Genomic DNA, 72,089 nt, shown 5'->3' on the forward strand with positions numbered 1-72,089 from the left:
CCTGAAAATAAGACCTAACCCAAAATCCAAACCAAAAAGTTATATAAGACCTTGTCCTATTTTCATGGAAACACGGTAGGAGATTGGGGATATTTCTCCCACTGCTTTCTCATTAAACCCGGGAACACAATACAATGGAGGTCCCTGCCACTAGGGAGAGGGGTGAGGGGGCACCTCCTGAACTCACCTCAAGCTGACTCCTGAGCTCCCTAGCGTCCCTATACAGGTTCTTTCAACCTGTTGGCGAGCAGGATACCTTGGGTCCTGAGTTTGCCCTAAACTCACCCTGCCTAGTAAGTAGGCCAACGAATTCACTATAGTCACCACTACAATACAGAAACACAATGGAAGGAAAACAAAAAGAGGAAATACTGGAACACAAAAGGATAAAGGCCAGCTTCTGGAAGACTTCAACTCAGCTCCTTCCACCAAGGGCGACAGTATACAAATAGATTTGTATCAACAGCAGGGATTGCTGGGTAACACCTCTATTTAAACCTGACGGGTGTGACTGCAAGATAATTGCAGCTGAAGCACTTGGCTACAGACTGCTGGAGAAGCTGCCAGCAGCAAGACTGACATTAAAGGCCCAGTCACACACAACAACTTACCAGTGATCCCGAAAACGATGCGACCTGATAGGGATCGCTGGTAAGTTGCTGGGAGGTCGCAGGTGAGATGTCACACAGTCAGACTTTACCAACGATGCAGGAACAATACAGGTCGCAGTAGCGACCTGTATAACGATCTCAGGAATCACTGTGACCCTGTCACACAGAGTCAAACACATCAATGTGTCCTGCCCAGCAGGACATCGCCTTTGAAGAAAATGGCCTGGACCATTCTGCAACGACTAGAGATCTCACAGCAGGGGCCTGATCGCTGGTAGGTGTCACACATAACGAGATCGCTAACGGGATCGCTACTGCGTCATGGAAACCGTGACTCAGCAGCGATCTCGCTAGCGATCTCGTTATGTGTGACGGTACCTTAACTGTTTAGGTACTAAAGGAAACTAAACCACATGTAAATACAGAGTCCCAGATAGAGATAAGAGATAAGGGGCTCCAGTTCTCAAGCTGCCACAAGTCTCCAAAAGGAGGGAGACAACCGTGACAACCAGGCCTTCTAAGGACTTGTCCTTTCAGGATCTCACCAATGATAACATGGTGATACCTGGAACTCATCAGCAGCCAAAACCAAAGGCAAAAGAGGAACATCCAACATCAAATATCCCGTCTGTATCAGCCAACCTGATTCAGTGCCAGCCATAGAGTGGTAATCTTCTTCGTGCCTCTACCTGCACCCAGAAAGAAGTTGTCTTTTAGAACTTTTCTTTTAGAACTTTGTTTCTTTCTTGCTAAACCTGTTTTATTGACTGAATGTGACCTTTTCCCAAATGATACTTAAATATTATTGATATTACTCAAATCACGTTTGACTAAAAATGAGGATTCCGCATTTGCCCTGGATTTGACCCCCAATAATTTTGTGCTGAGGCTCGGCCAGCATAAAATAAATAGACATTGCAGTTTACTTATGACACGAGCCTAATGCTGAATGGACTTTAAATATTTGGACTTATTATTCACAGTGTCCAAGAGGAAGTTTACAAAAGCTTGAAAGATTCATAAGCACAGGAAAGGTAAACTGCCAGCATACAAATTGAATACCTAGTGACATTCATATCAATGCAAGCAAGAAGGACACTCTGCAAATATGAAAACTGACAACACTATCGGTAATGCCAGTAATCAGTTTGAACTGGCACAGACTGATCATGAATAAGTCACACTACAAGGAAAGTGAATGGTGATTATATCACACATGAAGAAAAGTTAGACATGAATAGCACTTGGAACACATTGTCTTGCCTCCAATGCACCTCCAGGCTAATTTATGTGGGTTCAAAGCTTGATTTCTAACCACTGTCACATTGTCAGATTGCTACAAGACAGGTACAGTATCATTTTATTGTTGTTTCATGACGTACAAAACATCCATACCACTGATTCATAGTTACATAGGTTGAAAAAACACCTAGATCTATCAAGCTCAACCTTTCCCCACCAATTAAACATTTTTTGTTTAATTGGCGGGGATCACGACGGTGGGGAAGGGCAATTAGTGTCTCAAGACATAGATATTGATGATACACAGTTGCCAACAAGTGATGTTGTTAAGTCAGCAAGTCAGGAGGACCAGAGTATGCAAGTGGAAGATGAGGTGGTGGATGATGAAGTCACTAATCCAACGTGGGAAGGTGCCATGCAGAGCGAGGACAGCAGCACAGGGAGTGAACGATCCGCAGCATTGCAACAGGCAGTGGGGTAGCCAGAAGTAGAAGAAGGGCAAATGTTCACCTGAGAATTCACAAGCGGCAAGTTCCTAGGCCAAGGATTAAATGGTCCCCAGTCTGGCTGAGCTTTTTTTTACGAAAGTGAGGATAATAAAAGTATGATCATTTACAACCTGTGTCGTACCACGATTAGCAGGGGCCTGACCACTACCAGCCTGAGGACCCCCATCATGCTCAGACACGTCATCAAAGCACCTGTCTAGGTGGGTTCCTACACTGAACTGAAGCCTCTCTCTGAGTTAGAAAACCTCCATGTATATGGGCATGTAGGAACCTGCTATAGAGAATAAATTAACTTGTGGCTAATGGGGGAGAGGTGCACAGTCAGAAGGCATGTCCCCATAATCTAGACAAAAAGACTGACAGCACTCCCAAACATGCAGTGTGAACACGTGTCTAACTTAACATAACAAAAGTGACAAAAAAAGACAGTTGCACTCTGAAATGCTAAATCATGCAAACCATGAATGTAATAATATAGATATGCATTAGTTCTAAAGTAAATTTAAGAAAAAAATAATTAAGATATTTAGCATACAAAAATGGTCATTTCTATATCTGTCCAGTATCCATGTCAAGGCATACAGTTAGGTCCAGAAATATTTGGACAGTGACACAAGTTTTGTTATTTTAGCTGTTTACAAAAACATGTTCAGAAATACAATTATATATATAATATGGGCTGAAAGTGCACACTCCCAGCTGCAATATGAGAGATTTCACATCCAAATCGGAGAAAGGGTTTAGGAATCATAGCTCTGTAATGCATAGCCTCCTCTTTTTCAAGGGACCAAAAGTAATTGGACAAGGGACTCTAAGGGCTGCAATTAACTCTGAAGGCGTCTCCCTCGTTAACCTGTAATCAATGAAGTAGTTAAAAGGTCTGGGGTTGATTACAGGTGTGTGGTTTTGCATTTGGAAGCTGTTGTTGTGACCAGACAACATGCAATCTAAGGAACTCTCAATTGAGGTGAAGCAGAACATACTGAGGCTGAAAAAAAAAGAAAAAATCCATCAGAGAGATAGAAGACATGCTTGGAGTAGCAAAATCAACAGTCGGGTACATTCTGAGAAAAAAGGAATTGACTGGTGAGCTTGGAAACTCAAAAAGGCCTGGGCGTCCACGGATGACAACAGTGGTGGATGATCGCCGCATACTTTCTTTGGTGAAGAAGAACCCGTTCACAACATCAACTGAAGTCCAGAACACTCTCAGTGAAGTAGGTGTATCTGTCTCTAAGTCAACAGTAAAGAGAAGACTCCATGAAAGTAAATACAAAGGGTTCACATCTAGATGCAAACCATTCATCAATTCCAAAAATAGACAGGCCAGAGTTAAATTTGCTGAAAAACACCTCATGAAGCCAGCTCAGTTCTGGAAAAGTATTCTATGGACAGATGAGACAAAGATCAACCTGTACCAGAATGATGGGAAGAAAAAAGTTTGGAGAAGAAAGGGAACGGCACATGATCCAAGGCACACCACATCCTCTGTAAAACATGGCGGAGGCAACGTGATGGCATGGGCATGCATGGCTTTCAATGGCACTGGGTCACTTGTGTTTATTGATGACATAACAGCAGACAAGAGTAGCCGGATGAATTCTGAAGTGTACCGGGATATACTTTCAGCCCAGATTCAGCCAAATGCCGCAAAGTTGATCGGACGGCACTTCATAGTACAGATGGACAATGACCCCAAGCATACAGCCAAAGCTACCCAGGAGTTCATGAGTGCAAAAAAGTGGAACATTCTGCAATGGCCAAATCAATCACCAGATCTTAACCCAATTGAGCATGCATTTCACTTGCTCAAATCCAGACTTAAGACGGAAAGACCCACAAACAAGCAAGACCTGAAGGCTGCGGCTGTAAAGGCCTGGCAAAGCATTAAGAAGGAGGAAACCCAGCGTTTGGTGATGTCCATGGGTTCCAGACTTAAGGCAGTGATTGCCTCCAAAGGATTCGCAACAAAATATTGAAAATTTGGGTTTGGTTTATTTGTCCAATTACTTTTGACCTCCTAAAATGTGGAGTGTTTGTAAAGAAATGTGTACAATTCCTACAATTTCTATCAGATATTTTTGTTCAAACCTTCAAATTAAACGTTACAATCTGCGCTTGAATTCTGTTGTAGAGGTTTCATTTTAAATCCAATGTGGTGGCATGCAGAGCCCAACTCGCGAACATTGTGTCACTGTCCAAATATTTCTGGACCTAACTGTATCTCATCAGGAGGCCCTCTCTCAAAATCTTTAGAGAGTCATCAGGCGCCTTTACTTAAAGTCTTCTTAGAGTTATCAGGCTGTCCTTGCTCAAAATGTTTAGAGGGTCATCATGTGGCCTTTGCTCAAAATCTTTAAAGGGTCATCAGGCTGCCTTCACTTAAAGTCTCTTGATGGTTATCAGTCTGCATTTACTCAAAATATTTAGAGGGTTATCAGGTGGCTACTGAACCAAATCTTTTGAGGCTCATCATGCGGCCCTTGCTCCAAATTTGTAGCAGGTTATTATGCGGCCTTCACTTAAAATTTTAAAAAAATAAACAGGTGGCCCTCAGTCAAAATGTTTTGAGCGTCATCAAAAGGCCTTCAATTGAAATGTTAAGAGAGTAAACAAGTGGCCCCCACTCAAAATATTTAGAGGGTCATTATGCGGCCCTCATCCAAAATCTTTTGAGGGTTAAAATATAGCTCTCTCAAAATTTTTAGACTGTTTTCAGGTGGCCCTAATACAAAATTTTAGAGGGTCATCATGCGGCCCTCGCTTCAAATCTTACCGAGTCATCAGGCGGCCCGCTTTCCAAAATTTAAGAGGGTAAACAGGCGGATCTCGCTCAAATTCTGTAAGGGTCATCAGGCGGTCTTTTCTAAAAATTTTTGGAGGTTCATCAGGTGGTGCTTGTTCCAAATGTTTAGAGGGTCATCAGGCAGCCCTTGTTCCAAATTTTTAGAAGGTCATCAGGCGTCCTTCACTCCAAATTTTAAGTGGGTAAATAGGTCACCCTCACTCATAAAGTTTAGGGGGTCATCATGTGACTCTCACTATTCATTTTTCCAAGGTGTGTATAAGACTCTCTTTCATAATTTTATCAGAATGTGTATCAGGTCCATCTCTATTAGTCTCTTACATACTTTATATAGATGTATTCCCTCCAGGAGTAAATGTTTTTCAGCCCTTGCAATAAGTGCAAAATGTTTTTTTTAGACCTTCCTCTACGTGTCTTCCAGGGTGGATTGTAGTCCTTCCTTCTAATTTTTGGCAGCCTCTTGCACTTAGTGCATATACTTTGAGTTTAGGAGTACCAGTGACTACTGCTGGGTGCAGTTTTATTTCCCCCTTTACTATGTCATCTATTGTAGTCATAAGAGATGGGGAAATACAGTGAGAGATGGCCCGGCTATTAATGGGTGGAAGAGTCCTTTTTTTGCCCTCTTTTTAATCATCTTTCCTGATATACAAGTCATTATATAGGAAAGAATATTTACTGACATTTTTTCCTGTAAAATCCATTTTATCCTCAGTTTTGTGTGTTTTTTTATTGTCGGTCCGTAAAAGTGAAGTAATAATATGGCAACATTGCTCCCAGAAGCGACCTTGGAGTCAGAGATGCATCCAGGCATCTTCTCTATGCTGTTCTCATTACATTTGAGCACTATTTCCATCAATTTTAGTGATTTTCCTACTCTCCTGGTAGGACCTCCTTGAAAAATGCTTGAGTGTCCAATTGACTTCCATTATTCTTGGTATTCAAATCAAGCCCATCTGAGCGTCCAACCTACTCGATTCAAGTATTGAGCACTCAAGCACTTTAGTGCTTGCTCATCACTAATTACTACCACTTGTGGTTGGGCATTCCACAGTTTGATTGCTCTAACTATAAAGAATCCTTTCTTATCTAGCTACCAGAATGTCCTTTCTCCCAACCATACCTGGTACTTAGTATGGTCTTTTGGAAGGAATAAGTCATGTGCCATTCCTTCATATTGACCCCACATGAATTTATACATATTAATTAGATCTCTTCTAATGCTAGGCAGGTCTCGTTTTAGAGTCTACCTGAGCTGGAGGGAATCCTTTCACAAGGTGTCAAGGTCTCACCTGGCTGACAGACCGCAGATCGACCCTGGACTGGTGGGACTCTGAGGCTTGGAGACTTCAGTGGGACCTCATCCTGGTGTCAGGAGAAGCTGCGTGTCCGGGATGCGGGAAACAGTGAGACACAGCAGCTGCAAAAGGAATGGACACTGGGGGAAGAAAGTATAAGGGACTTAGCCGTTAGAGGAAGTTACCTAGGATAAGTGAGCAGAGTTTTTCCACGAGGATGAAGGACACAGCACGGGGTCCTATGGACCAATAGTACAGATACTGAACGTGCCTGAATAAAGCCAGAATAGAGTTCCAGTTATTTTTATCAAGACTGTCATGTGGTTATTGCCGTCTACGAAGAGGAGTCCTGCAAGGACAAATGGGGTGACTTGCAAAGGTAACGACGTATCTGCACACATCCTCATATACAGAACTCAGGGGAAGCAAGGCCGGCCATCACATGGCTCCCCTCTTCAAGTGGCGCTGTGAGCAGGGTGCATCTGCATGTCCTGGCCCCATGGGCTTAAAGAAGAAGAAATGGCAAACCGCAGATTGTATATCGATAAAGTTAAAGAAAATGGCCGCTGCCTGGAGGCGAAGACCCGCCCATCATGGGCGTGGTGGATGTGCTGAAGCGCAAAATTGTGTCTGGCCTCGGGGAGGGCCAAAGGCTAAAGAACCTCCCATGAAGGCGTGGCCTAAACAAGAGACTTACCCTCAGAGGATGAAGCTGCAGCCATACTGGAAGCAGGGAGCGATCAAAATGGATGTCAGCCCTACTCCTGCTGGAGTCCGAAAAGGCTGTTGGCTCGGCCTACATGTCCGCGCATGTGGACGTCGTAGTTGGAGGAAAAGGAGCGGGAAGGAGATATGCTGCCTCGACGACCAGGTGGCTTGCAGCAGTGGCAGTTTGGCCTTGTCCAGGGCAAGGAGATGGAGCCAGTCAGCAACCCTATGGCAAAGAATCTGGGAACTCCAACCTTAGTCCTGTTGCCCTCGCTGCTCCTCCAAGATGAGGAGACTGATTGTGGCTGAAACCAGACTCCATAGAGCTGCCCTTCAAGACCGCTGCTGCGTCCGCCTTGCCAACATTGATCGAGAAGCTCATCAAGGCCATACCCGTTCCCGTGCTGTCCACCCTGCCACTGGTGATCAAGATACCTGCTCTGGAAGCTTTCAACGAAGAGGCCGCTAAATTTCCCACATTTGGAGAGGAGGAGCCTGAACTTCTGATGCATGAGCCAGTGCCGCCATCTTTGGAGTGAAATGATGAGACCACGATACCGTCCACGCCACCTCCAGGAGCCACTGCCACTCCCACCACCGCTACCCAGACCAACACTGACCTGCCGGCAAAGAAGGTCCTACCGCCTACCTACCTGTCTTAGGAGAAGGAATACACCCCAGATCCCACCTGGGTCATGGAAGTAATCCGTGAAAAGAAGTTTCGCAAGCGGGAGATATGTGCCCAGCTCACCTTTCCTGGAGGTGGGTCTGCTGCCAAGCGGTTCACGTACGGCTGGGTACAGTACTTTAACCATGAGTGGGGGTATGGGTTCCTCACCGAAGGAGGGACTTTCCTTAATGTATATTTGAATGCAGGGTTTGGGATATTGGGAGCAGGGGCTAGGCCTGGGCAATCAGGAGTGTTATATTAGAGAAAACGGCCCGAGAGGATGGTACACCTCGCGGTCAGCCCTGCACCATCCGCTTAGACCGGAGGCTCTGAATCTTCCTCGCCCGCACAGTCTACCTCTTTGCTAGTGAGCCCCAATGCGGTACCTCAGGTTCGGTCTTTTCCCAGTGACTCAGGAAGTAATGTTTCCGGAGGAGCGTTGTCGACACTCCATGTTGCCCATTCCGCAATATATGTGCTGATGAAGGAGCCAAAGTAGCTAGCCCAGGAAAACCTGGGTATGTGCGACGCCCGTTGCGCCATTGTTTAAAGAAAAGTAATGCTGTTTGCGTTTGTGGAAAGCAAAAAGGACAGTTGGTGTTGGGGATGTCCTCCTTCAAGGAGGGATTCAAAAATCCTGGACTGTGTTGGCAAAAGGAAAGGGAAACACTGGGACTGGTGTCGGCTCCAGGAGTCGCGGACTCTTGTTTAGTTGAACGGTCGCTGGACCAGAAGATTGTTTTTCCAGTCCAGCTTGTGTTAGCCTGGATACAAAAGAAATGCCATGTTATGCATAGTAAAAAATATTTGTGTTACAGAAACAACAGTTTAGGGAGCACTACGTACCATTGTTGGGAACCCCAGGTCCCGTGATAGCCTGAAGGATACCCAGAAGGCGGGTGTTGTGAAAACGTTTTCCAGTTCGGAGCTCCCTTTTGTGGTCAGTGCTGGCAGTGCAGTTGATGTGTGGAATGGAAGCGACACACCTGCAGAGGACTGGCAATCAGGGTCAGATTGGGCTATTGAACTTAGTAGCTTTCTCTTGTTACTTGCCGGTGGTCAATTGCTCCTGTGTGTTAAGGACAGTCTGCAACCAGCTCTGCTCACTTCCAGAACTTCCCTCAGATAAGTGATCTTGTACCTCTGCTGTTTGTTTACCATCTTTTGTTGTTGTTCTACTTTGATACTAATGCATGATTCCTAATTTGTCTGTGTGGAGTTTGTGGTGGAATGGGATCATTCCCTGCTGGGAGTGTCTGTATACTAAAGGCCCCGTTACACGCGTCAATTTATCGCGTGAAATTTCGTCAGGGTCACGGATTCCGTAACGCACATCCGGCATCGTTCGCGACACCATTGCATGTGACACCTACGAGCGACTCTGAACAATCACAAATAGGATGAAAATCGTGGATCGTTGACACGTTCATTTTTCAAAAATTGTTCGCTTTGGGAAGCAGCCGACATATTGCTCCATTTGACACCCTGCCAACGTCGAACAACATTCAAACGACCGCCTGGGTGCAACAATATATAGCTGATCACTGATGCGTCGATTTTGAGATCGTTACGTGTCACAGCAAATAATCGACCTATTAGCAATACCGGCACATCGTAAATACTTTCTGTGCGTGTCACGTTGCACATGCGATCGCACGATAAATCAACGCGTGTAACGGGGCCTTTAGCTCCATGATTCTGCAAGATTTGTGTTTTGTCATGCTTGGTATTATTCTGTCCCTCATATGTATTAGTGTTTTTTGGATCCCAGTAACATCTGAGTGCTGGTACAGTGGGGGAGAGGTTTAGTAACCTCAGGATTTTTCCATATCAGTAATGCTGATATTTATTAGGGTTTTTACGGCTGCAGACAGTTGCTCTTTCCTATCCTTTTCTATAAAGATAGTTTGGGCCTCAGCTTTGCTGAAATCTGTCCTTTCTGGCTTTGTATTGTGTTTTTCTCTATCACCGTAGCCTTGACATGTGGGAGGCTATCTATCTATCTTTGGGGACTACTCCGATGCAGATTAGCTTTCTTATATTTCTATCTGTGAGATTATTTAGTTCTCCGGCTTTGTCGAGGCGTCTAGGTCATTGTAAACATGCCCCACGGCTACTGTTAGTTGTGTGTCAGAATTAGGTCTGCAGTCCATTAAGTTTCCAGCCACTCTGTTACCTTTTTGGATTCCGCATTATTTGATCCTCTCCGGTCCCTGAATCATAACAGCGGGATAGTGAGAAAAATATGTTTAGTATTAATGCCAAATGAAAAAAAGGATTAATTTGCAAGTTTCGTATTGGTTATAATGCAAATGAATGGTTATTAAGAGCCCTTTTGTGGAGCCCCGGGGTCCCGAGGTAGCCCGAAAGTCTACCTGGTAAGCGGGATATTCGAAAATGTATATTGCAAAGTGTAAGAATGTAATATGTGTATGCTGAAAAGCAGCAGGATGCTACGTGTCTTGCAAGGCGAAAAATTGGCCAAGGACAGCCAATCCCATCTACCACCATTTTTAAGTGGCGGATTTTAGTCCCCTTAGATGTATATGAAGACTAGCGTCTGGCCAGATATCCAGGATCAATTCCGGACTGGACCCGTTTTTTTTTAAAAAAAAATCCGGTTAGTCCTACCGATCCCGGTTATATGCAAGTTCGCCCATCGCTAATATTTACTCATACTGTCTCTACATTGTTGTAGCTGCCCCCAAAGTTATCATTGAGCACAGATGAATCAACATAAATTTGGCACTCCAGATAGGTGAAATTTATTCTAAAGAGAATGGTAACAAACGTTTCGGTCAACACTAGACCTTCCTCAGTACACAGATTTCATTATCGTGAATGCTAGGAGCTCAGTGCTTGTGTAAAGCGGGCTTTACATGCTGCGATCTCGCTAGCAAGATCGCAAGCGATCGTACCCGCCCCCGTCGGTTGTGCGACACGGGCAAATCGCTGCCCGTGCCGCACAACCTCACTTAACCCCGTCACACGCACTTACCTGCCCTGCGACGTCGCTCTGGCTGGCGAACCGCTCCAATAGAAGCAGAGGGGCGGAGATGAGCGGGTCGTAACATCCCGCCCACCTCCTTCCTTCCGCATTATCGGTGGAGGCAGGTAAGGAGATGTTCGTCGCTCCTGCGGTGTCACACATAGCGATGTGTGCTGCCGCAGGAACGACGAACTACATCGCTAATAAGCAGAAAACGATTTTTTGTTTCAGGACGACCTCTCCGCGGCAAACGATTTTGACCGCTTTTGCGATTGTTTAAGGTCGCTCATAAGTGTCACACATTGCGATATCGTTAATGACGCAGGATGTGCGTCACAAACACCATGACCCCGACGATAATTCATTAACGATATCGTAGCGTGTAAAGCCTGCTTTACGCTAGTCAAATGCAGCACTCTCCTGCATTTGACTCGCGGTGGATGTCACAGTATGACACAAGCGCTGAGCTCCTGGCAGTCCCTACATTGCAGACTGTGTACTGAAGGTTTATTATTAACCAAAACATTTATTATCATTGCTCTTTATAATAAACCTCACCTTTTCACCTATCTGGAATGCCAAATTTATGTCTGTCTATCTATGGGACAGGATCCTATTTGTGCACTTACCACAGAAATGCAATGGCTACCTTCTAGTCGATGGGCACAGGTCTTCAGTTAGATTTAACGAAAATACACATCCCTCCACTTTTTTGTCTTTCCTCTCCTTTCTGAATGTAGTTTAACCCCCTACGTTTGTCACCCAGTCATGGTTCTCATCCAGCCAAATATCCGTAATGTCCACCACATTATAATCTGTGGTTGACATAAGAGTCTCCAATTAATTAATTTTACTTGCCAGATGTCTTGCATTTGCCAGCAGACATTTTCTACTATTAGTACTTTTATTACTCTTCCTCACCTCCAAACTTTCCTTGCACATCGCAGCCCCCATTAAATACACATTGACTACTACTGACTCACTTTCTCGGTTTACTCTATCTCCATTTTTGCACAATTATCCTCCCTCCTTCCAGATCCTAATTTAAAAGCTCCTCCATCCTTCTATTTTCCTCATTTCCCATCCCCACTGTAGAGCCTGTAGCCAACAGAAGTCGGCCCAGTTATCCATGAACCAATTTCTAAGCCACGTATTTATTTTTCTAAGCTCCCGCTGTCTTTCTAGTGATGCTCGTGGCATTGGTAGTATTTCTGAAAACACCATATTGGAGGTCCTGGATGTCAGCTTCTCTCAAAGTTCCCTGTAAACATTTTTAAGGACCTTCCACCTCCCTCTAACTTTGTAATTGGTACCAATGTGCACTATGACCGCTGGGTTTTCCCCAGCCCCTTCCAGCAATCTGTCTATCCAATCTGCAATATGGCAAACCTGAGCACCCGGCAAACAACATACTGTTCGGTATTTACGGCCTTGGAGGCAGATTACCCTGTCTGTCCATCTAATTATAGACTCCCCTACCACCATCTGTCTGGCCTTTGCTGCACTCCTATATCCCTGTTTCCTACAACAGTTGTTTTCCTAGCTGCCAGGAGCAACGTCCTGCTGTAGTGATCCTAGTCCTGACCCTGCATCCCTAATATCAGCCAAACAGGCATATTTACTGGGTTGTTTCAGATGAGGACTAGGCTCCTTGACACTTTTCCCCACAACCCTTTTTCTAACTGTTACCTAACTACCTACTTATGGGGGTTAATCATAATTCATTATCCTGTAAATAGCATTTCTAGATATGACAAGTTCTCTTTAAATTTCTGATTGAATAGATAGACAGGTATTCACAAGCAACTTTTACAGAACATTTACTAGTACAGAATTGGGCTACACGTGACATAATGTGATAATGTCCATAGCACTTGTCTACATTAACAACTGTGTATTTATTTAGCCCTAGATATGTTAATAGTAGGTAACCCTTGCTTAATCCAGAGTAGCAGCTGCTTGGTCCCCGAGGTCTTGTGAAGTTGTGATAATGAGAACAATTACAATTAGAGTGATACTGTTGTTATTGGCAAAACATGAGTCTATAAAAAAAAATAAACAAACAAAATATACAGCAACTTCCTAGATACAAGTCTATGGCTATGTGCGCACAGTGCGTTTTTCGCGGCGTTTTTGCGCGTTTTTCGGGTGCGTTTTTGGCCTCAAAACTGCAGGACTTTGCTTCTCCAGCAAAGTCTATGAGTTTTCATTTTTGCTGTCCGCACACATCTGTCTTTTTTACTTGCGTTTTTGAGTTAAAAAAAAAAAATGGACATGTCAGTTCTTTCCTGCGTTTTTCTGCGTTTTCCCCCCATGCAATGCATTGGAAAAACGCAGCAAAACGCAGAGATCAAAAACGCAGCAAAACGCAGCCAAAAACGCACCAAATCGCGGCAAAAACGCATGCGTCAAAAAGACGCAATGTGCGAACCTAGCCTAAAGGTACCGTCACACTAAGCGACGCTCCAGCGATCCCACCAGCAACCTGACCTGGCAGGGATCGCTGGAGCGTCGCTATATGGGTTGCTGGTGAGCTGTCAAACAGGCAGATCTCACTAGCAACCAGTGACCAGCCCCCAGCCAGCAGCGACGCGTGGAAGCGATGCTGCGCTTGGTAACTAAGGTAAATATCGGGTAACCAACCCGATATTTACCTTGGTTACCAGCACACACCACTTAGCGCTGGCTCCCTGCACTCCTAGCCACAGTACACATCGGGTTAATTACCCGATGTGTAGTCTGGCTATGTGTGCAGGGAGCCGTGAGAGCGGCGGACGCTGGTAACGAAGGTAAATATCCGGTAACCAAGGAAAGGGCTTCTTGGTTACCCCATATTTACATTGGTTACCAGCGTCCGCAGAAGCCGGCTCCTGCTCACTGCACATTCAGTTGTTGCTCTGTCGCTGTCACACACAGTGTGCTTCACAGCGGGACAGCAACAACTAAAAAATGGTCCAGGACATTCAGCAACAACCAGCGACCTCACAGCAGGGGCCAGGTTGTTGCTGGATGTCACACACAGCAACATCACTAGCAGCATCGCTGTTACGTCACAAAAGTTGTGCCTCAGCAGCGATGTTGCTAGCGATGTTGCTTAGTGAGACGTGGCCTTAAAGGTATGATATATCAGGTCCCATAGTCTACAGCAGCCACAATAACAGGTCCTATATGGTCTACAGTCACCACTAAAGATGGTCTGATAATCATCTCACACACTGATCACGGTCCATTATAAAAGATAGCAGAGATCAGCAATGCTCGCTTGCAGACTGATCAAATCTATTATGTGACCTAAAAAGTAATTGTGGGCAGCAAATACCTCCATTTTATTGTTGTGCTTTATAGCGCCAACATATTCCATAGTGCTTTACAGACATTATCATCAGTCTCCTCTTGGACACACAATATAAATTCCCTATTAGTATGTCTTTTAAAGAGCATCTGTCAGCAGGTTTTTACTACCTCATCTGACAGCAACATAATGTAGGCAAGGAGATTCTGAATCCAATGGTGTATCACATAGATTAATTGGTGCAGCCATTCTATCACAAAGAATTGAGTTTAAAGCATGTAGCTGAGCCAGGCTCTCCATAGAGATTGTGCATTGACTATGAGGTGTCAGTCACAACAAGGGGTGTGACAAAATGTGGTGCATGTGAGTTTTTACTCCTGTAAAGTTAATCACAGGGTAATAAAGTCATTAGTTTAAGTAAACAAGAGCACACACAGATAAGAGAGGCATAGTTGCTTTTTTGGTTTTTAACTCTTACAGCGTGCTGTTGTCACATGGTGTTTGGTTCAAAACTCGCTGCGTGTCATGGCGACATTAGACGCTGTTTACACTACAGACTGACACTCCACATTGTGGTTTCTCTGGTGCTTCAGTATTGCACAGACAGGCTCAGGTATCGACCAGCTGTGTGCTCATAAGTGATCGGTCTAGGAGGAGATAATATCTGCTAGCCTACTGATTACCTCTGGGATCACATGTTGTAGGAGACCTATCACAATCACTCCTCGCCTTTTTAAGATAGTGAAAACTGTCTTCCCATGCCGACAATAGTTTTTGCTACACCGATCCATGCGCTGTTGTGATTCAGTTGCTGGTGATTTATTGAGAGCTGCTTGGTGTGCTTTCATAACCCTCTTGTTGTCTTTTTATTTCCTATTAATCACATATTGTCTTATACCGGTCTGTGCATGCTTGCTGTGTGATAGAGTTTTGGTTTCCCAGTTTGTCTATTTTTGTGGGTGGGGGAGAGGGGGTATTAGATCAGGGCTGGTCAGGAGCACAGCAAGGATGGTGCCCTACACATATTCAATAATAGCAGGGACTAAAACATAACTTTTAATCTAACAGCGGATAAAATTAGTAATAAGGTGCTTGTGCATAAATAATGCCAATAACAACATGCCAAATGGCAACAAATAGGTTGGATCTCACCCAAGCTTCATCCATGGGCTGGACTGCACACTGGTCCAGGAGAAAGAGGTCACAGGCTGGAAGGACAGGGTGGACAAGTGTAGTAAAATAACCCCTGTCGTGCCCCGTAGATGGACTTCCGCCCTGACAAGGGCAGCACCCAAGTAAGATGTCTGCCCCACAACCAGAAATACAAAAGGAATGTCCTCCCTGTCCTTCCAGCCTGTGACCTCTTTCTCCTGGAGAATTAATGTTATCCGCTGTTAGATTAAAAGTAGTGATGAGCGAGCATGCTTGTCACTACTCGGTACTCGCACGAGTATCGCTGTACTCGGGCTGCTCGGCGGGGACCGAGTAATCTCGCGATACTCGTGCTGTACTCGTGGTCTTCATTTCTGCATGTTGGCGCTCTTTTGAGAGCCAGCCCTCATGCAGGGATTGGCTGGCAGACCACTGCAATGCCACAGCCCTGTTAGTTGTGGAATTGCAGTGATTGGCCGGCCTGCACAGCGTGACCGAGCCTTTATATCGGCCGGCGCGCTGTGCTCTGCTCACAACTATCCAGACAGTCAGTGCAGGGAGAGTGTCGCTAATTCAGGGAAAGCTTTGCGGCCCTTTATAGTTAGTTCCGGAGCAGGGCTGCAAACAGTGTGACCAGAAGTCCTTCTCAGGACTATTCTAGTTGTATACAGGCAGGCAGGGTATAGCCAGGTCGGAGTACAGTAGCAGAGTCCTTCTCAGGACTATTGTTGCTATATACAGGCAGGGTATAGCCAGGTCGGAATACAGGCTAGTGACCAGAAGAGTCCTTGTCAGGACTATTGTAGCAGTATACAGGCAGGCAGGCAGGGTAGTGGTGACCGTATACCAGCCTTCATCATATCTGGGGCTGGTGTACACAGTGTAAAACAGTCCAGATAGTGTCAGACTTCTCAGTAATTGTCGCTCCTAAAAACCAGTTAGGTTCTTATTGCGTCCGTGCTTGCATTTAAAAACAGCACGTGTGTGGCAGTCAGTGGCAGCGTACAGGTGCGCGTTTTGCACAAACTATTATATAACGCACAAGTCTAGTGTATAATACACGTCAGTCAGCAGTGTCTGATAGTGTCAGACTTCTCAGTAATTGTCGCTCCTAAAAACCAGTTAGGTTCTTATTGCGTCCGTGGTTGCATTTAAAAACAGCACGTGTGTGGCAGTCGGTGGCAGGGTACAGGTGCGCGTTTTGCACAAACTATTATATAACGCACAAGTCTAGTGTATAATACACGTCAGTCAGCAGTGTCTGATAGTGTCAGACTTCTCAGTAATTGTCGCTCCTAAAAACCAGTTAGGTTCTTATTGCGTCCGTGCTTGCATTTAAAAACAGCACGTGTGTGGCAGTCAGTGGCAGCGTACAGGTGCGCGTTTTGCACAAACTATTATATAACGCACAAGTCTAGTGTATAATACACGTCAGTCAGCAGTGTCTGATAGTGTCAGACCTCTCAGTAATTGTCGCTCCTAAAAACCAGTTAGGTTCTTATTGCGTCCGTGGTTGCATTTAAAAACAGCACGTGTGTGGCAGTCGGTGGCAGGGTACAGGTGCGCGTTTTGCACAAACTATTATATAACGCACAAGTCTAGTGTATAATACACGTCAGTCAGCAGTGTCTGATAGTGTCAGACTTCTCAGTAATTGTCGCTCCTAAAAACCAGTTAGGTTCTTATTGCGTCCGTGGTTGCATTTAAAAACAGCACGTGTGTGGCAGTCGGTGGCAGGGTACAGGTGCGCGTTTTGCACAAACTATTATATAACGCACAAGTCTAGTGTATAATACACGTCAGTCAGCAGTGTCTGATAGTGTCAGACTTCTCATTAATTGTCGCTCCTAAAAACCAGTTAGGTTCTTATTGCGTCCGTGCTTGCATTTAAAAACAGCACGTGTGTGGCAGTCGGTGGCAGGGGACAGGTGCGCGTTTTGCACAAACTATTATATAACGCACAAGTCTAGTGTATAATAATACACGTCAGTCAGCAGTGTCAGACTTCTCAGTAATTGTCGCTCCTAAAAACCAGTTAGGTTCTTATTGCGTCCGTGCTTGCATTTAAAAACAGCACGTGTGTGGCAGTCAGTGGCAGCGTACAGGTGCGCGTTTTGCACAAACTATTATATAACGCACAAGTCTAGTGTATAATACACGTCAGTCAGCAGTGTCTGATAGTGTCAGACTTCTCAGTAATTGTCGCTCCTAAAAACCAGTTAGGTTCTTATTGCGTCCGTGCTTGCATTTAAAAACAGCACGTGTGTGGCAGTCAGTGGCAGCGTACAGGTGCGCGTTTTGCACAAACTATTATATAACGCACAAGTCTAGTGTATAATACACGTCAGTCAGCAGTGTCTGATAGTGTCAGACTTCTCAGTAATTGTCGCTCCTAAACACCAGTTATGTTCTTATTGCGTCCGTGGTTGCATTTAAAAACAGCACGTGTGTGGCAGTCGGTGGCAGGGTACAGGTGCGCGTTTTGCACAAACTATTATATAACGCACAAGTCTAGTGTATAATAATACACGTCAGTCAGCAGTGTCTGATAGTGTCAGACTTCTCAGTAATTGTCGCTCCTAAAAACCAGTTAGGTTCTTATTGCGTCCGTGCTTGCATTTAAAAACAGCACGTGTGTGGCAGTCAGTGGCAGCGTACAGGTGCGCGTTTTGCACAAACTATTATATAACGCACAAGTCTAGTGTATAATAATACACGTCAGTCAGCAGTGGCTGATAGTGTCAGACTTCTCAGTAATTGTCGCTCCTAAAAACCAGTTAGGTTCTTATTGCGTCCGTGGTTGCATTTAAAAACAGCACGTGTGTGGCAGTCGGTGGCAGCGTCAGGCTCCATATTGTCCCTGGATAGAGACGTGCATGATGGCCTGTAAACATGAAGTGCCCATTGTAAGGAAGTGGGTCTATTGTAGTATAGCCCTTAGGCAGGGCAGCCAAAAATTGGGAGGCTCCACGTTGTCCCTGGGTAGAGACGTGCATGAGGGCCTCAAAACATTGTTCCCATTGCAAAGGAGCGGGTCTCCTGTCGTTGTAATGTCCATTCTGCAAAGAATGGGCGAAAAAATTTACCACTGGGGGTATACCTGAAACAAAGGCCTAAGTATTGCAATTTGTAACGGTCATCATCATGGTGGCGCATGAGGAGAAGGAGGAGCAGTCCAGCGATTATCCAAAGTCCAGAAGTGTGTACCCATGGGTGAGTGGAGGTACATGGCAAACTTTAAATTCCGCTCTCATTTGCTGGTGGTGTGGTGAAGTCTGGCCCAATCCAACCCTTGTTCATCTTGATCAGAGTCAGCCTGTCAGCATTTTCAGTTGACAGGCGGGTGCGTTTATCTGTAATGATTCCACCTGCGGCACTAAAAACACGCTCTGACAAAACGCTAGCAGCAGGGCAGGCCAGGACTTCCAAGGCGTAGAGAGCCAATTCATGTCACGTGTCCAGCTTGGATACCCAATAATTGTAAGGCACAGAGGAATGTCGGAGTACAGTTGTTCGATCTGCAAGGTACTCCTTCAGCATCTGGGCAAACTTAGGATTTCTTGTGGCACTACCCCGCACCTCAGGGGCTGTGGTACGTGAGGGGCTGAGAAAACTGTCCCACATCTTAAAGACTGTTCCCCTACCTCTGGCGGATTGGACTTGTGCCTCTCTCGGCTGTACGCCTCGGTTGTCCACTGATTCATGATCTATGCCGCTAGCGTTTTGTGAGGGGAATGCTTTGCCTACTTCCGTGACTATGGCCTTCTGGAACTGCTGCATTTTGCCTGACCTCTCCGCCTCGGGAATAAGAGACATAAAGTTCTCCTTTTAGCGTGGGTCTAACAGTGTTACCAACCAGTAATGATTGTCGGCCAAGATGTTCTTAACGCGAGGGTCACGAGACAGGCAGCTTACCATAAAGTCAGCCATGTGTGCCAGACTCTTAACAGCCATCACTTCAGTATCCTGACCAACACGATGACTGAACATGCTGTCCTCCTCCTCCTCCTCCTCATCATCTACCCTGTCCTCTGGCCAGCCACGCTGAACCGAGGATATGACTGCATGTCATATCCTCAATTTGGCCAGAGAGTTGCTCCATGTCTTCATCCTCCTCCTCGTCATAGTCCTCCACTGCACGTTGTGATGAGACGAGGCTGGGCTGTGTGTTATCATCACCCACACCTACTACTGTTTCTTGCTCAAACTCATCGCGCTCCGCCTGCAATGCATCATGGTTGTTTTTTGAGCAGAGACCATTTTAGAAGGCAGAGAAGCGGTATGGTGACGCTAATAATGTCGTCATCGCCGCTCACCATCTTGGTGGAGTCCTCAAAGTTTTGGCGGATGGTGCATAGGTCGGACATCCATCTCCACTCCTCAGGTGTTATGTGTGGAGTTTGACCCATTTCCCGACGGCTTAGGTGATGCAGGTACTCAACAACTGCCCTCTTCTGCTCACATATCCTGACCAACTTGTGCAGAGTTGAATTCCAACGCGTGGGGACATCACACACCAGTCTGTGTGCCGGAAGATGCAAACGGCGTCTTAAGCCAGCAAGGCCGGCTGAAGCAGTAGGTGACTTTCGAAAATGTGCAGACAGGCGGCGAACTTTTACCAGCAGATCAGACAGCTCTGAGTATGACTTTAGAAACCGCTGAACCACGAGGTTGAGCACATGGGCCACGCATGGAACATGTGTCAGCTGGCCTCGCCTCAAAGCCGCCACCAGGTTCCGGCCATTGTCACACACGACCTTTCCTGGCTTTAGGTTCAGAGTTGTGAGCCAGTGATCTGCCTGCTGTTTCAGAGCTGTCCACACCTCTTCTGCATTGTGGGGTTTGTCACCTATGCAGATTAGCTTCAGCACTGCCTGTTGCCGCTTCGCCAAGGCAGTGCTGCAGTGCTTCTGTGTCGCCCTGGACAAGCCAGGGGCCACAGAGCACAACACTTAAACACCCCACACTCCCTGCAGGCATATCATAGTCAAAACACAAAATCCTTGTTGCCTTCCCCAGGGGCTGTTGTCCACACCAGGGTGTGGAGCCAGGCGGTTGGTCTCCACCCACCGAGGAGGAGGGAAAACACAGGCAGTGAGAGTTAAGCTAAGGAAGTGGAAGGAGGAAAGTAGTAGAGAGGAGAAAAGTGACAGCAAAGAGCCTGAAGTTGGTCCGGGTGTGTGGCCCGGACAGGACAGCAAGGTTGGCAGGATGTGGTGACCGTCTGCAGTGGAGGCCGATTGGAGTCTGCCGTAAGGACCGTGGACGGGTGGTGACCCGGCCGTACTGGACCGGTATACAAAGAGAAGCCAGCACCATTGGCAGAGGACTTTCGGATCCCGGCAAGGCTTGGTGTCGCCGTGAATTTGCCAAATCCGTTAGTGAAGGGAACCTCAGGGTTTCCAAACAGCCAAGTCCAGATAGAAGGCAACCGTACAACCGTGAAGGGGAGACACAGCCACCGCCAAGGGCAACCGTCTCCCAGGGCCAGCGCCTGTGGGCAAAAGGGGCTCCTCCGGCCCATATCCAGGTCGGGGAGCGGGTTACCGTTGGGAAACCATCACTACCAACACTTAACTTAGGTGCAGGGAGAGACAGTCATCACTAACCTGCAGGGAGGAACAACCGCAGCCGTCCGAGTGACCCGTCCATCCAGCCACTTGTTTAACCGTGAACTGTGTCATCATCATTGGGCTGAGTGAGTACCTCCGTGCCGTGCGGCACAGCGCTGCCCCTGCGACCCTGCACCTCATCAGGCCCCGCAACCCGCCTGTCATCCATGTCTACCCCATCACCAGGCCCCGGGACAACCAACCCCCCTACCCACGGAGGGGAGAAATAACAACAAAGCTGCTCCCTGTCACAGGCTCCCGGGATCCCCGTCCAGAGCAGCGGTGGTGTCCACACAATCACCACAACCGTGGGTGGCGTCACGGACAATATCCCCAAAACCCAAACCACCCCTTTTCACTCACGGGCGAGTAGCGCCGCTCGAGTCCCCGGGATCCGGCCATCGCTCGAGCCAACGAGCAGCAGCAGCCGTAGAGCAGCGTCAGCCGGACCCGAGCAGTGGGAGAGCGCACCGTCCCCTCCTCCGCCCGCGACACTTCCAGCTTGGGACTGGTGTGGAGGGTAAAGTGGATCAGGATGCGCAGGAGGAGGAGGAGGCTGAGGAGCATGACATTCCGGAGCTGTAGAGTGTGTGTGAAACCCTGACTGAGGTAGGGCCTGCAAAACTTGGTGTGTGAAGGACGTGTTCCGTCCCTCGCTCAGACTGGGTCCCAGCTTGCACAATATTAACCCAGTGTGACGTCAACGAGATGTAGCGGCCTTGCCCACATGCACTTGTCCACGTGTCTGTGGTTAGGTGGACTTTGGCTGAAACAGCGTTGTTCAGGGCACGTGTGATGTTTTGTGACACGTGGTTATGCAATGCGGGGACGGCACACCGGGAGAAATAGTGGTGGCTGGGGACCGAGTAACGTGGGACAGCTGCCACCATCAGGTCGCGGAATGCTTCTGTCTCAACCAGCCTAAAAGGCAACATTTCCAGCGCAAGCAGTCGCGAAATGTTAGCATTTAGAACTGTGGCATGTGGGGTGTTGGCAGTGTATTTGCGCCTGCGTTCAAAGGTTTGCTGAATGGATAACTGAACGTTGCGCTGGGACAAGGACGTGCTTGATAATGGTGTTCTTTCTGCGTAGGCAACTGCAGGTGCAGGAGTGGAGGAGGCTTGTTCGCAGGCAGCATGGACAGGGGATTGGCTCGCATGCACAACCAGCGAAGACGTAGCAGTGACATCAGCAAGCACTGCTCCTCGACTCTGTTGTACTTCCCACAAAGTCGGGTGCTTGGCTGACATGTGCCTGATCATGCTGGTGGTGGTCAGGCTGCTAGTTTTGGTACCCCTGCTGATGCTGGCATGGCAGGTGTTGCAAATGGCCTTTTTAGAATCATCTGGAGCCAACTTAAAAAACTGCCAGTGTCAGAGTTCCGGGTTTTCCAGTTTTCTTTTGAAAGAGCTTGCCCTTTGTTAACATGGAGTTTTCTGTTCTGTTGCCCTACTTCCTGTCCATCTGTTTAAAAGCCGCCCCTAAAGCTTAGTCCAGTGCCTGAGTATACTGCTTCCTGTGTGCTCCTGCCCTGCTGCTTTTGGTTCCTGATTGTTATTCGGATACTCTTGGAAAACAACCGACACCGACTCTGGACTTCATCTGGTATCATCTAGCTGTGCCCGGACTCCGTTTGCCGTCTTTGGTCGGCACTTCTGCCCGGTTCCTTCCGTTTAATACCACTCTGGACTCACATCACGTACGGACATTTTTGGACTTACCTATTGCCCTTTTGTGTCCCGGCTGCTGCGCATTTAGGGCTTCTGGGTTGATTGCCAGACAGTCCCTGTATAGGGGTTCGCTCTTGGTGGTCTCCCTGGGGGAGTCCGGTGCGCGGTCCCGGGAATTCCCTTTCGCTCCGTCCCTGGAAGGTATTTCCTGTATTTATGTTCTACTGTGTTTTTGTTCCGTTTATGTACATATTTGCTGGTTGCATATTATAAACGTCTTGCACCAAGAACTCGTCTCTGGTTGTCATTGCCCTAACGCAATCGAAATCCTCAATACATACAATAGTATTACAGCCAGACTCGGGAAGACCTAACATTTGTACAGGCACCTTGTGTCGTGTTGTTCCGGGGAACAGTTGCCTGACGTCTGCCTGGGGCCACCACTCTGCTTCTTACTGCCTGTTGTGATGCTACGCCTCCCTCCCCCTGTGCACTGCTGTCCTCGCTCTGCATATCCTCCTGCCAGGTTGGGTCAGTTACTGGATCATCCACCACGTCGTCTTCCTCTTCCGCACCCTGCTCCTCCTCCTGACTTCCTGACAATTGTGTCTCATCATCGTCCACCCCTTGTTGAGACACGTTGCCAACTTCGTGAGAACGTGGCTGCTCAAATATTTGGGCATCTGTACATACAATCTCGTCATAGCCCACTTCAACAGGAGCTGGCGAGAGGCCAGAATTTGTGAATGGAAACGTGAACGAACAGCTCTTCCGAGTGTCCAAGTGTGGGATCAGTAATGTCCGTGGACGTGTACTCGGCCTGGTGGTAGGAAGGAGGATCAGGTTCTGAAATGTGCGGTGCAGTATCACGGCTACTGACACTTGACCGTGTGGAAGACAGAGTGTTTGTGGTGGTGCCAATCTGACTGGAAGCATTATCCGCTATCCAACTAACAACCTGTTGACACTGGTCTTGGTTCAAGAGCGGTGTACTGCTGCGGTCCCCAAGAATTTGGGACAGGACGTGCGAGCGACTAGATGTGGCCCTTTGTTGTGGCGAAATTAGAGCTTGCACACAACCTCGGTCTCTGCCTGCACCACCATCACGTCCACTTCCTTGTTCGTTGACAACGCCCTTGCGCATTTTGCAATGCTGTGCTGATGTGTATTCACTAGACTTGTGCGTTATATCCAAGTTTTTGCAAAACTCACACAAATGCAGCGGAAAGCTGCCACCAACAGGCACACACGTGCGGTTTTTAAATGCAAGCACGGAGGCACTAAGAACCTAACAGGTCTCTATCCAGGGACAACGTGGAGCCTCCCAATTTTTGGCTGCCCTGCCTAAGGGCTATACTACAATAGACCCACTTCCTTACAATGGGCACTTCAGGTTTACAGGCCATCATGCACGTCTCTATCCAGGGACAATGTGGAGCCTCCCAATTTTTGGCTGCCCTGCCTAAGGGCTATACTATAATACACCCACTTCCTTACAATGGGCACTTCAGGTTTACAGGCCCTCATGCACGTCTCTATCCAGGGACAACGTGGAGCCTCCCAATTTTTGGCTGCCCTGCCTAAGGGCTATACTATAATACACCCACTTCCTTACAATGGGCACTTCAGGTTTACAGGCCATCATGCACGTCTCTATCCAGGGACAATGTGGAGCCTCCCAATTTTTGGCTGCCCTGCCTAAGGGCTATACTATAATACACCCACTTCCTTACAATGGGCACTTCAGGTTTACAGGCCCTCATGCACGTCTCTATCCAGGGACAACGTGGAGCCTCCCAATTTTTGGCTGCCCTGCCTAAGGGCTATACTATAATACACCCACTTCCTTACAATGGGCACTTCAGGTTTACAGGCCCTCATGCACGTCTCTATCCAGGGACAACGTGGAGCCTCCCAATTTTTGGCTGCCCTGCCTAAGGGCTATACTTTAATACACCCACTTCCTTACAATGGGCACTTCAGGTTTACAGGCCATCATGCACGTCTCTATCCAGGGACAACGTGGAGCCTCCCAATTTTTGGCTGCCCTGCCTAAGGGCTATACTACAATAGACCCACTTCCTTACAATGGGCACTTCAGGTTTACAGGCCATCATGCACGTCTCTATCCAGGGACAACGTGGAGCCTCCCAATTTTTGGCTGCCCTGCCTAAGGGCTATACTACAATAGACCCACTTCCTTACAATGGGCACGTCAGGTTTACAGGCCATCATGCACGTCTCTATCCAGGGACAACGTGGAGCCTCCCAATTTTTGGCTGCCCTGCCTAAGGGCTATACTACAATAGACCCACTTCCTTACAATGGGCACTTCAGGTTTACAGGCCATCATGCACGTCTCTATCCAGGGACAATGTGGAGCCTCCCAATTTTTGGCTGCCCTGCCTAAGGGCTATACTATAATACACCCACTTCCTTACAATGGGCACTTCAGGTTTACAGGCCCTCATGCACGTCTCTATCCAGGGACAACGTGGAGCCTCCCAATTTTTGGCTGCCCTGCCTAAGGGCTATACTACAATAGACCCACTTCCTTACAATGGGCACTTCAGGTTTACAGGCCCTCATGCACGTCTCTATCCAGGGACAATGTGGAGCCTCCCAATTTTTGGCTGCCCTGCCTAAGGGCTATACTATAATACACCCACTTCCTGACAATGGACACTTAATGTTTTGAGGCCCTCATGCACGTCTGTATGCAGGGGCATTGGTGAACCTCACAATTTTGGACTGCCCTGGCAAAGGAAAATACTACAAAGACTCACTTCCTCAAAATGGGCACATTAGACTCAAGAGGCCTTCATGTACGTCTCTTCTCAGGGACATCGGAGTGCCACACAATGTTTTCACGTAAAATCTTTCATGTATTAATCTCAAAAAGTAACATACACCAGCTCTATCTCACTATTGGGTATGTGCCCTTAACATTTCCGCCATGAAAAATCATTTTGGGGTCATTTTGGAAGGTTTTCTGGTGAGTCCGTAAAAATGGCGTAAAACGCGGACAAAATTGTTCACAGCTGTGACTTTTGAGTGATAAATGCTTCAAGGGGTCTTCCCCATGCTGTTGCCATGTCATTTGAGCACTCTTCTGAGACTTTTGTGACATTTTTAGGGTTTCTCCATGCTGCCGGGGGGTCATTTCACAAAAATACTCGGGTCTCCCATAGGATAACATTGGGCTCGTTGCTCGGCCCGAGTACACGAGTATCTTGGGAGGCTCGGCCCGAGCTTCGAGCACCCGAGCTTTTTAGTACTCGCTCATCACTAATTAAAAGTTATGTTTTAATCCCTGCTATTATTGAATTTGCTATTTTGGACTATTGGGCAACACCTCTCTGCTTGGCAGATTCGCTATTATATATCCTACACATCTTCACAATAAGAGGTATCTCTGGGATAAGGGACAGCTAGGGTCTCCCAGCCTAAAGGGCACTTTGCACGCTGTGATATCGCTATCGATATTGCTAGCGAGCCTATCCGCCCCCATCGGTTGTGCGTCACGGGCAAATCGCTGCCCGTGGCGCACAACAATGCTTACACCTGTCACACGGACTTACCTTCCCTGCGATGTCGCTGTGGCTGGCGAACGGCCTCCTTTCTAAGGGGGCGGTTCGTGCGGTGTCACAGCGACGTCACACGGTAGCCGCCCAATCGAAGCAGAGGGGCGGAGATGAGCGGGTGGAATATCCCGCCCACCTCCTTCCTTCCTCATTGCCGGTGGACGCAGGTAAGGAGATGTTCGTCGTTCCTGTGGTGTCACAGATAGTGATGTGTGCTGCTGCAGGAACGAGGAACAACCAGCGGCATGCATCACCAACGATATTATGACAAGGAGCGACGTGTTAACAATCAACGATTTTTGACGTTTTTGCGATTGTTGATCGTCGCTCCTAGCTGTCACACGCTGCGATGTCGCTAACAGCGCCGGATGTGCGTCACTAACGACGTGACCCCGACGATATATCGTTAGCAATGTCGCAGCGTGTAAAACACCCTTTAGGGTTATGCCAGTGCACACGGTACGATATATCATGCGATATGTCGGCGGGGTCACGGAATTTGTGACGCACATCCGGCATCGTTAGAGATGTCATACCGTGTGACACCTCAGATCGACTGTGAACGAGCAAAAATACTCACCTTATTGTTGCTCGTTGACACGTCGTTCATTTTCAAAATGTCGGTCCTCCTTCTGTGCTCCGGTTGTTCATCGTTCCCAAGGCAGCACACGTCGCTCCGTGTGACACCCCGGGAATGACTAACACAGCTTACCTGTGTCCCGCCGGCAATGCGGAAGGAAGGAGGTGGGCGGGATGTTACGTCCCGCTCATCTCCGCCCCTCCACTTCTATTGGGCGGCCTCTGTCTGACGTTGCTGTGACGCCGAACGTCCCTCCCCCTTCAGGAAGAGGATGTTCGCCGCCCACAGCGAGGTCGCGCGGGAGGTAAGTACGTGTGACGGCGGTTACCGACTTTGTGCGCCACGGGCAATGAATTGCCCGTGATGCACAAACGACGGGGGTGGGTGCAATCACTCATGCGATCGCACGATATATCGTCCCGTGTGACGCCGGCATTAATCTAGGATCCCTGGTTTCTTGTTATCTCGGACAACTCTGTGACAGCTGTCTTCAGCAAAAAGCTGCTGACAGATTCCCTTTAAATGTGGGAGGAAACCCATGCAAATAGGAGAACTCCTTGTAGATGGTGTCCTTGGTGAGACTTGAACCCAAGACCACAGCACTGCAAAGCAACAGTGCTAACTAGAGATGAGCCACCCCCCTGGCGTTCGAGTTCGGTTCGGTTCGACGAACGGAGGTCCCGTTCGACGAATGTTCGACGAACCGTTCGACGAACCACTCGAACCCCATTGAAAACAATAGCAGGCAAACACATAGAAAACACCTTCAAAGGTGTCCAAAAGGTGACAAACAACTACCAAGACACCACAAACACATGGGAAAGTGACAAGGACATATACTCATGCGAAAACAAAAGAGCTGGATGAGTAAAAAGAGGAGACACAAATATAGGCATGTCATGCCCTTCTAAAATCATGTAAAACACCGCAAGGGGACTCCAAGCAGAGTCTCCCTTTTTTCCAAAAATTGGGCCACACACAGCACTTCAGTGGCATCACTTGTGCCCCAGTTGCAAACTGGATGTGTTGATTAGCATCAAGCACATTCAAAAATACGCCAGCCTTAACTGTCCCCAGGATGACACACACACCACTTCAGTGGCATCAGTTGTCCCCCAGTTGCAAACTTGACAGGTTGATTTGTATAAAGCACATTTCAAAATACGCCAGCCTTAAGGCTATGTGTCCACGGTAGAATGTACCTGCGGACTTTTCTGCCTGAAAATCCGCGACTTTCGCGGCAAATCCGCGGGTGCGGATTTGCCGCGGATTTACCGCGGGTTTGCCGCGGATTTTGATGCGGATTTTTTTTTTTCCCCCCATTCTATACCCAAAATCCGCACCAAATCTGCAACAAACAATTGACATGCTGCAGATTTTTCCGGATCAAAATCCGCGGCAAATCCGCAGCGGAAAAATCCGCAGCATGGACACAGCATTTCCAAAATGCCATTGAAATGGCTTGGAAGTGCCGCTGCTGCAGATTTTCGGGAAATCCGCGGCAAATCCGCGGCAAAATCCGCGGTAAATCCGCAGCGTGGGCACATAGCCTAACTCTCCCCAGGTTGACACAGAGGTAGTAAAGTCCTTGCGGATCCATGACTTGTTCATCTTGATGAACGTTAGTCTGTCCACATTGTCACTGGACAGACGCATGCGCTTATCTGTCAGTATACACCCAGCAGCACTGAAGACATGTTCAGAGACAACGCTGGCTATGGGACACGACAGATCTCCAAGGCGTAAGTGGCGAGCTCAGGCCATTTTTCAAGATTTGAAGCACAAAATGAGCAAGGCTCCATTTGCAAAGTCATGGCATCGATGTTCATTTGGAGATACTCCTGTATCATCCTCTCCAGCCGTTGACTATGTGTCAGACTTCTTGTCTCTTGTGGCCTTGCATTGGATGGTCTAAAAAAAATTATGAAACGATTCCATAAAATTGCTGTTACCAGCACCAGATACGGTACGGTTGCTGGTACGGTTTGACTGATAATGACGAGACAGTCCCAGGCTTGGCAAGTTACAACTGGGAGATTCACTCCGTGCACCACTGGTGTTTGGTGGAAAAGCTGAGCTAAGATTGAGTAACAGCTTCTGCTGATACTCCTGCATACGTGCGTCCCTTTCTATGGCAGGAACTATTTTGCCAAATTTGGACTTGTACCGGGATCTAATAGTGTGGCAACCCAGTAGTCATCATTACTTCTAATCCGGACAATCTGAGGGTCCCCGAGGAAGGTCCCGAAACGAGCGCGTCGGAGCACGCCACGCTGAGCAGTCAGGTGTAATGGGTAAGTGCTTTGGGCTCCTTATTTTTGCTTCCATACTGCCCTTTTGTGTTGGGCTGGAGACTGAGGAGCACTTAGGCTATGTGCGCACACTGCGTTTTTTTGACGCTGCGTTTTTGTGCGTTTTTGGCCGCTAAAACCGCACAAAAACGCACCCGCGTAAAAAAAACGCGGCAAAGACCGCACACGTTTTGCTGCGATTTGGTGCGTTTTTTGCTGCGTTTTGCTGCGTTTTTGCTCACTGCGTCTTTATGCGTTTTTTATCAGTGAACAAAAAAAAAAAAGGTCTGATGTCATTTCCTTCTTCAATGTGTTCTTCATTCTCCACTAGTGTATGCAGAAGAGCAGACAGCTGCTGAACTACAAGGCTCAGCATACTCCATCCAATAGTGTATGCAGGAGAGCAGACAGCAGCTGTCGAACTACAAGGCTCAGCATCCTCCTTCCAGGACTGTATGCAGGATTTCTTTGCCCCCCAAAACAAAAAAAATGACGTGGGCTTCGCCATATTTTTGTATGCTAGCCGGGTACAGCAGGCAGGTACGGGCTGCCCCCAACCCCCAGCTGCTTATTTGTACCCGACTGGGAACTAAAAATATAGGGAAGCCCTTTTTTTTAAATTATTTCATGAATTTCATGAAATAATTTTAAAAAAAAAATGACGTGAGCTTCGCCCAATTTTTGAGTCCAGCCGGGTACAACTAGGCAGCTGGGGATTGGAATCCACAGTGCAGGGTGCCCATGCTTTCTGGGAACCCCCGCTGTGAATTGCAGTCCCGCAGCCACCCCAGAAAATGGCGCTTTCATAGAAGCTCCATCTTCTGGCGCTGTATCCAACTCTTCCAGCTGCCCTGAAGCCGGGTGGCTCGCTGGGTAATAATGGTGTTAGGGCTAGCTGTATAGCTGGCCCTAAGCCCGAAATTCATGGTGTCACGCCAATATTAGACATGGCCACCATGAATTTCTAGTAAAGATAAAAAAAAACCACAACACACAGAAAAATATTTTTATTAGAAATAAAACACAGCACAATTAGTGACTCCATCTTTATTGAAATAAAGAACCCCCCCTCCGCAGTAATCCTGGGTCAGGGTCCCGCACCGTCCAATCCGGATCCAATATCATCTGATCGGTAGAGTTGAGCGTGGTTCGTGGTTCTCCAGTTCTAGGCTCGAGTGATTTTGGGGCCTGTTCTAGATCAAACTAGAACTCGAGCTTTTTACAAAAGCTCGATAGTTCTAGAAACGTTCGAGAACGGTTCTAGCAGCAAAAAACCAGCTAAATCATAGCTTGGTTTCTGCTGTAATAGTGTAAGTCACTCTGTGAATCACACTATTATGACATTTCAGTGTATAGTGTGCGTGAACAGCGCCTTCAGATCACTGCTGTTTCTATAATGGCGATCGCCATTTTTTTTTTTTTTTTTCTTGTCTTCCTTCCCTAAGCGCGCGCGTCTTGTGGGGCGGGCCAGCATGTCAGCCAATCCCAGACACACACACAGCTAAGTGGACTTTGAGCCAGAGAAGCAACGGCATGTGTGATAGGATGCCCATGTCACATGTCCCTGCATTATAAAAACGGACATTTTCTTCCAGGACGCCATTATCTGCCTTCTGCGTCTTTGGTGTCAGACATCACTGTCGCAGCTCCGTCCTCCTCCTGAGTCCTATCGCCGATACAGCTGTATGCGCTGCATACACAGCGTTAGACAGCTTAGGGAGAGCACTTTATAGCAGTCCTTTTAAGGGCTCAAACCGGCAGGGTCAGAGAGCCATAGGTGACAGGTCCTGCAAACAGCAACAGCGTCTGTGTAGCCAAGGTCAGGGATTTCCTCCCTGCATTTCACCATTAGGAGGGAATAGAAAGGCAGGCTTCCATTCCTCTACCCAGAGCACCACAATCCTGCCACTGTACCCTCCTGTCCTCTGCACACTCCAACTCATTATAACTAAGCCATTACACTAGCAAACACTCAGTGTACCTAGTGGCATCCTATACGTGGCTATTGGACTTTGCTATAGTCCCACTAGTGCAAAGACATTTGCAGAGCGCGTCTGCCTGCATTGCACACTCCAACTCATTATAACTAAGCCATTACACTAGCAAACACTCAGTGTACCTAGTGGCATCCTATACGTGGCTATTGGACTTTGCTATAGTCCCACTAGTGCAAAGACATTTGCAGAGCGCGTCTGCCTGCGTTGCACACTCCAACTCATTATAACTAAGCCATTACACTAGCAAACACTCAGTGTACCTAGTGGCATCCTATACGTGGCTATTGGACTTTGCTATAGTCACACTACTGCAAAGACATTTGCAGAGCGCATCTGCCTGCGTTGCACACTCCAACTCATTATAACTAAGCCATTACACTAGCAAACACTCAGTGTACCTAGTGGCACCCTATACGTGGCTATTGGACTTTGCTATAGTCCCACTAGTGCAAAGACATTTGCAGAGCGCGTCTGCCTGCGTTGCACACTCCAACTCATTATAACTAAGCCATTAGACTAGCAATTTTTGCTGCCAGTTAAGGCCTGTAGTTGCATTGTCAGGGATATTTATTCTTTATTATTCTGCTGTTAATAAAGCTAGACCACCACTGCAATCTACACCACCTCTCAATTTTTACTACCACATTTTCAGTCCACAATCTTGTCGCAATCAACATGAGTGGCAAACTGACAGATGCTGGTGGAAAGGGGAAGAGGCGTGGTGTAAAAGGCAAAAAAGGTTTTGTCCGTGGGGAAGGTGGCAAAGCTCCATTATCATCTGCTAAAGATAGACCCTCTACCAGCAAAAGTAAGATGTCTACTACTTACCATGGACAATCCGATGTGCTCCCTTTTTTACGGACACGAACAACAGGAAGAAAGGTAGATGATGGGCAAAAAAGGAAAATGCTTGAATGGATCTCAAGTGGTCCAACAAGTGCCCTCTCAGCCACTTCAAGTACCGCATCCAAAAAACACCAGTCCTCTGAGTTGTCATCCCAATCACACTTGATTTCTCCCAGCTGTGAAGTCTCCATCAGCCCTGCACAGTATGGTGGAACTGAGATGGCTGAGTCTGCAGAGCTGTTCAGTCACACTATAGCCTGGGAATCAGAGGTCTGCTCCCAAGCTACAGTGAGTACAGAACAGGAAATGGTCTGCAGTGATGCCCAGAACCTTTGTGACTCGGATTCAGGCCGTGAGGAACAAGTTTCTGAGCATAATGTTGACTCTTTGTCACAAACTGTAACACCTGTGGTTATAGACAATGAGGAACATTCTGATGAAGATGAGACGCAGATACCCGATTGGGATGACAACTTAAATATTCGGTCAGGGCAAGAAGAGGCTCGGTCAGAGGGGGAGGGGAGTGCAAACACAACAATTGATGATGAAGTTCTAGATCCCACCTACTGTCAACCCCCAGTCAGGCACTCGAGGAGGTCAACAGAGGCGGTGGAGGAGGATGCAACCGACGACGAAGTTACCTTGCGCCTTCCTGGACAGAGTCGGAGCACTGGTAGCACGTCTACAACTGCATCCTCAGCCACCACTCTGCCTCTGAGCATTATTCGGGGTGGATCAACAGGTCGCATGGCCTCTAAGCCTTGCCTAGCCTGGTCCTTTTTTGACATAGAAAAAGATCGCCCAAATTATGTGATATGTAAAATTTGTCATGGTCGTCTTAGTAGAGGTCAAAACCTCAGCAGTTTGACAACTTCTTCCATGAATCGTCACATGAATAAATATCATATGGCCTGGTGGGAAGCTCACCGTGCTGCAATGCAGCCTAGCGGAGCAAACCATCCACCGCCTGCCCCTTCCAGTGCATCCGCGCGCTCGTCATCTTCTAGGACTGTTGGGACAGCTGTCACACCTGTTTTTCCACCCACAACTTCCACCACTGTAACCGCAACAGGCAGTTTGCTTGGTAGGTCGTCCGTTGTTTTGGAAGGGGAAACAAGTGAGTGTGTACAGCTCTCTCAGACATCGATAGCACCAACTTTGGATGAAGGCAATATCATGTCTCCGCCTGCACTTTCCTCACAAAGCTGCATTTTTCCAGGGACACCCTACTCAACACCGTCTACACACAGCAGCCAGATCTCTGTCCCTCAGATGTGGTCAAATAAAAGGCCACTTCCTGCGACCCATGACAAAGCTAAGAGGTTGACTCTATCCCTCTGTAAGCTGTTGGCTACCGAAATGCTGCCTTTCCGCCTAGTGGACACACAGGATTTTAGAGACCTTATGTCTGTCGCTGTGCCCCAGTACCAGATGCCTAGTCGCCACTACTTCTCTAAGAAAGGTGTGCCCGCGCTACACCAGCATGTCGCACACAACATCACCGCTTCCTTGAGAAACTGTGTGTGAACGGGTGCATTTCACCACCGATACTTGGACCAGTAAGCATGGACAGGGACGTTACATGTCGCTGACTGGGCACTGGGTAACTATGGTGATAGATGGTGAAGGGTCTGCTGCACAAGTCTTGCCGTCCCCACGACTTGTGTGTCAATCCTCTGTCTGTCCAAGTTCCGCCACTGCTTCTGCATCCTCCACCTCATCTGGGTCCTCCACCTCCGCCCCAAGCCTGCCTGGTCAGGCCACCAGCGTTCTCACTGCGCAGAAGGAATCACGCACGCCTCATTACTATGCTGGCAGCAGAGCGCAACGGCATCAGGCGGTCTTTAGCTTGACATGTCTTGGGAATAAGAGTCACACAGCTGAGGAGTTGTGGTCAGCTCTGCGGTCCGAGTTTAATAAATGGTTGTCTCCACTCAACCTGCAGCCTGGTAAGGCCGTGTGCGACAATGCTGCAAACCTGGGTGCGGCCCTTCGCCTGGGCAAGGTGACACACGTACCTTGTATGGCTCACGTGTTGAACCTTGTCGTCCAGCAATTTTTAACACACTATCCCGGCCTAGATGGCCTTCTGAACAGGGCACGAAAACTGTCTGCTCACTTCCGCCGTTCAAGCGCCGCAGCAGAGCGACTTGCATCGCTCCAGAAGTCTTTCGGCCTGCCGGTTCATCGCCTGAAATGCGATGTGGCGACACGCTGGAATTCAACTCTCCACATGTTACAGCGACTGTGGCAGCACCGCAGAGCCCTGGTGCAATACGTCATGACGTATAGCCTGGGCCAACGAGATGCAGAGGTGGGGCAGATCACCCTGATGGAGTGGTCTCAGATCAAGGACCTATGCACCCTTCTGCACAGTTTCGACATGGCGACGAATATGTTTAGCGCTGACAATGCCATTATCAGCATGACGATTCCAGTCATTTACATGCTGGAGCACACGCTAAACACTATTCGGAGTCAGGGGGTGGGACAACATGAAGGGGAGGAACTACAGGAGGATTCATATGCGCAAGGGACAACAACATCACCAAGGTCCAGACGTTCATCATCACCAACGCAGCAGGCATGGGACCATGGGGGACAGGGATCGACAAGGGCGCATAGTAGCAGGCGAAATGTTGAGCAAGGTGCAGGAGAACATGAAGAAATGGAGGACGAACTGTCCATGGACATGGAAGACTCAGCGGATGAGGGAGACCTTGGTCAAATTTCAGTTGAAAGAGGTTGGGGGGAGATGTCAGAGGAAGAAAGAACGGGTAGCACCTCTATGCCACAAACACAGCGTGGACTTGGTCCGCATGGCTGCGCAAGACACATGAGTGCCTTTTTGTTGCACTACCTCCAACATGACAGTCGTATTGTCAAAATTAGAAGTGATGATGACTACTGGATTGCCACACTATTAGATCCCCGGTACAAGTCCAAATTTTGTGACATAATTCCAGCCATAGAAAGGGACGCACGTATGCAGGACTATCAGCAGAAGCTGTTACTTGATCTTAGCTCGGCTTTTCCACCAAACAACCGTGCAGGTGCAGGGAGGGAATCTCCCAGTTGTAACTTGACAAACATGGGACGGTCTCGTCATCTTCAACAGTCTACCCGTACCAGTAGGACCGTATCTGGTGCTGGTAACAGCAATTTTATGGAATCTTTTCATAATTTTTTTAGACCATCTTTTGCAAGGCCACCAGAGACAACAAGTCTGACACATAGTCAACGGCTGGAGAGGATGATACAGGAGTATCTCCAAATGAACATCGATGCCATGACTGTGCAACTGGAGCCTTGCTCCTTTTGGGCTTCAAACCTAGAAAAATGGCCAGAGCTCGCAACTTACGCCTTGGAGATTTTGTCGTGTCCAGCTGCCAGCGTTGTCTCTGAACGTGTCTTCAGTGCTGCTGGGTGTGTGCTGACAGATAAGCGCACGCGTCTGTCCAGTGACAATGTGGACAGACTGACGTTCATCAAAATGAACAAGTCATGGATCCAGAAGGAATTTACAACCCCTGTGTCATCCTGGGGAGAGTAAATGCTTGTGGATTTGGAATGTGCGTGATGCAAATCTAGCTGTGAAGTGTACAACTAGGGCACAAGTGCTGCCACTGAATGGGTGGGTGTGTGTGGGGCACAATTTTTGGAAAAAAGGGAGACTCCGCTTGGAGTAACCCTTGCTTACATTGTTTTTAAAAGAAGCCAAGATGAACAAGTCATGGTTCAGCAAAGACTTTATCTACCTACCCCGGTGTCATGCTGGGGACGGTTAATTATGGCGTATTTTTGAATGTGCTTGATGCAAATCAAAACATCCTGTTTGCAACTAGGGCCCAAGTGCTGCCACTGATGGGGTGGGTGTCTGTGTGGCCCAATTTTTTGAAAAAAGGGAGACTCCGCTTGGAGTAACCCTTGCTTGCTGTGTTTTTAAAAGAAGCCAAGATGAACAGAGCTGGGATCAGGAAAGACTTTGCTACCTACCCTGGTGTCATCCTGGGGACGGTTAATTATGGCGTATTTTTGAATGTGCTTGATGCAAATCTAGCTGTGAAGTGTACAACTAGGGCACAAGTGCTGCCACTGAATGGGTGGGTGTCTGTGGGGCACAATTTTTGGAAAAAAAGGGAGACTCCGCTTGGAGTAACCCTTGCTTACATTGTTTTTAAAAGAAGCCAAGATGAACAAGTCATGGTTCAGCAAAGACTTTATCTACCTACCCCGGTGTCATGCTGGGGACGGTTAATTATGGCGTATTTTTGAATGTGCTTGATGCAAATCTAGCTGTGAAGTGTACAACTAGGGCACAAGTGCTGCCACTGAATGGGTGGGTGTGTGTGGGGCACAATTTTTGGAAAAAAAGGGAGACTCCGCTTGGAGTAACCCTTGCTTGCTGTGTTTTTAAAAGAAGCCAAGATGAACAGAGCTGGGATCAGGAAAGACTTTGCTACCTACCCTGGTGTCATCCTGGGGACGGTTAATTATGGCGTATTTTTGAATGTGCTTGATGCAAATCTAGCTGTGAAGTGTACAACTGGGGCACAACTGCTGCCACTGAAGGGGTGGGTGTGTGTGGGGCCCAATTTTTGGAAAAAAAGGAGACTCCGCTTGGAGTAACCCTTGCTTGCTGTGTTTCTTAAAAATGATCCAAGATGAACAGAGCTGGGATCAGGAAAGACTTTGCTACCTACCCCGGTGTCATCCTGGGGACGGATAAGAATGGCGTATTTTTGAATGTGCTTGATGCAAATGTAGCTGTGAAGTGTACAACTGGGGCACAACTGCTGCCACTGAAGGGGTGGGTGTGTGTGGGGCCCAATTTTTGGAAAAAAGGGACACTCCGCTTGGAGTCACCTTGCGGTGTTTTACATGACTTTAGAAGGGCGTGCCATGCCTATATCTGTGTGTCCTCCTCTTTTTCCTTGTCCAGCTGTTTTGTTTTCGCATGAGTATATGTCCTTGTCACTTTCCCATGTGAGTTGTTTGTCACCTTTTGGACACCTTTGAGGGTGTTTTCTAGGTGTTTTTCTGTGTTTGTGATTGCCTGCCATTGTTTCCTATTGGCTCGAGTTCGGTTCGTCGAACGTTCGACGAGCCGAACTCGAACGGGACCTCCGTTCGGCGAACCGACCTCGAGCCGAACCGGGACCGGTTCGCTCATCTCTACTGATCGGTTTGCTGGAAGGCAAAGCGATGAGATGATGTGTCAGGATCAAGTGCCTGAATCACATCACACATCAGCTGATTGTATAAAAGCCGATATACAATCAGCTGATGCATCGGTGCAAAAAAAAAAAAAAAAATAATAATACTCACTTATGTGCTGATTACCGGCACCTCCTGCAGCGATGGGGCGGGAGTCTGATCCTGTCCGATCGCTGCAGCAGTTGCCGGTAATCAGGGATGAAGTCTCCTGACGCATCCGCTGATACCGGCGGGGCGCCCGCGTCACCGCGATACTTACGATCAGCTGATGCGTCAGGTGACTGCATCAGGTGATCCATCGCCAGGTCCTGCATCCATCGGAGGTTTCCCGGTCGTCTGCACACAGCCGGAGTGGGGGTGGCGATACCGTGAGAGGAGATGGGAGCGGGCATGGCACCGGGAGTCTGCAGACAGGTGAGTATAACTTTTTTTTTTTTTTTCTACTGTTAACTTTTGATTTCGCAGCCGCTTCCACCTCCTGCTTGTACATGGCGCCGCACGGCAGCATACATGCACAGGACGGGAGGTGGAAGCGGCGGTGACGGTACCGGGAGGATTCACGCTTCTGTATATACTGACAGAAGGAATCCTCTTCCTGTACACGTCACTTTACTACCCACCTCCTGCGTTTATAGCTGCGTTTTTGGTCTTCAAAACGCACCAAAACGCAGCTATTTGCGTTTCTCATTGCGTCCCATTGAACTCAATGGATGAAAAGCACAGTGAAAAACGCGGGAATAATTGACATGCTGCGTTTTTGTGGCACCACAAAATCGCAGCTGAAAAAAAACAGATGTGTGCGGACAGCAAAAATTAAAACTCATAGACTTTGCTGGGGAAGCAAAGTCCTGCAGTTTTGAGGCCAAAAACGCACCCGAAAAACGCGCAAAAACGCCGCGAAAAACGCACGGTGCGCACATAGCCTAACACTGTTGCATTATCTTTACCTGTTATCTTAGGTCCTGTCTTTTTATTATATAACGTCTCCTGCTGAACCTGTTTTAACCCCTTATGGTGTGTCTTGGATTGCTGACAATTGAGTGTGTGTGCCCTTCTGATTATTGCTTGCTTTGTATAAGCATAGCATTAACCTTTTGATGCTTTTTGACAATTTTGTGCAACCCTATTATATTTACATATATTATCTTTACTGTCAGCACTCCTATTTACAGCATTTGTGAGGGTTTTGTCAGGCTTATTACTTCTTTCCTCCATATACCTATTTGGACCTTGTGAGATAATTAATTTTGCTCTACTATCCCATTCTCTGACTGCTTGGTGTGACTGGTATCGTTTTTTTCCGGTTTCTTACCTGATCCCCATTATACTGTTGTTAATACATAATTTAAATTATTTACTCTTATGGCTGTACATTTCCATTAATAAAGACTTTTTGTGGTTATTATAAGAGGCTTTTATTCTTTGTGATTATTTGGCCACATTTTGGCCTCACTAGTGGACCCCCATTTCTCTGGTTTGTATATTGTGCATTATGGGGTCTAGTCAGGGCTGTATTTTGCCTTCATGCTGCCCTAGGCACTTTAAGTGGTCGCGCCCCTTAGTGACAACGTAAAACTGAGTTTTCGCACACGACATCTGTTTAAGGCAGATCTACTTTGTAAAACACTTGAAAAAGTATCAATGAGAAATGAAGGGCACTAACCCCCCCCCCCCCAATGGGGATCACCACAGGCACATCAAAACATAGCATGAGTATAAAATATTCCCACCACACCGTCCCCACTTATATACTGTGACTGTCACACTGCCCCTAATAAACTACACACTGCCCTCCCTTATAAATTATACCCACCACACCTTCCTCAATTATGAAATATGATCTGCACATTGTCCTCACATCATGCTGCCCCCTCCTCACAATGTCCCATGCATGCTGCCCCCTCCTCACAATGTCCCATGCATGCTGCCCCCTCCTCACAATGTCCCATGCATACTGCCCCCTCCTCACAATGTCCCATGCATGCTGCCCCCTCCTGACAGTGTCCCATGCATGCTGCCCCCTCCTGACAGTGTCCCATGCATGCTGCCCCCCTCCTCACAGTGTCCCATGCATGCTGCCCCCTCCTGACAGTGTCCCATGCATGCTGCCCCCTCCTCACAATGTCCCATGCATGCTGCCCCCTCCTCACAATGTCCCATGCATGCTGCCCCCTCCTCAGTGTCCCGTGCATGCTGCCCCTCTCCATGAGCTCCTAATGCTGCCTTCCTCTTTTCCATAATGACACCTCCATGCTGCCCCACTCATCATACTAAGACCACCACACTAGCGCTTATGCTGAGACACACACACACACACTCACACACACTACCCCACTCTTGATATTGACTCCCCTACATTGTTCCACTCCATACTAAGCCCACACATGCTGCCCCATCTCCATAATGAGCTCCCAATGCTGCCCCCCTCTTATTCTGAGTACTTACACTCCCCCCCCATCGATATTGTCATTGCTCTATCCCTCAACCCTTGTCCTCTGTCTATGGCATTGGCCCCTCTCTTCCATTCCCCCAGCAGCAGCCTCTCTCCCCCCCGCCTCCAGCAGCAGCCTCTCCCTCAGCATGAGCCTCTCTCCCCCCAGCCTCCCCCAGCATCAGCCTCTCTCCCCCCAGCCTCCCCCAGCTTCAGCCTCTCTCCCCCCACTCCCCCCAGCCTCCCTCAGCATCAGCCTCCCTGCTCCAAGCTTACCCCAGCATCAGCCTCTCTCCTCCCATCCTCCCCCAGCATGAGCCTCCTCCAGCATCAGCCTCTCTCCTCCAAGCCTTCCCCAGCATCAACCTCCCTGCTCCCAGCTTCCCCCAGCATCAGCCTCCCTCCTCCCAGCCTCCCCCAGCATCAGCCTCCCTCCTCCCAGCCTCCCCCAGCATCAGCCTCCCTCCTCCCAGCATCAGCCTCCCTCCTCCCTCAGCCTCCCTCCTCCAAGTCTCCCTCAGCATCAACTTCCCTCCTCCAAGCCTCATCCTCACCCTCCCAGCCTCCCCCAGCATCAGCCTCCCTCAGCATCAGCCTCCCTCAGCATCAGCCTCCCCCAGCATCAGCCTCCCTCCTCCCAGCCTCACCCAGCATCAGCCTTCCTCCTCCCAGCATCAGCCTCCCTCCTCCTAGCCTCCCCCAGCATCAGCCTCCCTCCTCCCAGCATCAGCCTCCCTCCTCCCTCAGCCTCCCTCCTCCAAGTCTCCCTCAGCATCAGCTTCCCTCCTCCAAGCCTCCCCCTCCCCCTCCCAGCCTCCCCCAGCATCAGCCTCCCTCAGCATCAGCCTCCCTCAGCATCAGCCTCCCCCAGCATCAGCCTCCCTCCTCCCAGCCTCCCCCAGCATCAGCCTCCCTCCTCCCAGGCTCCCCCAGCATCAGCCTCCTTCCTCCCTGGCTCCCCCAGCATCAGCCTCCTTCCTCCCAGCCTCCCCCAGCATCAGCCTCCTTCCTCCCAGCCTCCCTCAGCATCAGCCTCCCTCAGCATCAGCCTCCCTCCTCCAAGCCTTACCCTCCGAGCTTCCCCCAGCATCAGCCTCCCTCCTCCCAGCCTCCCTCAGCATCAGCCTCCCTCCTCCAAGCCTCACCTTCCCCCTCCCAGCATCAGCCTCTCTCCTCCCAGCCTCCCCCAGCATCAGCCTCCCCCAGCCTCAGCCTCCCTCCTCCCAGCCTCCCCCAGCCTCAGCCTCCCTCCTCCCAGCCTCCCCCAGCATCAGCCTCCCTCCTCCCAACCTCCCTCAGCATCAGCCTCCCTCCTCCCAACCTCCCCCAGCATCAGCCTCCCTCCTCCCAGCCTCCCCCAGCATCAGCCTCCCTCCTCCTAGCCTCCCCCAGCATTAGCCTCCCTCCTCCCAGCCTCCCTCAGCATCACCTTCCCTCCTCCAACCCTCCCCCTCCCCCTCCCAGCCTCCCCCAGCATCAGCCTCCCTCAGCATCAGCCTCCCTCAGCATCAGCCTCCCTCAGCATCAGCCTCCCCCAGAATCAGCCTCTCTCCTCCCCATCCTCCCCCAGCATCTTCCTCTCTCCTCCCAGCCTCAGCCTCTCAGCCTCTCTCTCTCCCCCCCAGCCTCCCCCCAGCCTCAGCCTCTCTCTCTCCCCAGCCTCCCCCCCAGCCTCAGCCTCTCTCTCCCCCCAGCCTCCCTCTCCCCCCAGCCTCCCTCTCCCCCCAGCCTCCCCCAGCATCAGCCTCTCTCCTCTCAGCCTCTCTCTCCCCCCAGCCTCCCCCCCAGATTCAGCCTCTCTCTCCCCCCAGCCTCAGCCTCTCTCCCCCCAGCCTCTCTCTCCCCCCAGCCTTAGCCTCTCTCTCCCCCCAGCCTCCCCCCCAGCCTCAGCCTCTCTCTCCCCCCAGCCTCAGCCTCTCTCTCCCCCCAGCCTCAGCGTCTCTCTCCCCCCAGCCTCCCTCTCCCCCAGCCTCAGCCTCTCTCCCCCCAGCCTCAGCCTCTCTCTCCCCCCAGCCTCAGCGTCTCTCTCCCCCCAGCCTCCCTTTCCCCCTGCCTCAGCCTCTCTCCCCCAGACTCAGCCTCTCTTCCCAGCCTCCCCCCAGCCTAAGCCTCTCTCTCTTCCCAGCCTCCCCCCAGCCTAAGCCTCTCTCTCTTCCCAGCCTCAGCCTCTCTCTCTTCCCAGCCTCCCCCCAGCCTCAGCCTCTTTCTCTTCCCAGCCTCTCTCTCTTCCCAGCCTCCCCCAGCCTCAGCCTCTTTCTCTTCCCAGCCTCTCTCTCTTCCCAGCCTCCCCCAGCCTCAGCCTCTCTCCCCCCAGCCTCCCCTTGCATGATTATAGTGGACAAAAAGAAACATCGCAACGATCATCAACTAACCTGTAAGGAGCCCATACATTCTAGGCTCTCCCCTCCCCCCATCACATACAGTTAGCACAGGCATTTCTGAGTATGCAGTGCGCCCCTCCCCCATCACATACAATTAGCAGTAAGTACAGGCATTTCTGAGTATGCAGTGCGCCCCTCCCCCCATCACATACAATTAGCAGTAAGCACAGGCATTTCTGAGTAAGCAGTGCGCCCCTCCCCCCATCACATACAATTAGCAGTTAGCACAGGCATTTCTGAGTATGCGTGTCGGCACATCGTATTTCAGGCGATGAACCGGCAGGCCGAAAGACTTCTGGAGCGATGCAAGTCGGTCAGCTGCGCCAGTTGAACGGCAGAAGTGAGCAGAGAGTGACCGTGCCCTGTGCAGAAGCCCATCTAGGCCGGGATACTGGGTTAAAAATTGCTGGACAACAAGGTTCAACACGTGAGCCATACAAGGCACGTCTGTCACCTTGCCCCGGCATAGGGCCGCACCCAGGTTTGCAGCATTGTCGCACACGGACTTCCCTGTCTGCAGGTTGAGTGGAGACAACAATTTACTAAACTCGCTCTCCAGAGCTGACCACAACTCCTCAGCAGTGTGACTCTTATTTCCCAGACATTTCAACGTAAAGACCGCCTGATGCCATTGAGCTCTGCTGCCAGCATAGTAAGGAGGTGTGCGGGATTCCTTGTGTGCGGTTAAAACGCGGGTGGCCTGACCAGGCAGGCTTGGGGCAGAGATGGAGGACCCAGACGAAGTTGAGGAGGCAGAAGCAGTGGAGGAACTTCCACATACAGAGGATTGACGCACAAGTCGTGGAGACGGCAAGACTTGCACAGCAGACCCTTCTCCATCTCGCACCATAGTTACCTAGTGCCCAGTCAGCGACACGTAACGCCCCTGTCCATGCTTACTGGTCCAAGAATCGGTGGTGAAATGCACCCTGTCACACACAGAATTTCTCAAGGAAGCGGTGATGTTGTGTGTGACATGCTGTTGTAGCGCAGGCACACCTTTCTTGGAGAAGTAATGGCGACTGGACATCTGGTACTGGGGCACTGCGACGGACATAAGGTCTCAAAAATCCTGTGTGTCCACCAGGCGGAAAGGCAGCATTTCTGTAGCCAACAGCTTGCAGAGGGTGAAAGTCAACCTCTTAGCTTTGTCATGGCTCGGAGGAAATGGCCTTTTAATTGTCCACATCTGAAGGACAAAGATCGGGCTGCTGTGTTGAGACGGTGGTGAGTAGGGTGTTGCGGGCAGCGGGGCGCTGCACTCGCTAACGCTCGGGTCCGGAGCTGCGGCTGCTGCTCGGTGGCTCGAGCGGTGGGCCGGATCCGGGGACTCGAGCGGCGCTCCTCGCCCGTGAGTGAAAAAGGGGTGGTTTGTTTGGGGATTTAGTCCATGACGCCACCCACGGGTTGTGGTGAATATGGGCACCACCGCTGCTGATGACGGGGATCCCGGGAGCGATGGTAGGGAGCAGCTGGGATGTTGTGTTCCCCCTCCGTGGGTAGGGGTTGGTGGTCCCGGGGCCCGGTGGTGAGACGGGGAGGCAGGGTCAGTGAGGTGCAGGGTTGCAGGGACAGCGCGGCGCGGTGCCAGATGGCACGGGTGTACTCACTCAGCAAGAGATGCACAAAGTCTCCAGTAAACCAAACGGATGGATGGGTCCCACAGCCGGCTGCTGTGTCTCTCCCCAGACAGGTGATGGTGGCTGTCTCTCCCTGCACCTTTGTGTACTGTTTGACTCCAATGGCTTCCCAATGGTAGTTCGCTCCCCAGTGTATAGATACCGGAGGAGCCCGTTTTGCCCGCAGGCGCTGGCCCTTGGACTTCTAGCCGGTGGCGGTGGCTGTATGTCCTCACGGTGTGAGTGGTTGCCTTCAATCGGGACTTGGTTGTTCGGGAACCCCGGGGGTTCCTGTCACATTCGGATTTGACTATTGTCGGCGGCTCCAAGCCTGGTCGGGGTCCGATGGCCCTGCCTGGGTGTGCTTAGCTTCACTCCGTTCCCCGGTCCGGTACCGCCCGGCCACCGCCCAGCCCCGGTCCTTACGGCTCTGCGGAGTTCCACCAACTCCTGCAGACAGCCACCACCGTCTGCCAACCTTGCTCTCAGTGCCTGGGCTCCAACCCAGACACTTGCAGTACGTGACCGCTCTCTGTCACCTCCTGACTCTCACTCCTCCAAACTCTATCTCCAACTGCTTTTCCCGCCTCTAGGCCTGTGAACTCCTCAGTGGGTGGGGCCAACCGCCTGGCTCCGCCCCACATGGTTTGGACATCAGACCCTGGAGGGAGGCAACAAGGGTTTTGTGTCTGACTAATGTAACTGTCCAGGGGTGGGTGTGTGTGTGTGTGTTCTGTCTGTGGCTACCTGGCTAGTCCAGGGTGCCACATAGGGTGTCACTGGAAAACTGCTGGTCTATGAGGAAAGTGCAGGCGGAGACATGATATTGCCTTCATCCAAAGTTGGTGCTCTCGATGTCTGAGAGAGCTCTACAACAGCACCTGTTTCCCCCCCCAAAACAACTGATGGTGACCTGCCAAGCAAACTGCTTGTTGTGGTTAAAGAGGTGGAAGGTCTTCGTAGAAAAACATGTGTGACAGCTGTCCCCACAGTCAGAGGATGAAGAGCGCGCGGATGCAGTTGAAGGGGCAGACGGTGGTTGGCCTGCTCCACTAGGACGCATTGTAGCACAGTGAGCTTCCCACTGGGACTTATACTTGTTATTCATGTGACGGTTCATGGACGAGGTTGTCAAACTAGTGAGTTTTTGGCCTCTACTTACAGATTGGCGACAAAGCCTACAGATTACATGAGTTGGGTGATCCTTTGCAATGTCAAAAAAGGAGCCACCCCGACTTGTGCTCAGAGGCAGAGTTGTGGCTGAGGATGCAGTTGTTGACGTGCTGCCAGTACTCCATCTTTGTCAAGGAAGGCGCAAGCTAACCTCGTCATCAGTCTCATCCTCCTCCATTGCCTCTGCTGAATTCCTCGAGTGCCTGACTGTTGGTTGTCAGTAAGTGGGATCTAGAACTTCATCATCAACCGTTGTGTTTGCACTCCCCTCGCCCTCAGACCTAACCTCTTCCTGCCCTGACTGAATAGTTAAGTTGTCATTCCAATCAGGTATCTGAGTCTCATCATCATCAGTATGTTCCTCATTGTCTCCACCAAGAGGTGTTACAGTTTGTGAATGAGGGTCTACATTATGCTCAGAAACTTGGTCATCAGGGCCTGAATCTGACTCGCAAAGCTTCTGGGCATCACTGCAGACCATTTCCTGGTCTGTACTCACTGTCACTGTAGCTTGGGAGCAGACCTCTGATTCCCAGCCTATTGTGTGACTGAACAACTCTGCAGACTCACCCATCTCTGTTACACCATACTCTGCAGGGCGGGTGGATACTTGAGAGCTGGGAGAAAGCAAGTGCGATTGGGGTGACAACTCAGATGACTGTTGTTTTTTGGATGTTGAAGTTGAGGTGGAGGAGAGGCCACTTGTTGGAGCACTTGTGATCCATTCAAGCATGTTCTTTTTTTTTGTGCATCATCTACCTTTGTTACAGTAGTTCTGTTCCGTAAAACAGGGAGCACATCGGATTGTCCACGGAAAGTAGTAGACATCTCACTTTTGCTTGAAGATGGCCTTTCTTCAGCAGATGTTACTGTAGCTTTACCACCTCCCCCACGGACACAAACTTTTTTTCCCCTTCCAACACGCCTGTTCCCCTTTCCACCAGCATCTGTCCTTTTGCCACTCATTTTGTTTGTGACCAGATTGGACACTTCAAATGTCGTAGCAAAAATGAAGAGGTGGTGTACAATGCAGAGGTGGTCTAGCTTTGACAGCTGAAGAACCAACACTGACTATCCCTGACAATGCAACTATGGCCCTAAAACTGGCAGCTTTGTTTGCTAGAAAAATAGCGTAGCAAAAATGGGCAGGAGGGTAGAATGCAGAGGTGGTGTACCTTGCTTGGCACCAGTGGGACACTAAGTTAGTATAGCAGACACTTTTTGGATGCCACTAAGTGACATCACTGTTTGCTATAAAAATAGCGCAGCAAAAATGGGCAGGAGGCTAGAATGCAGAGGTGGTGTACCTTGCTTGGCACCAGTGGGACACTAAGTTAGTATAGCAGACGCTTTTTGGATGCCACTAAGGCGGGCTTTACACGCTGCGACATTGCTAGCAACGGCTAGCGATGTCGAGCGCGATAGCACACACCCCCATCGTCCATGCGATATATGGTGTTTGCTGCCGTAGCGAACATTATCGCTACGGCAGCTTCACACGCACATACTTGGTCGGCGACGTCGCTGTGACTGCCGAACAATTCCTCCCTCAAGGGGGAGGTGCGTTCGGCGTCACAGCGACGTCACCGCGGCGTCACCAAACGGCCGGCTAATAGCAGCGGAGGGGCGGAGATGAGTGGGACATAACATCTCGCCCACCTCATTCCTTCCACATAGCTGGTGGACGCAGGTAAGGAGATGTTTGTCGTTTAGCGATGTGTGGTGCTGCAGGAACGACAAACAACATCGTATCTGTAGCAGGAGCGACATTATGAAAATGAACGATGTGACACAAATCAGCGATTTTTGTCACTTTTGCACTCGTTCATCGTCGCACCTAGGCTTTACACTTTGCGTTGTTACTACCGGCGCTGGATGTGCGTCACTAACAACGTGACCCCAACGATATATAAGCAGCGTTGTCGCAGCGTGTAAAGCCCGCCTAAGTGTCAGCACTGTTTACTATAAAAATAGCGTAGCAAAAATGGGCAGGAGGGTAGAATGCACAGGTGCTGTAGGTAGCAGGACAGCAAAGGAAGCCTCAGTTTCTATCCCTGCAAATGAAAACATGCAGAAAGGACTTGCAAGAGCTGATGTAGACAGACGCTGTTATCTAAAGCCCTGCACAGCGTTTGCACAGACCTGCCTAGCAACAATGCCTATGATCGGCTGTAATGCAGCCCTGAAAAGGGCTGAAATTACAAGTAGTCCCTAATCCCTAAAGCGCTGTGTAGATTGTACTGTATGGTTATAGCGCACACAGCAGCAGCAGCGGGAGCGGGAGCAGTGACTGTCACCCACCCGCAGCAGAGAGCTAATGTTGGCGACGGGGAAAATGGCTGGATCTTATAGAGCAAGACATGTGACATGCACAGCCTATGTATGACACATGCCCTTGCTTGTCTGGCAAAAATCCACTTTGCAGTGTGTATCTCTGTGATTTGCTGTCAGCCTGGCCCATTCCACTGTCCGCGCAGTTAGAGAAAAAAAAAAAATGGCGATCGGCATTCTTTCAGCACTCAGCAGCAGCACTGATCTAAACCCCGTCCCACCCGCAAACTATACGCTGAATTTTGATAATAGCATGATTCACAGTGACTCACACTATTACAGTGAAAAGCCAGCTAGTAACTAGCTAGGCTTTTTGGTGATCAAACCGTTCTCGAATGTAACTCGAACTATCGAACTTTTACCAAATCGTTCGAGTTCGTCGAACACCCCCCAAAATCACTCAAACATGAAATTGGCGAACCTCGAACCTTGAACATCGCTTATCTCTAGTGCTAACCTCTGATCCGCCTGGCTGCTCTCCATGTATATAGAGGATGTGCTACCAACAATATGTAAATTGTATAGGGAAAGAATTAAAGCATTCATGATTTGTGCACATTTGGATTGCATCAGCGCTGATACAAATGTTATATGTAAATGCAACTACACCATACATTTCTGAGCTGTTCCTTGAAGAGATGTTATCAGAAACCAATTGCACAATAATTAAAAACTTAAGATTGTTGTAAGAAAATGATTTTGTACATAAATTTCTGCTTGTTTTTAAACTTGTCCTGAATTATTGCCGTTTTCACATCGATCACTGAGCCTCACAATAGGCTGCAATAGGCTGACACTTTTAGGTTCAGATTACTGACAACAGGTAGAGACAGCTCCTCTGTGTAGCCATCTAGATAGGTGGGATGGTGCAGAGAAATATGGTCTCCATCAGGGCTGCAAAAAGGTTACAGGTTGTTACCAGTTTAATGGTGTCAAGTCGCAAGTGACAGGGCCTGGGGGTTACTCGTTACTGGGCTGATGATGGTGGGGGAATTACTGTATTTACAGGGAATGATAAGTTCGTGACGCCACCTGTGGTATGCAGCAAGATTTCTGCCGCTGCTGTTCAATTTCCCCTGGGGTCAGTGATGATGCAGCAGAGTTGGAATCGCTCTCCACAGGTAGAGCTGGGCCCCAGGGCTGTTGGGAGTAGTAATCTATAATGGTGGGGTGCAGGGCCGGAGGCGAAGGGAATAACAGGACAACACCGGGATGCAGTCACAAGGTCTTTACTTACAGTTAAGAGTTCCAGGTTAGCACGTCTAATCAAATGCTGCCCTCGGGGTGCTGAATCCTGCTGTCATGGGCTCCAGCCGATCCCGTATAGTTCGGAGGCACAACCTGGTACACCCTTCTGTGTTCCTTTCCTGGTCGTCTTCCTGCGCGGACTTCTCCCACCTGTCCCACGCCAGAGCCCCAAGCCGGTGTCCACGGACCCTGTCGGGTGGCTTAAAGCGCTAATGTACCGCCCCAGGGCTCGGCCGGCTGCCGAGCCGCTCGGATCCGTGCTCGTCGATGGGTGGCTCGAGCTCTCCACGGACCCGGGGGTCACGTCACTCTGAAAAGGGGGTTGGTGCTACACGTAGGGACTTCGGTGGGGAGGTCCACGGCCGGAGACGCGGTGGTTTGCAGGGGATTTAAGTTTGTGACGCCACCCATGGGTTGTGGTGAATGGATGGACACCACCGCTGCCGTTGACTAGGCTCCCAGGGACAGTGTTGCGCAGCTTCGTGTTGACCCCCTCCGTGGGTAGGAGGATGATTGTCCCGGGGGCCCGAGGGAGGTGCTGAAGCGAGGGGATGGATGCGTGCTGGGGTGTCGGTGCGGCGCGGTGTGCGGCCTGAAGGCACTGGTGTACTCACTATGATAAACACGCTGGAGTCTCTGGTAAACCAAACAAGATGGTGAACAGTGCCCGCAGCTGACTGCAGTTTCCCCTTAACAGGTTGGTGGTTTCCGCCTTTGGTGGTTTCCACACCTCTCTTGTGTAAAAGTTGCGACTCTTATGCCTAAGCAACGGTAGTGCGCTCCCCGGCTTGCTATGTGTCGGGGGAGCCCTGTTTGCCCGCAGACGCCCCTTGGGTCTCTATGCCTTGGCGGTGGCTTTACCCTAATGGGTGGGCTGTTGTCTTCAATCGGGTCTTGTGTGGGAAAGGTCCTAAAGTCCAGTCCTCAATCAGTTGATTTGACTCAGCCTAGTTGTTTCTGGGCCTCGTACTGGGTCTGAGTACCCCTCCTGGTGCTCCGGTTTCCAATCAGTTCCCCGGTTCGGTACCGGCGGGCCACCGCCTGTCCCCGGTCCCTACGGTTCCACCGGCTGTAATCCCAGCTCCTACAGGTGGCCACCACCATCTGCCTCTTTGCCAGAGGCGACTGGGCTCCAACCCAGACACCTGGTGTAGACTTTGGCAGGCCTGAACACAGGTCTGCCCTTGAACTTGACTCCACTTCACTCCACTGTCAAAGCTCAACTCTAACTAACTGTTTTCCCACCTCCGGGCCTGTGAACTCCTCGGTGGGGGAGCCAACTGCCTGGCTCCGCCCCCTGGTGTGAACATCAAACCCGGAGGGTGGTGACAAAGGTTTTGAAGTTTGGCTGCTATCACCTTACTAAGGGGGGAGGGTGTGTGTGTGCATGGGACTACCTGGGATGACCTGACTAGTCCAGGGCATCACACTATCCCTTGGCCCTATGTGGTCACCTTTTCACTAGATGTGTGTGGATTTGGCTTCAGCACTTGAAGTAACCTCAGCCTGCGGTTTGCTAGCTGAGCCTTTAATTTTCTCCACTAGTTGAGGGGCCAGTCCCCTTCTGCAGCCAAGTCCCTCCACTCCGGTATGTCGTCTGTGGAACGAGACCACGGGTGTATGGTAGGCTTCCCATGGGCTCTAGGACCCTTTCTGTTGTGTGCCTTGGCCGAGCTGCTGCAGCTCCAGACCACAGGTATTTACTCTTCCACTGCTGCTTCCCAAATCGCCAATGTTCTGCAGTCTGCTCCCACTAACGAGACTCCACCACCCAGCAGGCCACCATAACCCTGGTCTGATGGAGTGTTGCTAAATGAAAGTGTCTGTGTTTTGTGTATACCAGTTTGTGTCCCCTTCCTTACCTGGGAATGGGATACCACACTTCTGACTGAGGTGCAGTACCTCTGTGGCGACTGAAGCCTCAGGGGCGCCACACAAGCCTAATGGTTACCTTTGCCATAGTTTCCCCTATCCGCTAGTTTCTTCTTGCGCATCCTTTCATGTAATGTCTACGCAGCCAATGTTATGTGGGTTTTATTAAAAATCTTATATTTGTTCCTTACACAAAAAAATGTAAAAAAAAAAAAAATGTATATGGAGTTATGAAATCAGCCATGCCTTTACTCTCATTGCATATCAAAAGAGATAATTGCTGGTTATGTGAACCTTTCGCAGCTATTTATGTCATTCTCACAATTTCTTAAAACAATAATCTATAATAACATTCCCCAGCACAGGACAGAATATAATCATTTTTCATACCTAGAACAATCCTCCTCCCTCTTCTTTTCTGAATGCCATTAATAGCATATCATTTATTGCATGTCACCAGCAATTTTAGAAAACCTACATTTCCCCTTGCCTTGTTTTTGTCCATTTTCCCATTTGGTAAAATGATGATATATTTATGAGGCTGTGGCTGGACAAGATCTATTGATGAAATAGCCGCAGGGAAAATGAACATATCATTACTGCATCTTCATTTATGTCATTTATTGGGTAAACACAACAAATGTCTCTCCGCTGTGGGGTGAACCGGAGCCGTAGATGGCACCACCATGGCGCAGGGCGGCTGTGATCTGCCACGAGTGAATGCTTATGGTGCACTTCATGCTGTGTGAGTCAATGTGAATCATTTTTGTAGTATTTCTCTAGCTGATGACATTGGGACATTGAGAGATTCACTTTCATATACCAAAGAGATTTTCCTTCTTTTTCATTATACCGTTTGCTAAACATAATTATTGATCTCCACATCTTCCACCTGAAAAATACACACAAAAAATCTGATAATATTAACAACTCATATCGAGAGATACAGATTATGCATGGACCTTACAATCCCATTAATTTAATATGGGTTCTGTCAGTATATAGAGGTACAGTGTCCATTTTAGGACAAGAGCATATATCAGTGTTAGACATCAGAAATACCCTGTTTGACAACTGACACTGTCAACTGACATCTGACAAGTGACATCTGACATCTGACAAGAGACATCGATAACTGACATCTGACACCTGAAATCTGACTTATTGTTTTCTTATGATATATTACTACTTAAATATCTAATCATATAAATAATGAATCTATAGCTTAAGGCCTAAGCCATACGGCATGAAAATCGGACAGAGTGGAATGCGATAAAACATCGCATTCCACTTGGACCAATATTAACCTATGTCCCAGCACCCATGAGCAATTATTTTCTGGGCCCCAATCCAACCGAGAAAACAATGCAGCATAATGCGATCGTAATGCAAGACTCCTTCTTTTGCACCCATTCAAGTCTATGGGGTGAGAGAAAGATCAGACTGCACTCGCGGTACACTGGTGTACCGCGAGTGCAGGGCGAGAATGGCAATAGCTGGCTACGAAGGAGAGAGGGAGATAAATCCCTCCCTTCCCTCCTCCGTGCCAGCCTGCCCCTCCTCAGCACTAGCCCGCCCTTCCTCAGTGCCGGCCCGTCCCCCGCAGCTGAGGTCTGATCGCATGATTGGACCTCAGTCGCAGTGACACTCGCATGACACTCGGCTCCTGCTGTGCTGCCAGCTTGAGCCGAGTGTCATGCGAGGATCGCATTAGTCCCCGTGTGGCCCCGGCGTAATGGTAATGCATCTGCGTCACACATAGTTTTGGTTTGAAAGGTTAATACTAATAATAAAAAAAACATTACATTCCATATAATGGGGAATCAAACCCAAAGCACTCTGTCTGTAACCAGCAAAGTTACCACTGAGCTAGTCACTCAGTCAGATGATGATGAAGATGCACCTTCTATTTTTTTATGTGATTTCCAGTACAAACGTGTCTGAAAATCATTGGGCTTTTCTCATTGACCTCCTCCAAGCTAAATTCAAATGTTTGACTCTGATCGGTGACATTGATAGGTGAAGAAAGTCACATATCACACACCAGAATGTCAGTATCAGATGTCAGTTGTCAGATGTTACTTGTCAGATGTCAGATATAACTTGTCAGATATCACTTGCCAGTTGTCAGATATCACTTGCCAGTTGTCAGATATCACTTGTCAGATGTCGGTTGTCAGTCAGTTGTCAAACAGGGTATTTCTGACAACTGACATTGATATACAGTTTAAACCAAATATTTACATACACTATCTAAAAAGGCACATCTGCATCTTTTTCTCACTATCTGACATGAAATCAAAATAAACCTTTCCCGTTTTAGGTCAATTAGGAACCAAAATTATTTTTATTTGCCAAATGCCACAATAATGAGAGAGAGAGAATGTTTTAAGGCATTTTTATTAATTTCTGCAAAGTCAAAAGTTTACATACACGAAGAGTACTATGCCTTTAAACAATATGGGACAGCCCATATCATGATGTCATGTCGTTGAAAGCTTCTGGTAGGTTTATTTGCAACATCTGGGTTAATTAAAGACACACCTGTGGATGTATTTTAATGCACACCTGAAACACACTGCTTCTTTGTGAAACATCATGGAAAGTCAAAAGAAATCAGCCAAGATCTCAGGAAGAGAATTGTGGACTTGCACAAGTCTGGTTCATCCTTGGGTGCAATTTCCAGATACCTGAAGGTGACTCGTTCATCTGTACAAACAATTTTATCCAAGTACAAACATGATGGGAATGTCCAGCCATCATACTGCTCAGGAATAAGATGGGTACTGTGTACCAGAGATGAATATACTTTCGTCAGAAATGCACATATCAACCCAAGAACAAATGCAAAAGACCTTGTGAAGATGCTGGCGGAGGCTGGTAAGATTGTGTCATTATCCACAGCGAAACGAGAACTCTATCAACATGGGCTGAAAGGCCACTTTGCCAGGAAGAAGCCATTACTCCATAAGAAACATAAAATATCCAGATTAATGTTTGCAAATTCACACAGGAACAAAGACCTTAATTTTTGGAGACATGTCCTGTGGTCTGATGAAACTAAAATTGAACTGTTTGGCCATAATGTCCATCGTTACTTTTGGAGAAAAAAGGGACAAGGTTTGAAGCCTAAGAACACCCTCCCAACTGTGAAACACGGGGGTGGCAGCATCATGCTATATGGTTGTTTTGCTGCAGGAGGAACTGGTTCGCTTCACAAAGGGTGAGGTGCAGTACCCTGTGGCGCCTGAAGCAGGGGCACCACACATCTAATACTGATCGTGGGCACATACCCTTATAAACAATAACTGTAAAAAATATGTACAAGTACTGAATTATATTCTTTTTTTTTAAAATTCTTTATTTAACCGTAAACATGGAAACATTCCGAACTGAATCAATTGCAATGCATTTCACATCCATTGTATGACATCCAATAACAGACTAACTGTGTCACATGGAAATTTCAACACTTTGACCCCTCCATGTTTCTGAATTATATTCTTAATGCAAAATTTGTAGTATTTCTTGTATTTCTTTTAAATTTGAATATTTTAAACTACAAAATTCTATTTTAAAGCAGATCTGACACCTAAATGTGCACTATGTAAAAGCTGCACATCTCAAATCAGGCCTACTCTATTATATAAAATATCTTTAATAAAATTGTGCTTCTGGTTAATAGAAGCAATTAGAGAATACTGTAGACTTATTGTTCTGCTTGTCTGCTGAAATTATGAGATGCCGCTTTCACACTGTGTTCTGATCTCCGTTCAGTGATCCCTTAGGGGCTTTGGTCTGAACCCCCAGCAAAACGAGTTTTGAACGTATGCGCCGACAAGGCCATTTACTATAATGGTACAGATGGAGTCACCGTATGCTGTGTCGTGCACCATTTTCGGGAGTATACGCTTTCTGGAGACAGACACCAAGAAGAAAAAGTCTCTCTGGCCCCCATTCACACACACAAACGCACATAAACAGATACGTACACATACAGGCAAATGTACATATACATATTTGAAGACAAATTCCCAAAAATACATATAAACAGACAAAAATATACACATAGTCATATACACTGACATGCCATATTGTATATAGATATACAGTGCCTACAAGTAGTATTCAACCCCCTGCAGATTTAGCAGGTTTACACATTCGGAATTAACTTGGCATTGTGACATTTGGACTGTAGATCAGCCTGGAAGTGTGAAATGCACTGCAGCAAAAAAGAATGTTATTTCTTTTTTAATTTTTTTTTAAATTGTGAAAAGTTTATTCAGAGGGTCATTTATTATTCAACCCCTCAAACCACAAGAATTCTGTTTGGTTCCCCTAAAGTATTAAGAAGTATTTCAGGCACAAAGAACAATGGGCTTCACATGTTTGGATTAATTATCTCTTTTTCCAGCCTTTTCTGACTAATTAAGACCCTCCCCAAACTTGTGAACAGCACTCATACTTGGTCAACATGGGAAAGACAAAGGAGCATTCCAAGGCCATCAGAGACAAGATCGTGAAGGGTCACAAGGCTGGCAAGGGGTGCAAAACCCTTTCCAAGGAGTTGAGCCTACCTGTCTCCACTGTTGGGAGCATCATCTGGAAGTGGAAGGCTTATGGAACTACTGTTAGCCTTCCACGGCCTGGACAGCCTTTGAAAGTTTCCACCCGTGCCGAGGCCAGGCTTGTCCGAAGAGTCAAGGCTAACCCAAGGACAACAAGGAAGGAGCTCCGGGAAGATCTCATGGCAGTGGGGACATTGGTTTCAGTCAATACCATAAGTAACGTACTCCACCGCAATGGTCTCCGTTCCAGACGAGCCCGTAAGGTACCTTTACTTTCAAAGCGTCATGTCAAGGCTCGTCTACAGTTTGCTCATGATCACTTGGAGGACTCTGAGACAGACTGGTTCAAGGTTCTCTGGTCTGATGAGACCAAGATCGAGATCTTTGGTGCCAACCACACACGTGACGTTTGGAGACTGGATGGCACTGCATACGACCCCAAGAATACCATCCCTACAGTGAAGCATGGTGGTGGCAGCATCATGCTGTGGGGCTGTTTCTCAGCCAAGGGGCCTGGCCATCTGGTCCGCATCCATGGGAAAATGGATAGCACGGCCTACCTGGAGATTTTGGCCAAGAACCTCCGCTCCTCCATCAAGGATCTTAAGATGGGTCGTCATTTCATCTTCCAACAAGACAACGACCCAAAGCACACAGCCAAGAAAACCAAGGCCTGGTTCAAGAGGGAAAAAATCAAGGTGTTGCAGTGGCCTAGTCAGTCTCCTGACCTTAACCCAATTGAAAACTTGTGGAAGGAGCTCAAGATTAAAGTCCACATGAGACACCCAAAGAACCTAGATAACTTGGAGAAGATCTGCATGGAGGAGTGGGCCAAGATAACTCCAGAGACCTGTGCCGGCCTGATCAGGTCTTATAAAAGACGATTATTAGCTGTAATTGCAAACAAGGGTTATTCCACAAAATATTAAACCTAGGGGTTGAATAATAATTGACCCACACTTTTATGTTGAAAATGTATTAAAATTTAACTGAGCAACATAACTTGTTGGTTTGTAAGATTTATGCATCTGTTAATAAATCCTGCTCTTGTTTGAAGTTTGCAGGCTCTAACTTATTTGCATCTTATCAAACCTGCTAAATCTGCAGGGGGTTGAATACTACTTGTAGGCACAGTACACATCATACTCGCACATTTACACATTAGAGATATTATTAATATGGGAAGGCCGGCAGCAGCCTCATTCACCTCCTACTTGTCTCTGTCCAGCTCCTCCTGGGCATGTGATGGACATCAGTTTAACAGACCTAGTCGCGCACAGTGCACACTGACACTGCCTAATATAAGGATATTTATCACAAGAGAGTCTGGGGGATAGATATATATATATATCTCATAGAAGGGGCTGGGGGGGTTACAGTATATACATCACAGGAGGGGCTGGTGGCTATAGTATATACATCACAGGAGGAGTTGGGGGCACAGTATATACATCAGAGGAGGGACTGGGGGCTACAGTATATACATCACAGGAGGGGCTGGGGGCTACAGTATATGCATAATAGGAGCGGGGCTGGGGGCATACAGTTCTGGTGAGGGGGCTGGGGGCATACAGCTCTTGTGAGAGGGGGAACTGGGGGTATACAGCTCTGAAAGGCGGGCTGGGAGCATTCAGCTCTGGTGAGGGGGGGGACTGGAGGTATACAACTCTGGTGAGAGGGTGCTGGGGGTATACAACTCTGTTGAGGGGAGGCTGGGGGCATACAACTCTAGTGAGGGGGGCTGGGGGCATACAACTCTGGTGAAGGGAGCTGGGGGCGTACAGCTCTGGTGAGGGGGGGCTGCGGGTATACCGCTCTGATGGGGCCGGGAGCATACTGCTCTGCTCTGGTGGGCCAAAACAGCTCAGGGTAGGTGGGGGGAGGTAGGGGGCCACATACAGCGCTGGACTCGGTGACGTTCCTTGGTGCTGCGGTTCCTCTGCCTCCAGTCTCTTCATCTGTGGGACATGAGCTCAGCATGTCGTGAGGTAGCTCCGCCCACAGATGAACATCCGTACACAAGCAATGCACTCTGGGCTGCAGGTGATGGGTTTAAAGCTGCCGCCGACCCATACCATAGCAGCAGCACAGAGTTAGAGTAGTTTGAAGTAGCGTGCTCGGCTCTGCTCACGTAGGTAGGAGGGAGAGAAAGTGAGACAGGGGGAGAGTGGGTGGGCGCAGCAACGGGACACATGGCTCACGACCGTGACACTGGGACACAGACTCAAAACCGGGACAGTCCCGCTGTATCCGGGACGGTTGTAAGCTATGCTTAAACTGATAACTGTTAATCAGAAGGTATCTGATAAGTAACAAAATATATTCATTATACATTATCCTTCCTTAATACAGTACACAATATTTCCTATACTAGGCCTACTCCCTATGCATTAGACTTGCCATTGTGTGATAGACTAGGGAAATCAGGGTCACTTATCAGAGAAAGCCTTGACGGAGTGGTAACACCATGTTGCTAATTAGGGTGCTAGCCTCCATTGTTAGGTAGGGTCATTACTCTGTTTAAGAAACAGGCTGTTGGCCCCTATATACTCACCCCCTGCCCCTATTTAGGGACCTCATTTTGATAGCTATATTTATTGATAACATATCGATAAAATTTAAATGTCTGTCTTTGTAGTCATATTATTTTGTCTAGTTTTACTAATATTCGTAAAGATTTAGTTTTAATATTTTCATTAAGTAGCACAACCGCTGTCTTGGGGTTATATTTGACTAAGATCTCTCCTTCACTCCCTACATCCGATCACTTGCTCACTCATGTCACCTCCACCTCAAAAATATCTCTAGAATTCGACCTTTTATTATCGTTGACTCTGCAAAAACTCATAAGGATGCTTTACACGCTGCGACATTGCTAGCGATAGCTAGCGATAGCACCCGCCCCCGTCATTCGTGCGACATTTGGTGACCGCTGACGTAACAAACATTATCGCTATGGCAGCATCACACGCACATACCTTTTTAGCGACGTCGCTGTGACCGCCGAAGAATCCCTCCTTCAAGGGGGAGGTGCGTTCGGCGTCATAGCGACGTCACTGCGGTGTCACTAAGCGGCCGCCCAATAGCAGAGGAGGGGCGGAGATGAGCGGACAGAATATGCCGCCCACCTCCTTCCTTCCTCATTGCCGGTGGACGCAGGTAAGGAGATGTTCGTCGTTCCTGCAGTTTCACACACAGCGATGTGTGGTGCCGCAGGAACGACGAACAACCAGCGGCATGCACCACCGATATTATGAAAAGGAGCGACGTGTCAACCATCAACGATTTTTGACGTTTTTGCGATCGTTAATTGTCGCTCCTTGGTGTCACATGCTGCGATGTCGCTAACGACGCCGGATGTGCGTCACTAACGACGTGACCCCGACGATATATCGTTAGCGATGTCGCAGCGTGTAAAGCCCCCTTAACTGTCGCTCTTGTTCATTCTCGCCTGGATAACTGTAATTGTCTACTAATCAGTCTCCCTATCACAGAATTTTCCCCTCTTCAATCCATCCTGAATGCAGCAGCCAGGATCACTTCCTCTCCATCTGCTTCACAGATGCCTCTACCCTGTGCCAGTCATTGCACTGGTTGCCCATCCGCTACAGAGTCCAATATAAACTTATCACTCTCACCCACTAAGCTCTCCACAGTTTGGCTCTTCTCTACGTCTCCTCCCTATTCTCTGTCTATACCCTACCCATGCCATCCGTTTGCTAATGACCTAATACTGACATCCTCAATAATCTGAACCTCCGGCTCCTGTCTCCAAGATTTCTTGCTAGCTGCGCCAATTCTCTGGAACACACTGTCAAGAACAGAAGAGATATGAGACAGGCAGGAGACAAGATAAAAGCAGGAGATACAAGAGAGAGACAGGAGATAAGCGAGAGACAAAAAACAGGCAGGAGACACAAGATACAGGTGTAGTGCCCCATGGGGCAGGTGGTTAACATATTCATTGCCGGGCCATTTTGGATCAGGTCAGGTGTTGTCAGGGGTGGCCTTGCCCTGTTCCGTTGCCCTGAGGCGTACAGTTACATGGTGGGGGAAGCGGGGTATTGGGAAAGTTTGTCTTGACGCCACCTGTGGTACGCAGCCAGTTGTAGCCGCCGCTGCAGAATTCCTCTCTGGGGCAGGTGTTAAGGCAGCCGGGATGGTATCGATCCCCACAGGCGGAGCGGGCCCCTGGTGGATGATGAGGGAGAAGGCAATGGCCGTTGGCGCCTAAGCGCTGGGCGGCAGCGCCGGTAAGGACGAGCCAACACAGTCTCTGCGGGTTCAGGGTGTAGTTTACTTACAACTTCAGCTGCCAGCCCGGTCACACTGGTCACTGCCGTGATGGGCTCAGGTCAATCCCGGATTCAGTAAGGGGTCACCACCGGTGTTTGGAGAAAGAAGGAGAGAGAGAATGTCCTTTTTCTAGGATGTCCCCCTCAGCAGTTAGGTACCCAGGCTGAGCTCCCGCTCCAAGCCCCAGGGCCCCGTCAAGTCAAAGTTTTCCAGAGACGTCTTGCCAGAACTATGGTCCCGGCTTAACTAACTGTGTGAGTGTGTTGCGCCTTCCTCTACCCCAGGTGGAACCCGCCTCCAAATGGCTGGCTTCAGTGACCGGGGAGTTCCATGACCGTTAGGGCCACCCCCTGCCTACCCTGTGCCAACTCACCCTATGTGAAGGCTCCTAAGCTGTATGTGGTGTGTGAATGTGGAACACCAGGGATTAACCCCCTCCTTACCCGAGATAGATACCACACTTTAACTGAGGTGCAGTACCCTGTGTTGACCTGAACCTCAGGGGTGACACACCTGTAGTAGAAACAAGAGAGGAACAAGAAACAGGAGACAAGAGAGACAAGACAGAGGCAGGGGATACAAGAGACAGATAGGAGACAAGAGAGAGACAAGCAGGAAACACAAGAGAGAGTGCTGACTTACAGAGCATACAGAGCCCAATAGAGCAGAGCATAGTGAGGAAGAGCTGGTGATCCACGGTGTTGAATGCAGCAGAGAGATCCAGGAGAATGAGCAGGGAGTAGTGACCATTAGATTAACAGGTGCATCTCAATAAATTAGAATATAATCAAAAAGTTAATTTATTTCAGTAATTCAAAACAAAAAGGGAAACACATATATAAGGCTGCGGTTATCTTGGTTGCTTGTGCACCATTTTCTACCACACTTTTTCCTTCCACTCAACTTTCCTTTACTATGCTTGGGTACAGCACTCTGTGAACATCCAGCTTCTTTAGCAATGACCTTTTGTGGCTTACCCTCCTTGTGGAGTGCGTCAGTGACTGCTTTCTGGACATCTGTCATTGCATAGTAGTAGATCATAATACAACCTTACGACCACTACTCCCATTGTCACACTGTAGTATTGGAGAGTTCCTCACTATGGAAATCCTTGTTATTTTGAACTTTTTATAGGTTTCATGTTCAAGAATGCTGCTAATTTTGTCTATTTGGATCAAACTAGTACATTACTTATTTTAGAAGAAAACAAAAGAGCTAAGTGTAAACCAACCCAAAAAAAAAATCCAACAGTGCTTGAATGAATAGTCAGGATACAAGTTGTTTAGCAAACCATGAACCTCCGATTAATTGTAAGATCAGCATTAGATCTATATTAGGTTTGCGTTATTGTGATCTATTTTTTGTTTTACCGTATTTTTCATTTTATAATACGCACTGGATTATAAGACTCACCCCAAATGTAATGATAAAAAAGGTAAAAAAAAAATGGGGTCCGTCTTGTACGGAGGGGGGTGGCAGCAGTGGTGGAGTGGGGTCACAGGAAGCAGGGGCAGTGCTGGAGTATGGCGATGCTGTTGGCGCTGCAGTGGGGGCTGTGCTGGCTGCGGTGGGGGCTGTGCTGGCTTTGTGGAACCGGGCAGTGCGGCGGGTGTCACAGATGCTCTGTTGGCAGTGCAGACTTGAAAGAAATGGCACGCAGAGTCAGTGCATGTGAAGATTGAGCTCTCGGCTCAATGACAAGCTGAGATCTTACTTGCACACACTTCACCTCCAGGCGCCATTTTCCTTAAATCCTCTTCTGGAAGATCAATTGGCCAGAGGCGGTGTGTGCACAGATGAGGTCTTGAGCCGAGAGCTCCATCTGTGCACGCGCCGACTCCAGGCGCCATTATTTGAAGCCTGTACCGCCAGCAGAGCATCTCACCCCCGCACCGTGCTGCTCCACACAGCCCCCACCACAGCCAGCACAGCCCTCACCGCAGCGAGCATACCGCCCTGCAGCCAGTTCGGCGCCCATTGTCCACCTCCCGGTAAGCTACATTCACATGATAAGAATGTGCGTCTTATAATCCGAAAAATATGGTACTTTTTGGAGATAATTTGAATGGCCCTTTCACCATTATGTTTTTGCACAATAGGATAAAATGTAATATGAAATAATGATGAGTGGGAAGCTGATAGAAATAATTCAGGTATCTTCATTTATATTTTATTTTTTTGCAATAACAAAATAGGACATTTTTAAACAGTTTGAGTTTCTGATATTCTAAAAAAAAAAAAAAAAACACACAAACAAAAATCTAAGTTTCAAACAATTAGATTCAGAATCAGGGAGTTTGAGGATTTTTGCTTAATATTTAAGGTGCATAAGATCAGTTCTTGCTGCATCTGCTGGTATATTCACATTGCCTACAACAGGAATAACATAAATCTCTGTTATGGTTTGGTATGAGCGTTGGGTTTGTGCGCACTGGGAAATTTGCTTTTCTTAAGAAAAATCCGCACCCTCTGGCAGAATTCCGTACCCGCGGCAAAAACTGCGGTAAAAATGGACCCAGAATCCGCATGAGGTTTTACCGTGGTTTGTTGCGGTTTTGGTGTCGTTTTGGTGCATTTTTTTCCACGGGTTGGTCCCTGCGGTTTTTTACCATTATCTATGGCAAAAACACAGGAACCTGCGGAAAAGAGGTGACATGCTACTTCTTTTTTGCTGCAGAAAAGCTGCAGAAATTCTGCAGCAAAACCTATAGCAGTGTGCACACAGCATTTTGGATTTCCCATAGATTTTGCTGGGGAAGGACTGCAGAAAGGTTATGAACAAAAGCCACACCTTTTCTGCAGCAAAAAACATGGCAAAACCATGGCAAATCCATGGCAAAAAATGCAGTGTGCGCACAGGGCTTTAGGGCTCACTCACACCACCGTATTTTTGGTCCACACTCGGCCATGAAAGTCAATGGAGTCCATTGAAAAAGTTGGTAAAAAAGGATAAGACCTAGCATCACCTTAGCCAGGTGCTCTGGGAAAAAATCGTAGACAATAAAAATGTGAACCCCGGCACACTGGTTTCCCACAAGAAAAATGGACACAAGTTCAGTGATCTTGATCTATATTTTTTTCTTTTTATTTGTAGATGAGAACAAAAATTGCTGTGCAATAGTAGAGAGTCCACCTAGAGACGTTTCGGCTTCAAGCCTTCATCTGGTCGGACAATCCATCTACGCCAGCATCCAGCAAGACAAAGATGGTAATATATATTAATAGAGGATATTGGCCTGCAAAAGACAGGATCTAGCGAAATTGGCCTGCTGTGAAGGCTATAGAATCTATAGAAAATGATCCTGTGTATACACTTGTGGTTAAAGACCTAGCAGCGGGTATAGAGACCCAGTGGTGAGAATATCTGATTATGGTTATGTCAGACTCAGTAAATAACATCACCAGGTAAAGCAGTCTGTTGATACAAGTACAGGTAGTATAATGGTGATTCAGGTAATATCCCTCAATGGGAAGCGTCCTATATCTCAGGACAAATGTGTATTCCTAATGGTATCCAGGGCTGAGCTCAGTCATTATATGTAGGAGACTGGGTTGAATTCAGGATCGGCTGTGGAAGCCCCAGGTGAAAATGAGTATCTGAGCCGGGTGGCCCTCCTTGTGTGGGTGGTCGTGCGTTCTGTGCGTCCTCACAGAACGCACGACCACCCACACAAGGAGGGCCAGCCCTGGATACCATTAGGAATACACATTTGTCCTGAGATATAGGACGCTTCCCATTGAGGGATATTACCTGAATCACCATTATACTACCTGTACTTGTATCAACAGACTGCTTTACCTGGTGATGTTATTTACTGAGTCTGACATAACCATAATCAGATATTCTCACCACTGGGTCTCTATACCCGCTGCTAGGTCTTTAACCACAAGTGTATACACAGGATCATTTTCTATAGATTCTATAGCCTTCACAGCAGGCCAATTTCGCTAGATCCTGTCTTTTGCAGGCCAATATCCTCTATTAATATATATTACCATCTTTGTCTTGCTGGATGCTGGCGTAGATGGATTGTCCGACCAGATGAAGGCTTGAAGCCGAAACGTCTCTAGGTGGACTCTCTACTATTGCACAGCAATTTTTGTTCTCATCTACAAATAAAAAGAAAAAAATATAGATCAAGGTCACTGAACTTGTGTCCATTTTTCTTGTGGGAAACCATACAGTGTGCCGGGGTTCACATTTTTATTGTCATTGAAAAAGTTGGACTGTACTCAAATAATATTTGATTGCAGTCTGATCTTGAACAAGATAGATTTATTTTGTCTTGTTTTTCTCCTTATCCGAGAAAATTGGATCACACTATATTCACTCTCTGATCAAATTCTGATCAGATTGTGATTTGCATAATTGATCCGATTCTCTCGAATGAGAGAATATATGCTCCTTTGACCCCAGCCTTAGAAAAGATCAACATCAGATCGGTGGGGGTCCGACACCCTACACTCTCACTGATCAGCTGTTACCAGTTTCGGCAGAGACTATATGTAAACAGTGTAAGGTCTCTTTCACACGTCAATCAAAAACAAACACGTTTTTCATTGACGTGTTAAAAATGTATTTGGCCCTCCATGTGCCGTGAATAGCACACGGAGAACAGGCACTTCTATACTCACCTGTCCCTGGCGCTGCTGTCCGTGGTGTTGATGTCTCCAGCTCTGCTGTCTCCGGCTACCGTGTCTCCCCTCAACGGTTACTACTGGGTTACGATGCAGTGAATATTCATGAGCATAATTAGCCAGCCTGGAAGCAAGTGATAACGGCGCCCGAAGACAGCAGGGCTGGAGACAGGTGAGTATATAACTATTTTTATTTCAGAGATACGTGTTTTCTCTGGTACGTGTCCCACAGATCACACCACTGTGTGGTCCGTGTGACATCAGTGATGCCAGAGAAAAATGGATTTGTCTCTGTGCGGAACATGGTCAGTGAGAAAATACAGATATGTGCGCAGACCAATTGATTTTATTGGGTCTGCATATGTCTGTGATTCCGGGGCGTATAATAACAGCAACATATGTACCAGAATCACTGACGTGTGAAGGGGGTCTAAGGAGTAAAAAAATCCAAGCTCTGTCACACTATTTAGTGGCCTCCATTGGGTATTGCCAATCAGCTGTTACTAATTTGAATGGAGCTGATGTGAAGAACCCAGGAGAAGCCGGCTACTAAATGTAAGGCCTCTTTCACACGTCCCTGAAAAACACGCACGTTTTTCACGGACGAGTCAGAGGTGCATTTTGCCCTCGGTGTGCCGTGTGTATGGATAACACACGGAGAACGGGAACTTTCTACTCACCTGTCCCTGGAGTCGCTGTCCGTGGTGCTGATCTTCGGTCTCCGATCCTGCCGACTCCCCGCTACTGCTGCTTCCGGCCGCAGTGAAGTGAATATTCAATGAGCATAATGAACGGCGGTCGGCAGCAAGTGACAGCAGTGGCAGAGTCTGCAGGGCAGGAGAAAGTGAGTAAAGTTTTTTTTTTTTCTCACAGACACATGGCTTTTCTCCGGTGCGTGTCACGCGGAACACATCCGTGTGGTCCATTTGCATTACGCATGACACATGTGCGTTCCGTGTGACACCCGTGATGCCGGAGAAAAATGGACATGTCGGCGTGAGAAACACACGGACACACGTAAGTACGGAACGGACACACGTTCCGTTTGAAATTACTTGCGTGTGTCCAAAACATTAGGAATACATAGGTCTACGTGTGTATGTGTCTCCAGTACATGAGAAAACTGTCAAACACGTACCGGGGGCACATACGTGTGAAAGAGGCCTAAGAGGGAGCAGTGGTGCTTTGCTCCCTACTTTGATTACATGTAACCTCTGCTGGAGCTGTTAACAGTTGAGTGGTGTAGTGCTGGGTATGAAACCTCACTGATGTGATTTGGATGACCTATCCCATGGATAGGAAATTAATATGTGTAGTGTAAACCATTTACAATAAGAAAGGTGCCTCAATCTCAAAATGTCACAGGTTCAGACAGGTCTAATTGGACTCAATGTAGGGCTATCGCCCATATGAAGAATTGAAGGTACTTCACCTTTAAAAGTTAGTGCTCCTCTATTTCCTGTGTATTATGGACTGACCGATGCAGCCAGAGCCTCCCATCTAAACTGAGAATTGTTTGGACTAACCTGGCCTAAAAAGTGAGGGAAACAGGAGAGAGGAGTTTCTGGCAGTGACTAGAGAAGTCTGGTCGCCTGGAAGTGTGAGAGAAGAGACACGGTCTGTGTGCCTTGCCCGAGTACGACTGTGTAGGAAGAGGTGCAGTGCAGATTGCAAAAGATAGTCTGAGCCAGATTGTGAGTGAATCCCTGGCCACCATGAAGTGAGTTCCAGACTAAGACGCCCCGAGGTCGACAAAGCCAACCAGAAGAGCGAAAACGTCAACCGTAGGTATCAGGAGACCCCGGGTCCGTGGAGAAGAACAGTTCCCCCTGCCCTACAAGGATAGGTGCACACCGACGAGCATCACAACTCCTGGGAGTGGTCTTGTCACCCGTCTACGGTGCCATGAGTTTTTACCAGTGTGCTCACTACTAGGGCGTAGCATAGGCCTCAGTAGTCGTGGCGCGGTGTTCGTGTGGCCCCAGTAGTGAAGGCCAGCTAGGTTGTAGCGTAGCGTAGTTAAAGGTACATTTTTCCTGCCCTTGTTGTTAATTTATTGGTGGTTATGATAGTCGGGGCGATGACTATGGTATGCTCCTGTGACGTCCTGGCAAAACCAGGTAGTCACAAAAGTGTGCATCCTCCTTGTTTCCTTGTTACCACCAGAAACCCACACTCGGGTACAACACACACAGCCATAAAAGCCTAGCCACCCCCTCATGATAATAAGGGTACACCAGTGGGCGGGATCAAGTGGATGAGAACGCCCACCTAGGGGTCCTGAGGTTTCAGGAGCGGGAACACAACAGTTAAGTGGAGGAGGTGAAGTGAAACAGTAGTTCAAGTTTGGAGTTGAAGTGTGGAGTAGAGAGGTGAAAGTTGAAGTGGAGTGCTGACAGCAGTGTAGTCAGGGGTGGGGGCCCCGGAACTACCTGGCTAGGTGGCAGACAGTGAACAGGGCCACTGGCGACGGAGATCCGGTCGCAGGAAACCTTAAGTGGACCGGGGCAGGGTCGTAGCTGACAGCGGGAATCCGGCCCGGAGGCCGTGCACAGACGGGGTGCCTGGACCCTAGGAAGAGGAAGGTTGCATGCCCCCTTGTTAATTCACCAGCAGAGGACGAGGTTTCAGGCCTTGTTCTCCTGAAGCCCAGAGAGTGAAACGGAAGCCCAACGCGGGGGATAGGGTGTCCGTCAGAACCCACAGAGATCCCAAGGGTCAGATTTCGCAGGCAACAGCTCTCAAATACATACAGAACCGGGAGTGGACTTCTCCGTTCCATTCTAAGTCGTCCAACAGGAGAGACAAACACAACGTGCAGTAGGAAGGGACACCTGTTCACTAACCAGGGTGTGGGACCCGAATACACCCTTCAACGGCAGCCGGTCACTGGCAACTGGGTTTACCACTGCACTTGTGTGAAATTACTGAACTGAGAGTACACCATTGACCCCCGCCACCTCCAGCAGCCATTACTCCCGTGTCCAGACCACGGGCCCCGGGACTACACCTCCCCTACCCGTGGAGGGGATCCCATCTTGCTGCCCTGCTCCATCAGCACCAGGTGCCCCATCAGTAGGCAGCGGCGGTGTCACCATCCCTCACCGCAACCCACGGGTGGCGTCACAGACACAACAAATCCCCTGTAAATATCCCCCTTTACGACGGTTGTGAGGACGGACGGCCGTGCGAGCCCGGGTCCAGTCACCACTCGCGCCGCAGCAGTAACCCGGATCCGAGCAGCCCCAGAAGCGGCAGTGGCCCCCGCCTGCAACACTCCAGCTAGGAACTGCAGTTGTTAAAATCTTTACTGTTGCCATTTTTTGCATATCCCTGGAATTTGGGTCATGCGCACTATGAAGCCGGCTGTACGCATCCTGGCTTCAAACTGAAGTAGTGCGCATGACCCAAACTCTGAGGTCATGCGCACTGAGCTGAAATCCAGCGTCGGGCGGCGATGGCGGAGTAGAGGTGAGTGAGATCATCCTGTGATACTGTGTATTCATTAGCATGATAGTGTCGCGGGTGGAGGAGGGGACGCCGCGCTCTCCCACTGCTCGGGTCCGGCTGCCGCGGCTGCTGCGGCTTGCTGCTGCTCGGTGGCTCGAGCGATGGGCCGGATCCCGGGGACTCGAGCGGCGCTCCTCGCCCGTGAGTAAAAGGGGATTGGTTTTTGGGATTGTTTATTGTCCGTGACGCCACCCACGGTTGTGGTGATTATGTGGACACCACCGCTGCTCCGTATGGGGATCCCGGGAGCGGTGACAGGGAGCAGCAAAGTTGTTGGTTCTCCCCTCCGTGGGTAGGGGGTAGTTGTCCCGGGGCCCAGTGATGAGGTGGATGATGAGGGATGGCGGGGCCGGTGCAGGGCTTGGTGGGGTGCAGGGACGCGGGGGCAGCGCTGTGCCTCACGGCACTGTGGTACTCACTCAGCCTGAGACGGTGACACAGTTCTCAGTAAAACACACGGCTGGAAAGACGGTTCCCACAGACGGCTACAGTTGCTTTTCCCCAGTAGTTGACGGTGACGGTCCCTTTTCCTGCACCTGAGATGATGATGTAGCGATGGGTTCCCACTGGTAACCCGCTCCACGACTTGGTTATGGGCCGGAGGAGCCCTACTTTGCCCGCAGGCGCTGGCCCTGAGAAACTGGTGCCCTGGCGGTGGCGGTGTCTCTCTCTAACGGTTGGACTGTTGCCTTCAATTGGGACTTGGTTGTTGGGAGACCCAGAGGTCCCCTTCACTGACGGATTTGGCAAATTCACGGCGACTCCTAGCCTTGCCGGGATCCGAAAGGCCCCTGCAAATGGTGCTGACTGCTCTTTGTATACCGCTCCGGTACCGCCAGGCCACCACCCGTCCACGGTCCTTCCGGCAACCTCCAAGCAGCCTCTCCTGCAGACAGTCACCGCCGTCTGCTGACCTTGCTGTCTCAGTCCGGGGCACACACCCGGACCAACTTCAGGCTTTCTTAACTGTTACTTTTTCTGTCACTACTCTCACTGTCCTCCTCTACCACTTCCTTCTACTTCACTCCCTAGACTCAACTGCCTCGTTTTCCCACCTCCAGGGCTGTGAACTCCTCGGTGGGCGGAGCCAACCGCCTGGCCCACCCCCTGGTGTGGACATCAGCCCCTGGAGGAAGGCAACAAGGATTTTTGTGTAGCTTTGGTGTACCTAACTGGGGTGTAGGGTGTGGTGGTGTCATGACCTGTGACCCCTGGCTTGCCCAGGCCGTCACATTCCCCCTTAGCAAAATGCAGACCGTCCGCGGGCTGCCCGTCCAACACCGGTTTTATTTTTCTGAAAAGCTAAAAAAGGTAAACATACAAATAAAATAACTTCATCCCACATCGGGAGGTTCAGTTCTTAAACGTTACCAATATTTTCAACGGTTGCGGCTGCCGCTCTCTCCCACCCAAGTAACCTGGCCCTGATGCTGCCCCTAAAACCCAGGCAGCACCCCTTGACCCCAGTCCAGCACAAGTTACCCGAGCGGGATCTGTCCTTCCCCTCCAGAGGGTAGCCACCAGTTCCTGTGGTGGCTGGGCCCCAGCCTGCTCCACTGCGGGCCCTCCCTCCAACCTGCCTCTCCGGAGGCGGTAATGGTTAGCTGCAACAACAGATTTTATTTACAAGCCACTAATGTTTGTGGTTGCCCTGCAAGTTCACGGGCTTGTCCATAGGAGTTCCTATGCAGCTGGATGGTCCCTACGGGGACAACAATGCCGGCAACGGCCAGGTCCAAATCACGGTTAATCAGGTTACTGTTCGGTAATCACTTATCATTTTCTCATAGCTTTCAACTTGTAAACACACAGACTTTCTTCACCCCCCCTTTTTAAAGAGCGGTTTCCCTGTACCTAAGTGGGGGCCTACCTAGGTTGGGACGGGTGGACCTCCGGGGTCCGGTGTCAGTGGGGCTAGGCAGTGGGGCAGAGGGAACAATCAGTTCCTCCTCCCTGCTATTGTGTGGGGCAGGCGGAGGCATAGGGGAGCTGGTCGCAGGTTCATCCCTGGGCACTGGCACTGGTTCTGGCTCACGGTTGACCGCCTCCATCACTTCTTCATCCCCAGGTTGTGGGAACAGTATCACTGGAAGAATCACCGCGCCGTTCTGTGTAGGCCAATCTGCTGGGAAGTCATCCATCACAGTGTGGATCACCTCTTTTGCCTTCTCTGCTGGTGGAGGAACCGGTACTTCAGGCGTTGCCCTCAATGCTGGTGGGCACCTTTTCAGATGGTCCTGAGAAACCGTGGCCAAAGTGCTCCCTTGGTCACGACTGATCTGGTAGGCCTTCCCATCTTCCCATCCTGTGGGCTGTATGACGTATGGGGTTTGTTCCCATTGATCATCCAGCTTGTGGGTCTTCCTCTTCCGCTTTAACACCACATCTCCAGGCTGGAAAGGGGCTGCAGACGCCTTCTGATTGAAGCGCCGCTCCTGTTGTTCTCGACTCCGACTTAAATTCTTCTCCACATACTCCTGAATATGTCGGTACTGCACCCTCCGCCGGGTGTCCCATTCAGCCGTCGAGGGGAGTGTCTCTGGGGCTTCCAGTCCCATTTCCAGGTCCACCGGCAGTCGGCCGGGCCAAGCCCTCATCAGGTATGCTGGGGTGCACTTCGTTGAGCTAGACGGGATATTGTTGTACATATCGACCAAGTCAGGCAGCTTCTCCGGCCACAGGTTCCGCTCTTCCAGCGGCAACGTCTTGAGGAGGCCAAGGACCAAATGGTTCATCTTCTCACACATACTGTTGGTCTGGGCATGGTAAGGCGTGGTCCGGATCTTCTTGCAGCCGTACAGCTGACAGAACTCATGAAACACTTCTGCTTCAAAGGCTGGGCCTTGGTCAGTAAGCACCTTCTCAAGGTATCCATGGGGTCGACAGAAGTAAGCTTGGAACGCTCTAGCGGCGGTACGGCTGGTTAGGTCTTTGACCGGGACAACCACCATGAACCGGGAGTAATGATCTACTATGGTCAGAGCGTAAGTGAACCCACTTCGGCTGGGGGTGAGCTTTACATGGTCCAAGGCGACCAGCTCCAGCGGTTGATGTGTAATGATCGGGCGTAGGGGCGCCTTCTGGCTAGCTTCGTCCTTCCTCCTCAGCGTACAAGGACCGCACTCTCGACACCAGGCCTCCACAGACTCCCGCATCCCACTCCAATAGAACCGCTCCCTCAACAGCATCTCCAGCTTCTCCCATCCGAAGTGTCCGGCACCATCATGGTACGCCTGCAGAACAGTGGGTACATCAGCTTGGTGAATAACCAACTGGCGGATTTTCTTATGAGTCTTCGGGTGGATCAGCTCACGGTACAACTTCCCTTGATGTAGGTACAGCCGGGTCCGTTCCTTCCACAAGCGTTGGGCTTCAGCTGGGGCAGCAGGGTTCATCCCAGCAGCGCCTTGCTCCACCAGGGTCTTGACTAGGCGGACAGCGGGCGCCTAATTTTGAGCTTCCTGCCACTCCTTGTTGGTGGACATGTACCTTCTCAGTTGGTGGCTGGTGAAGTGCAGGCAACTCGATCTCTTCGAGGTCGTCATCCTCGCACCCTCCTTCTGACAAGTGGGGCATCCGAGAGAGTGCATCAGCATTAATGTTGACACGACCGGCCCTGTATTTGATTGTGAAGTCATAGTTGGCTAGTCTGGCCACCCACCGCTGTTCCAACGCGCCCAACTTGGCCGTGTCCAGATGAGTCAACGGATTGTTATCCGTGAAAGCGGTGAATTTTGCTGCGGCCAAGTAGTGGCGGAACCGCTCGGTGATAGCCCATACCAGTGCCAAGAGCTCGAGCTTGAAGGAGCTGTAGTTCTCAGGGTCCCTTTCAGTCGGCCGGAGTTTTCGGCTAGCATAGGCAATCACTTTCTCCTTTCCGTCCTGGACCTGGGACAGGACTGCCCTCAAACCCACATTGCTGGCGTCTGTGTAGAGGATGAATGGGCAGCCGTAGTCAGGGTACGCTAGGACCTCTTCTCCAGTCAAGGCCGCTTTCAGCTGGCGGAAGGATTCCTCATGCCTGTCCTCCCACACCAGTGGGGCTCCGATGGGTCTACCACCTTTGGTCTGTCCCACGAGGAGGTCTTGCATGGGGGCAGCCATCTTCGTGTACCCCTTGATGAAGCGTCGGTAGTAACCCACCAGACCCAAAAACTGCCTTACTTCTCTCACGGTGGTTGGTCTTGGCCAGTCCTGGATGGCAGTGATCTTCTCAGGGTCGGGGGCGACACCTTCCGCACTCACCATATGCCTCAGGTACTGCACTCTGGGTTTCAGCAGGTGACACTTAGAGGGCTTCAACTTCATCCCGTAATTGGCAAGGGACGCGAACACCTCGGCTAGGTGCTCCAGATGGGCTTCATACATCTGAGAGTACACGATCACATCATCCAGGTATAACAGGACGGTCTCGAAGTTTAGATGTCCCAGACAGCACTCCATCAGCCGTTGGAAGGTTCCAGGGGCATTGCACAGCCCAAACGGCATACTATTGAATTCACAGAGCCCCATTGGGGTGGTGAAGGCGGTTTTCTCCCGGTCCTCCGGGGCCACTGCCACTGGTGAGGTCAAGGGTAGAGAAGTAATTTGCGGTTCTCAGTGCGGCCAAAGACTCTTCAATACGGGGCAGTGGGTAGGCATCTTTATGCGTTATCTGATTAATCTTCTGGTAGTCCACGCACATCCGCATGGTGCCATCCTTCTTCTTGACCAGTACCAACGGAGCAGCCCAGGGACTACAGCTGTCCCGAATAACCCCTGCCTCTTTCATGTTCCTCAACATATCTTTGGCACATTGGTAATGCGCAGGAGGAATAGGCCTGTACCTCTCTTTGATAGGGGGGTGCTCACCGGTGGGGATGTGGTGTTGGACCCCTTTGATCTGCCCAAAGTCTAGTGGATGTTTGCTGAAAACTTGCTCATACTCCCGCACCACCCTGTATACCCC

This window comes from Anomaloglossus baeobatrachus, chromosome 1 (assembly GCF_048569485.1).
Source record: "Anomaloglossus baeobatrachus isolate aAnoBae1 chromosome 1, aAnoBae1.hap1, whole genome shotgun sequence".
Classification (NCBI taxonomy): domain Eukaryota; kingdom Metazoa; phylum Chordata; class Amphibia; order Anura; family Aromobatidae; genus Anomaloglossus; species Anomaloglossus baeobatrachus.